The following is a 60,948-nucleotide window of genomic DNA, read 5'->3' as shown; positions in this document are numbered from 1 at the left end:
GTTGTGAGTCCATCTCCACCATTAGAAGTCTACCCCCGTTGCTCCTAACCAACTGAAGCCCCAGCCTCATGCCACAAGCTTCTGAAGCGAGAGCGGACTCATTTGGTGTAGGCTCCTAGGCTAACACCACTAGCGCTCCCCGGGCCGACCTGACCACGACGCCAGCCCCGCTCTGATAGCATCCTGACGAGGCCGTCTCATCGGTGTTGAGCTTAAGCCAGCCGGGGGCTGATGGCTTCCACTTTACTTGCATCCTCAGCCTAGGGTCAGTAAGGTGACTTGTGGCCACCCCATACTCCTCAGCTAGGCATAGAGCACTACGGGCCACCAGCCTCACGGCTTCGATAGTCCCATCGAAAGCCATCGTGTTGTGTTGTTTCCAGATCCCTCTATAGCGTGGCGACAATCATCTCTTTTATCTTCACATCTAAGCTCGTATTATCACTACACGTTGCTCCCAGCCAATCCATAGAGACCTCCACCAGCCTTAGCTACAGCTAGCAGCCAGCGTCCACTGTGGCCTAGACCTCGTGGCAGTAGTGATAAGAGAAGAAGAGGCGGTCCGCCGTCTCCCTGTGTATGCTGCAGAGACTGCAACCCTCATTTGATGCAATACTAATGCTACACAGGTAAGCCTTTAGGGGAGCCAATTCTAGGCCAACTTTCATACAAAAGAATGTACCCTCAGTGCCACCTTTAGTCTCTAGAGGGCGACCCAGCCAAGCTAAACGTTAGCGGTTGGAGGGAGGAGGAACTAGTAGATTGAGCTTGCTCGTGGCTCTCCTTTTAGGTGAACCCACCAGATCCAAGAGTCAACAATGGTGGCTTCCCCAAAGAGATAGCCGACACCTTGAATGCTAGCTCAAAACCTCCCTCCTTTAGTAGTCTATTGGTGACCCACTACTAGTACTTGGTAAGGTTCGCTACCGTGAGGTCATCCTGAAGCAGTGAGGGGTCGATGACTCTCGGCTACTAGAGAATTGCCGAGCACCATGGCTCTCGAGTAGCTTCGGTGTTACGACCTCCCCCCGTCCATTTGCGTCAATCGAGTTTTGGAGTAGCCGCCATCTAACAAATTGAGTACCATACCCACGAACAGTTTGCCGGATACTTAGCCTCCTAGGGATCAAGTTCACCGTATTTAGCGTGAAGGATACGGACCCAAGGCACCTCCACCTTGTTGAATACTTTGAAGACCCGCTTCCCCATCAGTGTCGTGCGTGCCGGCTTAAGCCGCCTGACTCCTAAACCCCCAGTGGCTTTAGCACTAGTAACCACATCCTAGCTGAGGAGATAAAGGCCTCTACCCTTGCCCTTCTCCTATAGAAAAGCTCTAGCCAACTTCTCAATTTGGTTGAGAACGCCATCCGGCCGCCACGTGCATGCAAGCCAGTATGTGGTGATTGAGAGCAGTGCAGCATTGGTCAACGTGATGCGACCCGCAATGGAGATGACCCCCCTCTTCCAGCCAACGAGCTTGGCCGCTACCCTGTCAGGATGCCATGATGCCATGATGCTCAGCAACCTTGATGCGACGACTAGAGATCAACGCCCCTAGGTAGGTGAAGGGGAACTTGCCAACCCCAAGACCGAAGACCTCCCTGAGCCACCGCCTAATGCCCGAGCTAAGCCAGCTAGGTAGAAAAATCTCTGATTTGTTGACGTTGACACGTTGATTGGAGATGTTGGAGTAGAGAGACATGCAACTCCTCAAACATCCAGTGTTCCTATCTATGGCTTGGAGAACGATGAGGAGGTCATCTGCATATAGCAGATGAGTGAGGTAGACCTCACCGATATTGTAGTCGATAGGAGCCCACATTCAACCCAATTGTTAAGGATGCGAGTGAGGATTCGAGAGACGAGGATGAAAAGGTAAGGAGACAAAGGGTTTCCTTGCCTCAGTCCTTGATGGGGTGTGATTTACTCTATGGCCACTCCGTTGATGAGACTGGCAAACGTCGGGGAGGCTATGCTGACTGAGATCCATCTGCACTAGCCTAGCAGAAAGCCTATCTGACGAAGCACGCTCAGCACCACATCTCAGCTAACCCTATCAAAGGCCTTCTCCATGTCTAGTTTGACTAGCATGAGTAACGACTGGTCTTTCTCTATCGACAGTGAGTGGGCAATTTGTTGCGCTGCGAGTGTGTTATCACTAATACAACTCTCGGTCATGAATGCAACCTGCTCTAGACTGACCAGTTTCGGTAGCAGGCCCTTCAATCTTCCCACAAGCACTTTGGAGATGATCTTATAGAGGACATTGCACAATGCAATCGGCCTATAGTCCTTGACTCTTGTCGGACGGTCAAATTTAGGGATGTGTTATGTAGGTGTGCCCCTAGTGTATTTAGGGATTGTTCAAATTATTTTTTCTCCCTTTGTGTATTAGGCTTATAATCGTATGTTTGAATTAAATAAATGAAATATCTATCCTATGAGTTTTTTCTAAGAAAAATAATCAACATGCCCGTCAAATGGGCATCATGAGTAAAAATGAAAACTAGAGTAATGCAGCTGGATCTTTTATTCTCTACATTACTTTCTAAATATTAATTTAGAGCTATTAGTTTGATAATTTGGAGGTATCATTTATTTTTATTTTTCGTTTTTCCTGAAAGAAGTGTTTGTCTTACAAATTACAATGGTTAGTGCATCCATAGATTTTCCAAATCTATATTATTTGGAAGAGAGAACGGTAGTTCTCAGATTTTTCATTACTGAGTAGCATATTAGCGAGTATAAATTCATATGTCACATTTGTGCGACTATTGAATAACATCAACAAAAATGGACACTTTAAAAGGGGTGAATGATCCTAATAGTTGCAGAGTAAATTTCAACGCGGTAACAGTAAGATCGCATAATTGGACGTTTCCTTCGGTTGTGACTTTTTGCGTGAGTGGCATGGCACGGACAAATTCAATAATGGGGTTAGCCATCATCACATACAAAATCTACACAGAATATGAACTACTTAAATTCTCAAATGTTGTACATTTTTTATGAATTTAAGAATCATGGTTGTGCATGATTATACAAGCAATATGGTTCCAAGTCTAAACTAAGCAAACCATGTTGTTATATTTGAATATGGGTGGGAGTCTCTCACTCTCTGACTCCCTCTAGTCTAGTTGTTCAGTTCTACTCGGTCGGATCTCTCTCATGATTAGTCCAGTCCGAAAAAAGGATTAGAAAATGGAAATGCTATTGCTATTGCTATTGCTATTGGATTCGGCGACCTATTTCGGGTTCAGGGTTAAATAAGTGGTATCCACGGTCTTGGATTTCTACGTGGCATCGTCGCCGAACGAATAGATATCACACTCCCCTTCACCCCCACCCCACCCCGGCTTGTCTCTTCTTCTTTGGTCGGCGAACCTTGATACAATGCAACCGAATTAAATTGATCGAGTCTATATTTTTCCTTCCGTCAATTTATTCGTTTTCTCTCTAATGGCGACCGACGACGGCGATTTCCCATCGTCGAGCGATCTTGAGGAGGAGGAGCCGGACGAGAAAGAGGATTGCTACTTTAGCCATCCGGAGGAGGAGGTGGACGAGAAAGAGGATTGCTACTTGAGCGATCGAGAGGAGGCTTTCGAGGAGACCGCCCTCCAAGTCATCGAAGACGGCGCCGAAGAAGATTGCCTCTTGTCCGTCTCATCCGTAAGGCGATCCCTTCTCTTCCCCTCGTTCTTTCATTTTCTTTTTCTTTCCTTTTAGTTCTTTTTATCTTTTTGGGCATTTCGAGGGTTTCTAATGCTAAAAAGTTATGTCGCGTTCTCGTTGTTTTTGCCCTTTTTGTCCATAATCTCGTTCTAGTAATTGCAATTTCATTCCCTTCCTCCGTCATTTTAAGTTTTACAGTTTTTGTTTCATCTGAACGATTTGATTGCTTGTAGGTTATCACAAAGGATTCTCTTTTGGGCGCGCAGGTAATCCAATTCTTGCCCTTTACCTGTTGGGATGAATGCGGTAATTCTTTTTTTGCTTCAATTGATTGTTTCTTGGATGTTTTCGTGCATCTTGTAGAAGGAAGATTTGCGGAAGGTAATGGATTTGTTGTGCCTACGCGAGAACCACGCGAGGACGCTGCTGATTCACTTCCGCTGGGATGTGGAGAGGATCTTTGAGTTGTTAGATCAGAAGGGAAGGGAAAGATTGTTCTCGGATGCTGGTGTGGCTGTCGTAGAAAATAAAGTTCGCACCTTGTCTAGTACGTCATTGAATCTGTTCACCTGTAATATATGTTTCGAGGAGGTCCCTCCTAATGGAGTCACAGAGATGGATTGTGGGCACTGCTATTGCAATGAATGTAAGTGCTCTCTCTCAGTAATAAATCTTCACAATCTCTTGCCTACCACTTTGTCAGCTATGACTAATGTGTGTATAATTTTCACTCATATTCACTGTTACGATGTTCTTTCATGAATGAAATAACTATATCAGCAGTGTTTGACATCATTATCAGTTCTTAGTATGTGACTGTAAGGAGGAAAATAATTGTTAATCACGCCTCATTTATCTTCCATGGATTGGTAGTAGTTTCTCAGAGATTACTCATAAACTCCTACAGAAGCACAATGTTTGTGCCTGTATACCAAGCCATTATCTCTTTCCTATACCATCTCTCAGAGAACAAGAGCTGGGTCATTGTTCTGACAAGTGACAAATTGACCAATTTCTTTTACTGTACTGCTTTTTACACTGCAGGAGCTTTTGTAGGCTTTGCATATAGACTTTAAACTTTGCGTTCATGTTACCTTCATCGATTTCCAATTTTGTGTTTTTTTCCTGAATAACCACTAATCTAGTGACATATTCTGTTGCTTAGGTTGGACGGGACATTTTATTGTGAAGATCAATGATGGTCTGAGTCGGTGCATTAAGTGCATGGCCCCAAAGTGTAATGCTGTTTGTGATGAGGCAGTAGTTAGGAATTTGGTCAGTGCAAAGCATCCGGATATTGCAGATCGTTTTGAACGATTTTTGCTTGAATCTTATATTGAAGATAATAATAATGTTAAATGGTGCCCCAGTGTACCACATTGCGGAAATGCAATCCATGTTAAAGGTGATACTTATTGTGAGGTGGAATGTACTTGTGGCCTGCAGTTTTGTTTCAGATGCCTGTCAGAAGCACATTCACCTTGTTCGTGCTTGATGTGGGAGTTCTGGATTAGGAAATGTCAGGATGAGTCAGAGACTGTGAAATGGATTACAGTTAACACTAAGCCTTGCCCCCACTGTCACAAGCCTGTTGAGAAGAATGGTGGCTGCAACCTAGTTGCCTGCATCTGTGGACAAGCATTCTGGTTAGTCTTTTATCCTTTAGTATACTTTGTTCTCATTTTCTTTAACATAACCAATTGTATTTGCATCAAGTCAAGTATCCACGTTCCTGTGTATCTCTATCTTGATAACAGTCTGTGTTCCTTGAATTTTGATTAATAATTCCATTGTTACTGCTGCACGCTTTCCATCTTTATTATTCTTTTTGGTAACATGCATCATCATTTGATTCCTCTAGAATACTTCTAGGACCTTCTTAATGGATTGTGTGCCTTCCATTCAATACTACTTCGCTGCAGCTAAATTATACATATATTCTAGGTTGGAGTATCTTTTGTAATGACAATGTTGGTCATGTGCGAGAAAATGAAATTGTCTCAGTTTTATGACAAAGATAGAAAACTTCTGTTTTTAATGTCATATGCAAATATCGAACTCAAAATAGTTGTTTACCTGGGATGCTCCAATGAGAAGTGCTTCATACTTGCTGATGCATTGTGCATTAGGTATTGGCTTTCTGAACTCTTTCGTGTCAATGCAGCTGGTTATGTGGTGGTGCTACAGGGCGAGAACATACGTGGTCAAGCATTAGAGGCCATAGTTGTGGACGATTCGTAGAAGATCAGGCAAAGAAGACAGAGAAAGCAAGGCGAGATCTCTACCGGTACATGCACTATTACAACCGATACAAGGCTCACATGGATTCTCTTAAGCAGGAAAGCAATCTCAAGGAAACTATCCAGGGAAAGATATTTATTTCAGAAAACAAGGAATCCAGTGTCAAGGATTTCTCTTGGGTGACAAATGGATTGAATAGGCTCTTTAGATCAAGGCGTGTACTTTCATATTCTTATCCATTTGCATTTTACATGTTCGGAGATGAGCTCTTCAAGGATGAGATGACACCAAAGGACAAAGAAATGAAGCAAAACTTATTTGAGGACCAGCAACAACAACTAGAATCAAATGTTGAAAGACTATCTAGCTTCCTAGAGAAGAATTTTCATGATTTTTCAGATGATGAGGTCATGGACACAATGAGGCATGTCATCAACCTATGCGGTGTTGTTGATAAGATTTGCAAGCAGATGTAAGTAAGCACTTAATAAATTACTTTCAATATGTTCATGTGTTAGTAATACTGATACTATTGTCACTGCAGGTACCAATGCATTGAGAATGAATTGCTGTATCCACTCCGTGCAACTCATAATATTGCACCATATAAATCGAAAGGCCTTGAGAGGGCATCAGAACTTTCCATTTGTTGGGATGCGAACCAGATGGTAAAAAGCAACTGTGCTCAATCAGAGTCAACTCTGGACAGAGATGGTATGATGTAACCTTGTTGCTATTGAGAATTCTTGTAAATCCTGTTTGTATTTTTGTTTCTGTTGATTTATTTTCTTAGTTTTTATATTCCAAGATTTTTCCATGGAATTGGAAGCTGCTAAAGAAACTTTTCAATATGCTTCACAGGGGGAACCAAGCTAGGAAAACATTCTATTGTTCCCCATGTATCTTCAAGACTGGATGAGAGCAGTCGTTCTTCTCATAAACGACGCAGGAGAGGAGCTCATAGAGGCTACTATTGATCTCAACATGCCAATATATGTGTTTGACAAGATCTGAGACTACTCTGATGTTGCATCCTTCGTTATTGTACAGCTTTAACTTGAGCAGCTGCAATTACAGGGAGTAAACCCCCTGCTAGTTCTGATAGAGTTTTGGTGTTTCTTTTTTCCATTTTTACCTGGCAACAGGACCTGGAAATATAATTAGAAGCGTAAGCTTTCTTCTTTGGCATATGATGACGGGCACTGAGATATGTTCATAGCTTCTAACTTTCTATAAAGTCAATTCATATCTTCAGAAAGTGAGGAACATTTGAAACCTTGGACTTTTTCTACTGTAAGGAATGCCCGGCAATTTTGAATGCCTTGTATGATAGGCTAAGCTTATGGTAATGAATTATTTTATGTGACTGACTACTGATTTTCTTTTCTTTCTTTTCTTATTTGTTCATGAACTTATGAGTTATCTTATTTTTCTTTCTGGCTATCAGTGTTCTAAGTTGCTGTTTTTTTTTTTGGTACTTTTTGCAGACTAATTTTCTTTATGAGTTATTTTCAAATATGAATATGAGAATCATTCATCAATGAAAGAAGTGATTTCTTTCACTATTCATTTGGCAAGTTCGCCAGAAGTAATAGCTGATTTAGCTAAAGTTTCATACTAGGTTTTTAGAAACGGGTATACCTTGACGATATCATTTCGTTTGGTATATGTTGACAAGCTTTCTTGATGCATAAGAATATCCACATGCAACGTCTGGCAAATAAGATCTCCCTACCAATTTAGTCAATATTTCTCCACAGATTGGTTCTTGCTTGATAACGTAGAGTTAGCCAGTTCACCCATACCGTTGACTCCTGTTCATATTCTGAAGAAAATTATGCTCTCATTTAGTAAAGTCTAATAAACAGCGAGACTAGCTCCAAGGCAAGGCAACACTTTCAAATAAACAGCGAGCTCTTCCTTTTTCCTCTCTTTTATGTTGTGAAAAAGTCTTCATAAAGGAAACCGTCTCCCTGGGAAAATTAGGATCCGTAGTCCGATTCTGCCGAAACCGTTTCCCCAACCATATCCGTAAACCGCGCCTAAGAGGCCGTATAGCCAATCCCCTACTGCCGCGTGTACCAGCTATGGATGGAATCAACCGCTCGTTTCCTCCTCCTGCAGACGACACTTCACCCCCTCCTCTGCTCACTCTCCTCACGCTAAAACCCTCCCCCCGTCGGATCCTTCACCAGCCTGTTTTTCTCCTAGGTCTCAACTGAACCCTAACCCTAGAAGTGGAAGCGGTGGGAGGAGGAGGCGGGGACGATGGAGTGCCTCGGCCGCGGGAGCTCCGCCGCGATCTCGGTTTCGTTCGACGCATGGAGGTTTAGGAGGCGGAGAACGGCGGAAGATCGGATCCTTTACGAGAGGAGGCGGTCTTTGGAGCTCCTCCGGCCTCTTAGGGTGAGAGCAGCCAGTGGAGGACGAGAGAGCTGTGTGGCAACGGAAATGGCGAGCGTGGCGGTGGAGGAGTTCGCCGACGATGAAGATTCCATAAAGGCTGGGGGAAGTGAAATATTTTTTGTCAAAATGCAGGAGAAGAAGCTGATGGAGAAGCAAAGCAAGATCGCCGACAAGGTCTTTTCGTGTTCCCTGCTTTGGTATAACAGGCATTGGGATGGTCTCTTTATAACTGAATCATATTCCATTTATTTACACACCTGATGCTTCGTTTCTTAGATTGACCTTCTCTCTCACTAGAAATGTGAAATGAATGTTGTCCCTATTGCATAATTCCTTGCTTCTTTTTGTGTCATTGTCTGTGTTAACGTGGAGTAGAAATTATTTTGGTTTATGCTTTTCATAGCAGATACCTGCTTGAAATTTTACACATTTTTGTATCGTCCAATTTTATCTTGGGTTTCTCTCTAATAAGACCCCTTGATGTATAAGACAATTGTATTGAGATATTGAGAAATAAAATATGGCAAGAGATTGAATCATTGGATAATACGAGAAAATGAATGATGGGTAATTAAGCAGAAATGAGCCTCGATATATCAGTTGTTTTTCGCTATTTGTCAATTTATCACTGTTCATCGTACCGAGAACTATCATGATCAAAGTGATCTAAATAGTCCTGTGGGGATCTTTGCTGTGAAACATGTTTTTTCAATTGAACCAAAACAAGTTGAATGGATCCTTAATTGCGGAGCCCTTTTGTTCCTTAATTGAATGGATACAAGAGGAAATTGTATTTTGTTCCTTTTGGAAACTGTTGTTCGTCATGATTTAGCAGTATTTTAGAGCTACCTAAGTTTGGGTTCCGGATATGTGCTTCTGGATCTATTAACAACCCAACAATGGCCTCGAGACCAAACAGGCATGGTATATATGATTTATATAAAATTATAAATATTTTAAAGATATTAAAACAAAGTGTATGAAAAATGTTTGAATAGCCTTTATCTCTCCTAATTACCTTTTCTACATTATAATTTATGAACTACTTTCTTTATTTCAAGAAGTTTGATCAACAATGCTTTTGATTTGGGAATTTCAGCTAGTGCAGAGATAACTACTCTCAAATTTTATTTATTTTTCTTGCAGTTATCTCCTATATCCACTGTGGATTCCATACTAGATTTGGTCGTGATTGGTTGTGGTCCAGCTGGGCTTTCTCTGGCTGCAGAATCGGCAAAGAAAGGACTTAGTGTAGGTCTTATCGGGCCAGATCTTCCATTTACAAATAACTATGGTGTATGGGAGGACGAGTTTAAAGGTAATTTGATGATCTGCAACTGCGTCCAGATATTCTGTTTATTGATGTTATATTTTATTCTTTTGTAAACGTATATTGGAAAATATGATTGGTTGTTTTGCAATTTCAATTTACAAGTAGTACCACATTCTCATTTTACTAATGTCAATAACTTTTCATAAATTTGAGAATAATCTTTCATCCATTTTTTTTCTTTATTTCTCAAGGGTTTAATAAACTGTTATTTTAGATCTTGGACTAGAAAGTTGCATCGAACATGTCTGGCGGGATACAATCGTATACCTTGATAATGATGATCCTATCTTAATTGGTCGTGCTTATGGTAGAGTTGACAGGGATTTGTTGCACGAAGAGTTGCTGAGGAGGTATGTTATCTTAATGTTTACATAAGTTAGAACAGCATTTGGTCCTCATGTACAGAGATTTGGTTCAAATTATACCTGTTTAACATTTTCAGGTGTTGCGAGTCTGGTGTCACATACCTCAATTCGAAAGTGGAAAGGATAATTGAATCAAGTGAGGGATGTAGCTTAGTTTCTTGTGAAAGTGATTGTATGATTCCTTGCAGGTAACATCAAAGTTCAGAGTTCAGAGAGCTGATAATTTAGTGGAGACTATCTAACTGTTGTCAATACAGGCTTGCAATTGTTGCATCTGGAGCAGCATCTGGTAAACTTCTCGAATACGAGGTAGGAGGTCCTCGTGTTTCTGTGCAGACAGCATATGGAGTGGAAGTTGAGGTAGGAAGTATCAGTTCATGTTCATTGAATATGTTTGTGGCTATTGCAATGCTTCTTTACCATGTCTTTTCTTCTTAAGTTGGAATTGTGGCCCTTTTTGTTAATCTCACTTGTTTAGCTGGCACTGAAGTTTTCTCTACATTATTGTTTAACTATTTCTTCCTCTGGTAATTCTGCTTGTTACGTAAACTCTGACTAGAATTTGTGCATAAAAGAACTTAAGATAGTTGGAGCCATTAGATCATATGACATGTTTCACTTGTTGAGAACAACATGATAGATAAACTAATGTAGATATCCTTATCTTTGTAAAGAAAGCATATGAATGTTATTGAATCATTGGTATGTTGTCTTATGTCGTGATGGACTTTATAGTTTATAATACACATAACTTGACAATAATTTTATTAAAGGTGCATAATGTACTTTTTTTTTTTTTTGCATAGATACAGATGCAGTATGAATCACAACATCCTGTCTTCATATGGGACTCACATGTTTTAGCCTTGCCCAGCATGTAGTGGAGAGTGTGTTGTTCATGCTGAGTGTGTTTCATCCTGACCTACAAGTTTTTTAAGAGGTAGCATGCTTCAATATTTTAGAAAATTATGCAACCATGGATGTATTATGCCAAATTAGAGAGGGTGGAGGGGCTGCTCAGTCTTTTCAAGATTTGGAAGATTCTTGTGTTTGAACATATAGGATTTCACTCATCATATGAACTGGACAAACTGCCGATATGTAAAAGGAAACTTCAATTTTCGAAGTTGAAAGTTGAAACATATCAAGTACTCTAGTTTTGCAAATATGGTATGTATGTATGGCCAGAACATTCTTTCTCATTATTGGAATGCAGTACATATCTATCCATAACTATTGTTAATGTTAATGGATCATACCATGATCCACAAAATCAACTAGTTCTATAGTGTAAGCTTAGTGGATGAGGAATAAAAACATGTTATTGAGATGTTGCTAGAAATTCAGTTTGTGGAATACAACTAAACTAATAGGAGATCAAGAAGAACAAAACACAGTTCCTAATATTTATTTTGAGAAGAGTCAATGCTTCTTCACCTATGTATTCAATAGTTATCTAATACTTTGCTGAAGTAATGAAGAAGGGTACCTTTGCTAGACAAAATTGTATGGAGGAAAGGACCAACCTACTAAATTTAAGTATTTAACAGTTTGAAAGATATGTCTAAGTTGTTGCGGTGGAATTTTTCTTACTGAAACCTAAAAAGTTTTTGAAAACGACATTGGATTTTCTTGCTCCTTGCAGTTAGTAAATCTACTAATTGACAACTGGGTATTGCCATGCATATGAATCAAATTTATCCAATATGCCTGAGTCAAGCAAGAATACTGTTATCTCTGTGACTGCAGAAATGAAAAGGGTGAAGGAACAAGATTCCTTCTAGCACTGATAAGTGATACCTACTGTGAACATGAAGATATATACAGAAAAGTCTTACGCTTCATTCCATTGTCTTAATCATTTTATCCCTTTGCATTGTATCTTGACTAACTATATCAAAACATGCTCTCTTCTGGTTCTTCAGTTAATTGACGATGCATTCTTGTTTCCTAGTTATATGCAAAAATAAAATTTGTAACTTATACTATTATTCCTTGAGAAAGTTTCTAGCCATTTATTGTTGCTTTTAGCTGTAAGTTCTTTTCAGAATGGTTTTCAACTTTCAGGTGGAAAACAATCCATATGATCCCAGCTTAATGGTTTTCATGGACTACAGAGATTATGTAAAAGACAAAAAATCATGTCCTGAAGCGGAATATCCTACCTTTCTTTATGTCATGCCCATGTCATCTACGAGAGTCTTCTATGAGGTTGGTCAGAAACTAAGCAACACTCTTGTGAAGTATTTTCTCTCCTATAACTAATTACTGTTTGCAATCTGATGATAGGAAACTTGCTTAGCTTCGAAAGATGCAATGCCTTTTGATCTTCTTAAGAAAAAGCTAATGTCTCGCTTGGAAGATATGGGTGTTCAAATATTAAAAGTCTATGAAGAGGTAAGCTATTGAGTATATCTCCAAGATGTACGATATTTTCCTCTAAAGAAGAATGAATGTAGAAGCCAGGAATAAAAAGCTTTGGTAATGTAGGAAATAACTCTAAAGAAGAATTATACCAATTAATGCAAATACATAATTACATATGTCTATTGTCATTCCCTTGTCTTGTGACTGTGATGAGATAAATAAGAATTTGGATTTGGATTTGAACCTGCCAGATCTATGCTAACACTTTACACTTGTTGGCATGTGTTACCCCAATTTGTTGGGGAAAGTCTTGACAGTGATGTTTCTCTTGATGTGATACATGTAGAAGTTCATGCCTCTGAGATGACTGACTTCATATCCCATAATACACCTAAAAGACACTTATAGCAACTTAGATTTTGTTTGTGTTGCTAGAACCATGTACATTCTGAAGGATCTGAATATTAATTTCTTTCAAAGGAATGGTCCTATATTCCAGTTGGTGGTTCCTTGCCAAACACAGACCAAAAAATTCTTGCATTTGGTGCTGCAGCCAGCATGGTCCATCCTGCTACAGGCAAGCCAATCCCTTTTCTATATTTCAATCTTTTTCATTTCTTTTAAAAGAAAATTCTAACGATGGCATAGCTGCTAAACAGGATACTCAGTAGTGCGTTCCTTGTCTGAAGCTCCCAGATATGCTTCTGTAATAGCTAATATTTTGAAGAAAGGCAACCATTCCAGACAGAATTTACTGGTTGGAAGTATTCATAGTCCCTCAATGCTAGGTATGTGAAGGCTGCTTTTTATTTGCAACAAATTGGCATTTCAAGAGTGGTTGATTTCATATAGAATTTGCAGCGATATGAAGAATCACCTAATGTTTTCTAAGAGAACTTAGAAGAGAGAAACCAAAGGATAAAAGAAAGAATTTAAAAGCACCGCAGGCAAAGAATTTACAGCAGAGAAAAGGCACCAATAATTTCTATTAATAAAGAGTGAACTCTCCAATGTAGTTTTGGACTTCCGCATCCCCATCAAACAATTATGTCATCATGGAAGAAGAGAAAATAAATCCTGGTAGAAGTTCACATTGTAAGAACAGCAATGAACTGTTTGCAAAACTTCAGCCTATGAATGCTTCATGGGCCTGAACAGGTAATATATCATGCATTTATATGATTCCTCCTATGAGAGGAACATGAAATGGTCGAAGGGAATAGAGGGTTCCTCCATATTAGTTCTCTATGGGCAGAGAGAAACCATCTGAATATAGTACTGGTCTGGAGTAGAGATAAGAAAGTGATTTGTTAGTGGTGATTATGCAACTGGAAAAATCTTAAGTGACTTCAAGTGATGGACTTGGATAAGCATAAATGAGCTCATCACTGGTGGATTCTTCCACATCTTGGAAGAAGTGACGTTTGACTAAAATGTGTTTTTATTGAAAGCAGGTTGATTTTTCTTTTCTTGTCGTTTTGTTGAGTCTCACCATGAATTACATTTCTCTTATCTTAGTGAGTAAATTTAGCAGGTATTGTCGGACTACCATATCTTTTAATAAAAAAGAGTTGCAAAAACTTTTCTGGTCACTATAAATTGCAATTAATAAAACATAGCCTATATAATGTCAGAGCACAATACTTTTATGATAAGGAACTGAACTATTAAGGAAGTCCTGGAAGGACTGTGCTACTTATGTATAACACAACACAATTATCTAGTTGATGCTGTTATCTGAGTTTGTTCATTATTTTGGTGTTTCAGCATGGAGAACACTGTGGCCTCAGGAGAGAAAACGTCAACGGGCATTCTTCCTCTTTGGGCTGGCACTGATACTACAGTTGGATATTGAAGGCATCAGAACATTCTTCCAGATTTTTTTCCGCTTACCTAATTGGTATTTCAAATTTTAGCGCTTCCTACTCATGTTTAAAGAAATGGCTGAGGGCATTAATGGAACAATGCCTGCATATCAACTTGATTAGCTTGTTGTTGATCTTGTAATGTTTGTAACTTGAAGTCTTGTAGCGAGTAAAATTTAGTCACCTGTAAGACAGTGATTATGTGGCAGGGATTCCTTTCGTTATTTTTGGCATAATAGTTGATTAATTTCAACTAACTCGGATCTCTTTCCTTCTCAGGATGTGGCAGGGATTCCTCGGCTCCACGCTTTCATCTGTAGACCTCATCTTGTTTGCTTTCTACATGTTTGCAATTGCACCAAACAGCCTGAGAATGTGTCTTGTCAGGCATCTCCTGTCTGATCCCACTGGGGCGATTATGATAAAGACATATCTTGCACTGTAATTTATTACCTCGTTGCTCTGCCAGAAAGGGAAATTTTTTCCCTAGTGTGTAAGTTTTGACAAATGTATATATTGTAGAAAGGAACTTAAGTTTGTTGGTTTAAACGTTGTTGCTTCCAATAATTGTGGGCCATTTCCATGTAGATTGAATGTAGTAGTTTGATTGTAAGAACATAGTAAATAGGAGGCCATATTCTGCATTTCTTAGGGCCATATTCTGCTTCTATGCCCTTATTATTTTAGTTATAGTCTTGGAAATTACAGCTTAGGTCGATTCATTTGCAAATTACAGCTTAGGTCCTGGACTTCTGTGTTTCCTTTTGCCTTGTAATGATGCTTTATTAACATGGTTTTGGGCCCAACCATGGTAGGCCTGGATAGTCGGCCTAATTCGTGGGGGTAATTGTTACCCAAACCCGAGTCCAAAATATCAAATTCTAACTTGTACGAAAATTACTAAAATGAGCCCTACATTTGGGTGGGTGCGACTGCAGGTGCAGAGTTTGAGCTATTGTAAATTTAGTTTTTTTCTACAAAAAAAAAAAAAAACAAAAGAAAAAGATGTATTGTTAATTTTAGGTAGCAACTCGGTATTTTTAGCATTCCACCACCATTTACTACGTGGGGCCAGGGGCACCGCAAACAGGCTGGGTCCAGGCCCATTTGGCCTATGGCCCGTAGACCGTAATGGTGCAATGTATAGCAATATGCAACCGTCCTTGGAATTACAGCAAACAGTGTGTGAGCAGGTTGGGGATATTTTTTATTTTTCTGTGGATCTTCGATTGCTCGCTAGACTTGCCTTGGCAGATCTAAATGTTCGACGAGTTTCTCAGACTTGTATAGAAGGAAATGCTCGAGCCCCATATCATGGAGATCGACAGGAGGATTCCAGTTGTACGGGTGGGAGGCAGAAACGAAGAAGAAGAAGACGAAGACGCCATGGCAGCTTCGGGGCTCCTCCCCCTCGCCGGCGCTTCATACCAACCTTACGTCTCTGAACTCCTCTCCTTCTCCATCGAGCGCCTCCACAAGGTAAAGGATCCCATCCTATTCTCTCCTCGTTTCCCTCGATCCTCCTTTGTGGAACCGATCTAGATCTGTTGGTGGAACCGCAGGAACCGGAGCTCCTCCGCGTGGATGCAGAGCGCATCAGTAGACAGATGCAAGAGGTGGCCGTGGAGAATTATGGTGCATTCATTGCTGCTTCCGAAGCCCTCTCATTCATCCGGAAGCAGCTCGAGGATTTTGACCTCCATTTAGAGTCTCTGGTAATTGACAATCTTTACTTTCTGGTCAAAAGCTTTTATTTCGGATCAAATTGTAGCCACGTTGGGTGAGGAAATCTGAAATCCTTCGCGGGATGTCAGATTGGTTAGTATTTGCAATTGTATTGTTGTTGTATATGATAATAACCTTTAACAAACCATTCATACGAGACATGGCTTTCAATCGTCATGCTAATCTGTGAAGTTACATTTCGTGTTTAATAAACCATCATAAAATTTGCACCTTGCTGTTTTAGGTCTTCTAACCTGTAATTCTTTATTTAAAGTACCGCAATAAGAAACTTTTTGCTGATAAACTTTTAAGTATAGTTTTATCTCACAATTTGCTCCTCAAGCTGTCCATTGTTGTTGTTTACTGTTTACCAGGAGCCGAATGCAAATCTGTTGGTATTACTGTCCGGAAGTCTATCTTCTTTACCTTTGCTTTTGTCCATCTGGTCTAGCACAAGATATAAGGTCCATTTGAGTTAGGAGTGTTTTTTATCTAGATGGGGAAGTTATCAACAATATGAAAAATGAGGATGTGTTGACTGTTGAGTGTTCAGATGAGTTTGTACACCAAGAATCGAGTATGTGTGCCCTCATTCATTTTCATTCTATCATCAAAAAAATACTAATGGAACTATGATAGTTGGTAAGATGTAATACTTGGGAGTTGGGACTCATAACCTGGTGTATAATACACAACTGGATAATTAGGACATTGCTTGACCCATGGAAATTGTGATATCATCTTTCTCTGTTCCTTCTTTTGCTAATGGTTGTCATCCCCCTTAATCTCTTATCTATATTACTCATGATTATCCATTTTCGGATAGATTGTCTTGAGTGCAGCAATTAGATATTTGACAATATTTTTCTCTTTCTTATTGTAGATAGAAGAGGTTCCAAATCTTACATCTGGTTGCACTGAGTTTATTGAATCTGCACAGCAAATTTTGGAAGAAAGGAGGCTTAATCAAACATTGCTAGCAAACCACAGTACCTTGCTTGACTTGCTTGAAGTTCCTCAACTGATGGACACGTATGTGCTTGTTTCCTATACTTGAATACTGCTCAAGGAATGATATATTTGTATTTTCATGTCCACTCTATCAGTCTGATCTACTTGTTCTTGTTAAACTGATGAACTTTTAGGGTAATCAGGCCTGGCATGTAAGTGGATATAAGTAAACTTTACTTTCAAAATAATATATCTGCAATATATATTTTCCAAGGGTTATCTGCATTGAAAAGCACTCTTTATTTACTAGCTAGATCATGATTGCTAATGTCCCTCATCAACACACACTTTAACCCATTTGTAACAGCCATTTAGCTTTATTTACTAGCCACTTGTTTGCTCCTATATCAGTTATCTTAGGTCTTTAACTGAGCTTTTGCGGAGTACTGATATGTTACCTATGAAACTATTAATCCTTATCTGCAGATGTATACGGAATGGTAATTATGATGAGGCACTTGATTTGGAAGCTTTTGTTAGCAAATTATCAAAATTGCACGCTGAGTAAGTCCTATATGAGTAAGCTCAGTTGTCCCACTTTATTACGATTTTAAGTAGATTACTAGGAACAGTGGATACCAGCTACAGAGTCCATGTTGACAGTTTGCTTTTGTTATTTGGATTCTAGGTTACCTGTCATTCAGGCATTAGTTGCAGAAGTGAGGAAGACAACACAGTCTCTACTCTCCCAGCTTCTTCAGAAACTTCAATCTAACATCCAGGTTAGACTGGTAGTTCACTAAAAAAGCTGTTGTTTGTTCTGCATAGAAAATACAAGCTTTCCTCCAGTTGCTGCAGCATTTCGCTTCTGCGAAGGAGTTATATTATATACATATTGGGATGCATGCACATATAGATCATTCAGGATGTGGGTTAAAAGTGTATCTTTTATTTTTGGCTGTAAAAAATTACTGACTAAATTGTGAACTGGTGGTTTACAGTTGCCGGAATGCCTTCGAATTGTTTCACATTTGCGGCGTATAGGAGTATTCAGCGAACCTGAATTGCGCTTACAGGTATATGTAATTTGTGTGCATCTTCGTGTTTTGCTATTGTCTTCCCTTTAATAGATCCATATGGATGGGTTTCTTGATGCCGATAAATCATACCAATTCATATATTAAGTAGATCTCTACCCGCCCATACTTAACAACTCTTTGTTGATTGCAGAACATGTCATGAATATAATTTTTTCTGATTTTCTCAGAAATTTACTACTAAACTATAATTTATCTTGGCTACTGAAGTATTCTCTTAAGATATCTACTTAACATATTCTGAAGAGTCCATTATTGACTTGACAAGTACATGATCTACATTGATATTACTCTCTCTCTCTCTCTCTCTCTCCCCATATCACACACACACACACAGTATTGTGAGTATTGTGCCAACTTGATTTAAGAATATGTTATGGATGATATAGCTGATAGCATGCTATTTGTCCTGTGGCTTTAGAGTGAATAGGTTTTCTCATAAGTGCCAAATACTAACCCATTTTATGGTAGCTGAAACTTTATATTTGGTGGTACTATTTTGTTACTTGAAATTTTGGATTTTTCTGTTTAGGTATCTGTTTTAACACAGTACATACCGATAGAACTTTATGCAGTTGCTACTGATACATATAATGTAGTTCTAATAGCTGACAGTTGACAAGTCCCCATATCTGACCACCTTAACCAGATGCTTGCAATTGAGGGTGTCTACTTATCTGGACACGTTAAACTGAAATATAGGCAAGCTTGACTTTTGACCTTGGATTTTTTGATATTTAAATTGACGTAACCAATTACAATCATCCTTATATCTTCTTATTCTTGCATTTGCTAGTCTATATAAAAGAAAATGACCATTGATTTATTTTTGCATCTGAGTCATTTTTACAGTATCTGTCACCTTCTGCATCTGCACTATCTAATGGTCTAATTAAATCTCTAGTTCTTGAGGTGCAGAGAAGCATGGCTTTCAGGGATTCTTGACGATTTGGACCAGAGGAACGTTTATGAGTATTTAAAAGGAATGGTGCATTGCCATAGGATGCATCTATTTGATGTTGTTAACCAATATCGTGCCATATTCAACAATGATAAATCTGGGAGTGAGGAGAACTATGATGGTGGACTTCTTTTCAGCTGGGCTATGCATCAAATTGAAAATCATCTAAGCACTCTTGAAGCCATGCTCCCGAAGATTTCTGAAGGTGGATCTCTGTCTAATATCCTTGACCAATGCATGGTGAGCATTATTATGTTTCTTTTCTTGTAGTTGTTCTTTTTAGTGTATTGAATGACGGAAAAGGCGGTCGCCATGGCGGGGCGGCGCATCGGCCGCCCCACTAAGCAGAAATGTGTCGGCAAATGGCGGGGGTACACCTTGGCGGAGTCCCTAGGCGCTAAATAGCAGGCCGAGCGGGTCAGCTCTTTGGCTCGCTAATAATTTAAGCGAAAAGTTTAGCAGGTCAGGTTTTTTAGCGGATTGGGTTTAATAACTAACCTATATATAAAAAAATCCAACACGATCATTCCTCTCTTGCTCGCTTCTCTCTCTCTCTCTCTCTCTAGCACACCAGCAAACCCTAAAAAAAATTCCTTCCACGGTTGGCAACAACAAAGACGACAGCCAATCTCTTCCACAATGAAGTCACGAGTGGCTGGCGACAGCGGCAACACTCTCTCTCAGTCTCTCTCCCACAATGGATGGTACTTCATTGCTCCTCTCTCTCTCTCTCTCTCTCCTCTCCCTCTCACTCCCTCTCTCACAATCTCACCTTATCAGTCTCTCACACCGAATGATTTTTTTCATTTTTATTTTCTATTGATCAATTCTCTCTTAATATGTTAGTTCTTAACTTTTTATTTCCTAATTGAAGTTGGTCGGTATTTGTTGAAGTAATTATCTGCTGAAGTTATTAATTTAAGTAATTGCTTGTTGAAGAAATTAATTGAAGTAAATTAGTAATTATTTGTGAATCAGTATTATATATATATATATGTTTATTTAATTTTTTATATTAAAATGCTAGACTGCTTTGTCACCCGTCTTGTCGCCCGCCTTCTGCCCAGGCGCTAGGCGGTGAGGTGACTATTGGCCACCGGCGGCCGCCTTTCAAAACATTAGGTTTTTTGGATTCTAATGACATCAAGTGATAGAGCAGAAGTTGTAACTAATATGTTTTTGCTAGCTTTGCTGCTATAGTATTTGTTGAATATGCTTAAGACTTGTTTGAATAATTTCTTTAGTTTCCTCCCTTCGACTCTCTAAATGCACATGCCATGACTGCATGCTCATGCATATCTAGTGGCAAACTATCTATATATATTGTATCAACTATCATCATTGTCATCATCATTTATACTACAGAATACTTTTGGACACAACCACTTATACAACAGAATGCTCAAACTCTTAAAGAATCACAGTTGTTATTAATAAGACAATCACCACCGTTTTTGTCTGTGTTGATAACCGTTTTGTTACATTTTTTACAGTATTGTGCAATGGGTCTCGGCTTGGTAGGATTGGATTTTCGAGGCTTGCTTCCACCACTCTTTGAAAAGTAAATAGCACCTCCATATTTCCATCTTTTATCTTTTATTGCTCATTGATACATGTTGTAACTAGTCAGATTGTATCTAAATTTATTTGTCTATCTCCAGTGCAGTTCTTAATTTGTTCTCAAAAAATATGAGTGCAGCAGTTGAGAATTTCCAGGTATGCATGAAGCTGCGTAACATTCCTTCTTGTATTTCAATATCTTTGCTTTAACTTCAACTGTTGTTGAGATTTCACTTCTCTATATTGTGGGCTAGTTATCTACTACAACATCAAGTTGTTGCCCTTCATGTATTATTTGTTTTATCAGTTTCTCTAGCTTATCATGGATAATTTTAACTTTCTAATGCCTAAAATGTACCTAACATCTCTTTGTTTTCATTCTTGGCCACTTTAAATTCAGTCCTCTTTCAAAGTCTTGCTGATAATCGTTGGTGATACTGAACGATTTTTAACATTTTTATAGTTCTTTCTTTATGTGCCGCATAGGTTGTCTTAGATTCACATCGTTGGGTTCCCATGCCATCTGTTGGCTTTGCAACCAATGGAGTAATTGATGAAACACAGGATGATGTGACTCCACCTTCTGTCTTAATGGAGCATCCTCCTATTGCTGTGTTTGTTAATGGTAAGAATTGTGAATTCTATATTTGATATCTATTGCAAATAATGACTAATCTGATTGTTCAACAGCCAAGGACTTGATCGATGGCCTAAGCTACAAATTAGCGAGATGTAACAATTATGCTATGTTTTCATTTTCTGTTAGAAAATTTGGAAAAGGCAGAGACCTTTTGCTGTGTTTTATATTTTAGGCTGTTGGAGTGAGTAAAACTGTTTTGCTGTTTGGTTTAGTATCTTCCAGCTAATATGTTACTTCACTGTTGCTTCCATACAGGTGTTTCAGCAGCTATGAATGAACTAAGACCCTGTGCACCTGTAAGTTTGATGCACATTCTGGCACAGGAGGTTGTGAATGGACTACAGGCTGTTTCTGACTCTCTAGTTAGGTATAATGCTATGCGAATGCTCCGTGGGAATGAGTCAACCCTTTTCCTTTCACTTTGTCAAGCATTTGTAGAGGTCAGAGAAGCTTTGATTTAGATTTTAAGTTCTAATCACTAGATACTGATTTGCCACTGCATGACTAGTTCCCCTCCTTTTTTTGGAACTTCTAGGTCGCTTATCCTTACTGTGCAACTTGCTTTGGCCGATGTTATCCAAATGGAGCATCCCTGATCATACAATGCAGAAGCACATTTGATGGTGCTAGCCAGTTATTGACAGTCTCGCATCTAAGAGTCAACAGCTCTGCAGATAATGTTGATGGAAAGCAATTGGCTGAAAACGGCAGTACTGAGATAGTTGATAATGGTCCTTCAGTCGATACACAAGAATCAGAAGCTCAAACTGATGTATCAGTTGTGGAGACAGACACACAGAGCAGTATATAGGTGTTCGTTTGGTCTGCTGATTTCTTTACTCCTTTGTAAGGCTAGTTTTGCATCAATGAAGTTTTCTTCCCTTGAGTTGTTCAATGCGCCATACATCTTCAAAAGGAAGCAGATGCACTGCTGAATTCGGTCTAGTAAGCAGTGGAATGATCAGAATCTATGTAGACCAACCATTTATACAGTTTTCCCTGGTTCTTTAGATAAACAAACAGCTCATACAGGATCTTTCCTTTCCCTCTTGTTAAATCAAATTAGATTATTTACATTATCATGTGCTACATCAATGAGTTTACTTGTTTCTCCAATATACTTCACCGCGTACGTGGAAATTCTTAATTGTCTTGTCCAATAGTATCAATTGTAATATGACATTTGTTCCGATATATATGGTTGCCACGGGAAACGACGTTTGCTGATATTATTGGCATGGCCTTGGTACAATGCACGACCCAGCAATCAGAAAGGTGATGGATTTTTTTGGCGTTCTAGGTCTTTTAGGTTGATAGTTCGTTCGATCACAACGTCACAAAGTAAACTTTTCTTGTGCCTTAGATCTGAGAAGAATGGAAAGAACTTGTGATTTGCAAGGGATTTCATTAGTAATTTTGTGCCTTAAAGTCAGATTATACTGAAGATTGGTTAGTCTCTTTCAAGGTGTACGACATGGAAGTAGTAGTATTTTACTGCCGAGCATCTGCCTCGCTTGAACTGAAAAGAAAGACACATAATATTAGACCTAGATGGAACGTAGTGTTGAGCTCTTGTAGTTAACTACATACATGATGCTCTCTCTCTCTCTCTCTCTCTCTCTCTCTCTCCCCTCACTTATTAATTCAGTCGAATAATGATCAACCATTTGCAAAAGAGAAGGAAAGGGCCGAGGGCCGGGGGCCGGCAATCTTATTAATTCTTATAAACTAGTAGGGGCTCTGCCCCTTCACATTCCCATGGGGGTAGTAGAGACAGACGGTGATGGTGGCCCCGCCCTTGACGCACGTGGCCTGGGCGCACCCTAACTCCACCGTCTTACGCCACACCACCTGGGTGTACGTGCCGCAGTCGTGCCCCGCCGCGCACGTGTTGTTGGCGTGGTAGTAATACTTCTCCTCCTCCACCCACGACCCCACCACTTCATCCGGCCGCGCTGGGTAGCTGCTCCAGCCCTGGTTGGCCCCGTAAAGGCTCGAATCCAAGTCTGCGAAGTCGCAAGCCTTGTACTGCTTCTGGTAGCCCACCATTTTGCTCGCCTCCGCCACCAGCTTCCCGCTCCAATTCAGGGGCCCAACCCCTACGGCGGCGCGGGCCTGGTTGTGGGGAATCAGAAACTGATCCGTCGCGTTAGGCTGGGCTTTCGGTGGGGCGGCGGGGATGACCCTGCTCAGCACCGGAGAAACGCCGCATAAGGCCATAGCCACGACCCAGATGAGGACGAGAAGATGCCCCAGGGATTTCTGAGAACCCATCATTCGTTGCTAAGAGATAGTAATAGCTCCGGTCACTAACTCTAAAATATGGTACAAGAGATATATATATATATATATATATATATAGAGAGAGAGAGAGAGAGAGAGAGAGAGAGAGAGAGAGAGAGAGAGAGAGAGAGAGAGAGAGAGAGAGAGGTACGACCTTACGCGGGAAGGGTAGATAGATGGGTATTGTATATAAAGATGGGTTTAATTAACGTCGATCTCTAATTTACTGCAAGCTAAGCTGTTGATGAGATGGATCTTAGTATATATTTACTCTTGGATAGAGTGAGTGATGGTCAACTTGGAAAAACTCATCACTCCTCCCTCCTCCCTCCTAAGTTCCTGATTCTAGATTTAGCCGAGTACCCATGTGAAAGTCATTGAGTTTATCACGAAGGCCACGCCCACGCTTCACATGCAATTGTTCAGCAAAAATGGAACACAGACTTCGGAGCAGACACCAATGCATCATCTAGTCCCATGTGATTGTGTTCCTACCAGAGGGAACACAAAACCCCTTGTTTGAAAATTTTGATCAGTCATTAGTTCTTTATTACTGACTAACAAGTTGCCCTCAAAATTCATTTAATATCCTAGAGCATATGTGCGATATGAGATAGGTCGGCAAAGAAGAGAGAAGAGAACAGTTTAAAGTTCTAAAAACCCGACATCATTCTTTCCTGGTAGCCCAGCCCATTGAAGATTAGCGAGCTTCGAGCAGGACTCATTAAGAGGGTGAAAGAGTGACCTCCTCATGGGCCTTGATTTCCTCATGAAGAGAACAAACGGACCTTATTTATAACGTTAGACATGTCACACAATCAAAAGCCGGAGGAATCGTTTCGTGTACGTACAAAAAATTAAGTAATAAGATGGACGGGCATCACGACATAAATTGCACATTGAAGTAGAAGCATTGCCTACCATTCCATACATAACCTGTTGAAAATTAAGTTACTACATCGACATATCAGGGAAGTAGTACAGAGCTGATGTGAACATACAAAAACTTAAGTTAAAGTCCTGCTAGATAACATGACAAAAATAAAAGGAAAAGAGGATGGCCTGCAAGAGCCTAGAACATTAATCACTACTCCAGTAAGCATTACTTAGAATTCCATTTTAACAATTGATGTTGACGGTGGCTCCGCCATGGTGGGCAGATACTGTAGCCAGTCTTTTGCGCAGAAAAGTGCCTCCACTGTTTCAGGACTCAGCGAGCTTCGATACTCATCCAGCACTCTCCCAGCTCCTGTGTCAAATATAAAAGAGCCTGAGCTGACCATGGACATTGGAATGGCTAAGACATCCCGAACCAATTTGGAGAGTGTCGGAAACTTAATAATGTTGAGCTTCCACCAGTTCAAGATATCGAATTCTTGGATCCTTGGGACAAGGGACTCTTCTAAATACTGATCTAACTCAGATTTTGTTGGCTGGTTTACAGCCATCTCAGAGAGGTACATATCAAAGTCTAGAAGTCCATCACCGCCAGAGATTGGAGTTGTTGGCTGATTATTCTCGTCAACATTCATGTTGTTGGCATCACTTTGTTCAACATAAGCTGGGGTTAACGGAAGCGGCTGGGCAACATATTCGTGATAGAGCTCATGAATGCAATCATCAACCACCTTAACATACCTTACCGCATCTGCGCCATAAATTTTTGAGAAACTGAACTCAACAAGCCTCATCTTGAAGCGAGGATCCATAACCACAGCAATTGCCAAGACAAGACTGCAGTCCTTCCAATATTTATCAAATTTTTCGTGCATCTCTTTAGCAATGGTACTTACTATAGGGTCTTCATTCAGTGTTGCAGTGGTCAGCTCTAGCTCAATTTTCCATGCTTCATGGAAAAATATATTTGCAGTTGGATCCGCTGTTGCCACAATGACGTTTGCAGAGTCATATAAGAGCTTCAAGTATGTGCAAACAACCTCCACCTTCTTCCAGTCATCTGCTGACGGTGCTTCATTGTAGTTATCATCACGTGTTTCCAAAGTAGTAAATGCTTGTTTATATTCCAAGGCAGCCAGAAGCATGAGGTAAGTCGTGTTCCACTGAGTCGTAACATCAAGAGAAAGGGTCTTTGTGCTAGGAATTTCAAGTTGCAAGGCAATCTCAGCAAATTTTTCTTCACGAGTGGGAGAAGCCTTTACAAATTTTACGCTTTCACGGATATTATATATTATTCCATGAATTGATGCAATCACATCCTGAGCAATTACATTCAAAATATGGGCATAGCAGCGGACGACAAACAACTGACCTTTGAGCATAAGTGTATGCTTGTTGGAGAGATGGTCTCTAAGATTTGCACTGTAGATGTCATGAGATGAGCAATTATTGTCCAAAGTGATAGTGAATAACCTACTCTTCATGTTCCAATCTGAAAGAGTAACCCCAATGGCTTCACTGAGAGCATTCTCTGAATGAGGAGAAGATACCATCAAGAAGTTAAGCATTCTTCTATGCAACTTCCAATCACTATCAATGAACTGTCCAGCAAGTGAAACATATCCAAGAGTTTGACTAGTTGTCCACAGGCCTATAGTAAGGCTAATTCTTCCAGGTATAGTGCCAAGCACTTGCATCAAATTTTGCTTCTCCTTCTGGTAGACAGCTGAGATTTCTTCTTCTATCGCACTGATGTCTACCATCTTGAAACGAGGTTGTAGACTTTCAATAAAAGATATGAAAGATGGTTGTTCAACAATGTGAAGTGGGTAGTCATGCACAATTATCATTTTTGCAAGATTCATGCAACTAAGATCCTGGTCAAATGCAGCATTAGCAAAGCCAGATAGTCTATAGCGTCTTTTAGGATGATCAATGTTACTCCCATCAGTATTTCCACCTGAAGCAAGTGCAAGCTGCTGCTGCTTCTCTTGGTTTTTTATTTTGGGACAGGAACCCAAGGCGATGTGCCTCTTAAGATGGCTAGTACCTGCAACTTTAGAACCAGAACTGTATGCAAATGTTTGCTTGCACAGTTTGCAGCAAGCCCGTGTACATCCTCCAGCCACAGCTTCAATGGTGAAGTGTTCCCAGACCATAGACTTCTTTCTCCTGCGCCTGGTAGCTGGTGGAGTCACTTCTGTGTCAACTGGTTCAGTGTCACTAGCTTCTCCCATGCTGGTTACAGGGAAAGATAGGACTCTACTAAGTACTAACAATGGAAGGTTTTGTTTGACAAGTGATTATCTTCTCCCAGAATCATGCAATCCTCATGCTGAATCACAGCTGCATGTTAATCAAATGTAAAACTGTTTAATTGTGCCATCAATTATAGGGCCTTAATGAGTTAATGGAAAATGGCAACGTGATCACCTCTCATCCAAAAAAATACTAAGTACCGCATTTTCAGGTTATTATATTTCTAATGTATGAATGAGGTAAGAAAAAATAGATCATTTAAAAATCCAAATAAGTCAATCATAGTAATTAAAAAAAAGAATTCTGCTTTTATAATGCAGGTATTCCGACAAAATGATAACCAAATTAACATGATAGTACAGAAAGGTTATTCAATTCTCTTCCTCTGAGAAGAAGATGAATTCATGAGACAGATAATTTATAGGCATGGAGAAAATTTTTGGAAAGGACACATCTGACACTCAATGACTCACCAAATTTATTCTAGTGTATGTTTGTCTTCTTACTTTCACTGTAAATTTCATATCAGCAATGTCAACACATCCATAAAATGCCGCTTAAATTTAAATCAGTCAATCTTAATATGTTATTTCCAAATTAGGATGTCGAAGAGGAAAATATTTCAAACATATGCTAGTTTCTCCATGAGAAATGAACTAGGCTGTATCACCTTCGTATCTTTCTAAATAAACTAAAGAAAAAGCAGTTCCTAAAGAACACCAGAATAACATATCACCAGTGGTTGATAAGGATGAAAAGGGCAATCAAATTGGCCCTGCAACTTAAAGAAATCTATGCAGCCTAACAAAGTGAAAGGCATTAATAAGTAAGGAGAAGAAAACATACTGATGTACATAAGTAACAGAAAATGATAGAATGTACACTTAACATACAAAAGTTTATCTTAAAAATTAAAAAAAGTTTAACTACTAGTGCAGCCATTAAATGCAACTCGAGATTTCAAAAAATCATCCCAAGATGAGAACTTTTTGAGTACTTTTCTTTCTTCATCTTGAGATGTGTTGTGAATCTAGAGGTGCGCACTCAGGCTACAAAAAATGTTAGACCTTTCTTCTTAAGGAAAATAAAGCAGGCAAATCAAATGATAGGGTGCTATGATTAGAACATAAGTTCATTTCTAAGAAGAATAACCAAGATGAGAAAAATGGAAACTCTATTAAGCTAGTAATAGGGTAGCAAAAGATGTTTATTTTCTGTTAGGACAGAGTTATAACAAACTCTGAAAAAGAAATCTTATGAAACAATGAAAGATTATTAGATTTTTGCATCAACACAATATAGTTTTACCCATGGTTCGCCGGATCGGCCAATGCCAATCTAGGGCCGATCTGAACTCTCTCTCTCTCTCTCTCTCTCTCTTTCTCTCTTTCTCTCTTTCGATATTTCTTCTCTCTCTTTCACTATTTTTTTCTCTTTTTCTCTCCTTACTATATAGCCATTGTTTCTCTTACGGAGAAATCTAGCTCCGACAAATTTCGATATATAATTTTTTAATTTTATTTCTTTATTTTTCTCTCAGTTTTATTTTTATTTTTTCCACTCGCTCTCTTTCTAATCTCTTATTCTTTTTAGTTTTCAATGCACCATACTTTTTCTTTTTTTATATAATTTTTAAAAGTTTTCCTACATTTTAAAATAATACTTAAAATCTTATGTAATTAAAAAGTCCGATCCAATCCGATCCAGGCGACTGATACGACCGATCCAGTCAATACGTATTATTTTTGGGAAGGACAATCTCGATCTTGCTTTTTCGAACCTTGGTTTTACCTTTTCCGGTGATTTGCGTACAAGGATAAGAACATCAAAACTAAATACATGATAGTAATTAAATCAGAGAAAGAAAAATTGTATCAAAAAGCAAAGAAATATAAAACCACAATTCCAATCAATTAATTATCGCAAATGAATAACACTATGGCAAAGTCAACTTAACCAAAACAATAGATTACAAAGGAGGGTCGGGGACTAGGGCGTTAGGCAATGAGTAGGATCAAGACCAGATCTTTAATATACCTACAATGACATATTTTATGACAAGTGTCTGAAACACAACATTAAGGAATAACAGTCAGATATTGCAACAAAGCTATCAAATGTGTACAATGGCTTGGGTCTTAACTTTGGAACAAACTCCACTAGATGGCCAAGAGAGTAAGATTTTCAAGTGAGTCAATTGTTTTCTGAATAAGATTTGGATCAAATTAGTAGGTTATCATGATTGGTTGCTAATCGCAAGTAATTACTTTATCCACACTAAGTATCTCATCTGATAGCCCATTGAGTTTGAAAAGTACAAAAAGAATATCCAATACAATAGGCCCTCCTTCACTTTAGAAATTTTTTTTTTAATTCTAGAATACAACCCCTTATTCCAGAATAACTAAATATTATAATAGTCCTACTCGGAAATATAATTACTATTCATTAAAATTACATTTTGTACTACACATTAACTCAATATTAATTTACCCTTGATATTTGTCCTATCAATCTATTTAATATCAAATTAAAAGGTATTTATCATAATTTTATAAAAGATAAAATACCAATTTTTTCATCCACTTTACATCACATTTGTTTGTGTTTCTGTTATTTTCCGAGTTTTATTCTAGAAATTTATAGTAATCATAGCATGATAGAATGATATCAAAGCCAAGGTTTTAGATCTACCTAACAAACTATTATGAAAGTTTAGTACCCAAAGTCCTTTAGATTAAATAGTCAAGATTTTAATCACAAATATTGTATTATAAAATTATTTAATTTAAAAAATTAGATCGAAATAGCTTATGGAATTTGTATTAGATCTATATTAGAAATACAAATTTGAGAACTATGGAATTTGTATTCGATTTAGAAATTTTGGATGTATCTATGGAAAGATAATGCTTTTATATTTCTAATAGATTAGAAATATTTCAACTTAAAGGAATTTCATATTTCTAAAAATATTTAATATTACATTTTATTTCTAGAAAATAAGATAGAAGAGGAAATGTTTATTTTCATCTATGAAGCACGTATACTTCATTTGGGCCTCCGTACCAGTATCGGATACTGATACGACCCCAATACATATCTGATAAGTATCAGATTTAAAATAATTAATTTTCATTATTCGATATGGCAGGGATACAATGAGATACGACGGGGATACAACAGGGACACATTTTTGAATTATGTAGATTAAACGAATCAAGTCTGCCAAACAAAACTCATTCGAACCCATTAATCCCCGTTAGCATTTAACTAATAACACCAAAACCTAATCCGTGTTCGCTCAATTCTTTCATTCCTCTCTCTCTCTAGCGACCTAGTTGGCGAAAAAACCCTTCTCTCTCTTACGTGCCAGCGACGAAAACCTTCCTACCTCCCTTACTGCCGATGACGAAGGCCTCCCTCCCCTTACAACAAAAGCTTCCACCCTGTGTGCGCAACGACTCCCTTGGCAGCAACTCTCTCTCTCTCTCGAGACGGCGACTCCCTTAGGTGACTGAGATACCCTATTTCTCCTTCCCTCACGCACCTTCCTCCCTCCCTTTCTGTCTGTGATATTAGAATTTAGGGTTTTGATTTTGTTTTTAGAGGTTTGATCACAATGAACTAATTGATGATAAATGACTAATTTAGAAAGCTATGAGAGTAATTTAGGATGCTAAATGATCACAGTGAGCTGATTGATGTTTGTGCTCATTGCCTCACTGTAAAAATTAATTACTACCTCTATGTAGAGGAGGCAGTGAGGCAATTCTTGCATATATTTTTATTTAGAAATTAATTGTTGCCTATATTTTTATTAATTTTTTAGTGCCGTATACATATCCTAGTTTTTAAAATTTATATCGTATCCCCGTATCTTGTATCGGTATCCATGCTTCACAGATTCTCATATATTTTATTTATAGAAAATAAAATATAAGAGATCTTTATAGAAAGATTTTTTAAGCATAAAATATTTAACAAAAGATTATTTATGAGATGAGAATTTTAAAGGATTAAATTTGATTATTGTTTATTCGAGTTTTCTATGCATGACTAATACAGAAGAAAGATATATATATTAAAAAACTACTAATATCCTAATTTATGGATAATTTATGTATAAATTGTATTTAGAAGAATTGAGAATCTTGATAATATATTAATTATATCTAAAATTTAAAATGAATCAGTATAAATAAAGACTAATAAAAGTGATATTCAGAACCCAAAATTTTAAGAGGATTCTAGGAAAAATTATCTTGAAATGTAATGCCATGACGCAGTACCAAGTGAATTCTAACATGATTAGAAAATAAATTTCTAAATTTTTGACCGCAATGATTCTAATCTTACTCAACGACTAGTAGAAGATCAATAAACCGTTGAAGATGTGCCTATTACGACCCTAGTAGGATTGACTATTTGAAAAAATCTTAGGCGACAATCCGATGCCGATTAGTAGTGCGACGTGGTCACAGAATCGAATATCTAAAAAAGAAGAGACAATAAGACATATTTATCAGTTTTGACAGGTTATCATGATAGTACACTTTTAACAAACATCAATTCTTGTTATATTAATTTATTCAATATGAGATATTATAAATGATTTATAATTCAATTTAGCAAATATTAAACTTTAAGATGAAGTAAGAGATAAGAAAATTATTTATTTTTTAAGACAGCTTATGTATTTTGTTATGATTCATGCTCTATTACTGAATGTAACATTGTTGATTTTTATCGTTATATGTTCATAATGGAGTGCGTTACTTATTGGATATCTAGCTCATAATAATTTGCCATTTTACAAAAATTCAAAAAGATAATTGGAGAGGACTCTGAAGGTTGAGTACACTTTTTCGTTAAGTCAATTTTCATTTAGGATCTTATCATCGTTTGGATTTTCATAACTCCCCGAGTTTTGTTCTGGAGTATTATAGTCATCATGTTCCATAGAAGGAAGAGACCTAGAGCTTGAGCGCCATGGTCTAGTCGGCTGGATTGGTTCTAGCCGGCTAGAACTTTGAAGATCCTCGTGCTTTTTGAGTGTAAATTTGGATCTGCCACTTGACTAGAGGATGGATTTGTGTTTTAATGAGAGTTGACTATAGAGAGGACTCGAGGATTTGCTTAGGAGATAGGCCAAATAAGCGAAAGCTCTGAACTGACCAAACTAGCTAGATTGACTAGAGCTTTGAGTTGGTTTAGGCTCTTAGGAGTGTAGTCTAAGGTTGAAATTTGGCATTGAAGTGGGTTAAGATCTTAGCTAGTGTTAAGGGTAGGGTTTGGGTTGAGGAAAGGGTCATGTTAACTCACAAATTATTTTAAAAGGTTAAGTTGTTAGATAACAGTAAATTTTTATATTTTTATACACTTTTCCTAACTTTTAGGATGAGACATTTTTTATTAGCCCAAGAAATAAATTTAATTTAATTAAGTGAAATTTTATATTTTTAAGTTGGGTGTGACATGATTTGAACCTAGAACTTTGGTTCTGATACCATATTAATTCACGGACTACTCTAAAAGTTTAAAATGTTACATAATAGTAAATTTTATATTTTACATTCTAATGAGTTTGACCTCGTGAAAGATCATGGCGTCACACTGACTACATGAACTCCAGCAACTTTTACTAAATATTCCAAGTACATGAGATGAATGCCAACGAGACGAATGATGATTCATCCCAAGAATGAATGCATTAGAGGAAACATGTAACAGTTGCAAGAACCAAAAAGATGGAAAATTTTCCGAAGCGTCCTAAAGAATTAAAGCGGCGGAACGTCTATTAACTTAGAATTGTTTCAGCATGACACCAAATATCTACTGTCTCGGAATTCGTTCTGCTTATGATATCGAAAATCTACTGTCTCAGAATTGGTTCAGCATATGACGTCGAAATGTAGATACTCGTGAGATGGCTTTCGAAGTCCAAAGGATGCAGTCTTGTTAAGAAGATTTAGCAGAAAAGGATTCAATCTTGGGCTGTGTGGGTGAATCCAGGGAGGGAAGAAATAATCTTTCATTCGTCAGGCAATGGGTAATGGGCTTGGGCTTATCTGACCATGTCCATTCATAGGGCCCACATCGGCCCATCTAAGTGGATGAAAATTACGAAATTCCTATTTGGGATTTTATTATCCCTGACCAGTGGACCTGAAGCCCATCCCTCAGGGAAGATTGACGAAAGGGCCTTGCCATGAACAGATTCCGTCCTTGTTTCCGATTCGGCTACTAAAACCTTGGGCAGCAGATCTACCCAAAACCCAAAGAAAAGAAAGGAAGTTCTTAAAGAAAGAAAGAGCTCGAGAGGGAGCCCAAGAACTACTGAGTCCCCTCTGGAGCGGCCTAAACAAAAAACCACTAAAGGGGAAATTCACAAAACCGAGCATTCCGTCTAAAAGAGAAATTCGACAAGAAGGCAGAAAACTCCAAAACTAATTTCGTAACAAAACCGAGCGAATTCATCGTCAAAGAGAGAGCAAGGTGAGTTGGGATCGAAGGGATTCTTACCACAGATCTGAAATCGGTGAGCGATCTAAGGAGCAATAGCGATGGGTAGAGATGGCGACCTCTTCGAGCCGAACCTTAGGGCATAAGTGGAGGCAGGGGAGTCGAAGATCGGGCGATGATGGTGTTGGGGATGATGAATTAGGGCCTCCTGGGGAAACCCTAGAGGAAAGGGGGGAGACGACGATCTATTCGGGAGAGGGTTTGTTTGTCTATGGGCTCCTTAGCCCAATGGGCTTGATATAGTGACATGCTGTCCAGGCTGGACATGATGCATTGTGGTTGGCCGATTCCCTCAAGTGGGCCAGGCCTCTTGACCGGATTGTGACTTTGATCTAGGGCTCTGCACATAGAGGGAGAGAGAGACAGACAGAGAGAGAGAGAGAGAGAGAGAGAGAGAGAGAGAGAGAGAGAGAGAGAGATTGACCTAGCCCATCAAGTCCTGAATTTGATTGGACCTCAAACACATACATTTCCAAATTGTAACTCTACGGACACCACCACCACCCCCCTGTTTCTTTTGGATCTATATGGCCTATAGAAACTTGGAATTGTGATTCCTTGTGGCCTAAACTCCCACCTGTTTCTGGACCCTGCATGCACCAAGCCCAACCAAGCAACTGCGCTTAAGTGTGATTAACGCGTATAATATTAAATGATAATTTTATTCTTATTTAAGAATTATAGACTAACCCAACAAGTCCCTAATTATCTTAACTTAGGAGACAAGGATATCGACCTACTTAAGCACATAAGTTCGGTTAACTAACTAACTAACTTGTCCTCAGATCAGACCTGCTCAGTTAATTAAATTAAAGTTAGGGGCGCCATCCAAGTAACAAAAATATTAATTTCTTCCTCATGATTTTATCCGTGATATATGTGAGGAGCACCGGATCGCGTTCAAATGACTATGTTAACTCGATAAGATGTAATCCCCAAGGTGGCAGTGGCTTCCATTCGATAGCAATCATTTATTACGACTTATAATTACTTTCTTACACGGCCACTTTAAACTTTTTTTTCCTTTTATTCTTCTTGCTCGAAGTATAATTTCCTTACCAAGCTTACCTAGAGCTCAATATAACACTCTCTAATAGTAAATTAATTTGTGGGGATGCTGTGGGTGGCGTTAGTGTGGTGTTCTGTATGTATCAGAATGATCTTCTAATCTTAGAAAAGCCTCCTTTCTAGACTATTGTTGAAGTTCATAGGTGCATGCCTTCCATGCCTTCCATGCTGATAAATGTGGTGAGTTCTATCTCGGCTGGGCTCTTTCAATGATTCTCTTATTTATATTTTTTATACACAAATAAAAATAGGGAATACATGATGATAATCTTAGAACATACTCCACACTTGGTTGAGAGCAAACTAACCAACAATAAAGCCCAAGATATCAGTATGTAACAATACAAGTGTTCAAACAAATAAATTAAACTGAGGAGATTGGGCATCAACCCTAGAACAAGTTTCCCATTTTGCCTACAAACTGTATCCAATAAAAAATGTGAGCACATGTGCCCGGCACATGTGTTGTCGTACCAATCTTTCCCTCCCCCTAATTTTCTTCTTCCCTCTCTTTTCTTTTCTCTCTCACTCCACAGCTGCCATTCTTCCCATTTCTTCTTGTTGCGCCAGTGCTTGTCGTTGCCGTGGAAATGCTCGTCGATCAGTCTTCTTCTAACTTGTGAAATTATGTTAGCCATTTAGTATGCTTTTCCCCTTTTCTCTTCTTGTTTAGTCTCGTCGAACAATTGGCCGGCAGTCGGCCTCATGCCTTCTCGCGATGACCTTGGTAGATTCCTCACATCGTCCCCTTGCTATATTGGTACTTTTAATGGTTTGTTTCTCCCATCAATTTAGGCTACACATGGTAGCCTCTCATTGGTTTCTCGATACTTTTTCGATCGCCATGGTCGATGTATCCCCTTTTTATTGGGTTAGTTGTGTCCCTCTCCTTCCGTAGGAGCTAAGCAATCATCTAATGGGGCTCTCATAGCCTGATAGTTGTAATAGCAACCTCCATGGCTGCTGGCCATGGAAAAGGTTTCCTGTCACCATCAACCACCTTGGCCAGCCAACCATTGCTTCCCTTCGACTTCCCCTTTCTTTAATCTTCATTTTTCCTTCGTGTTTTCCGTCGACCTTCTTCTGTATACCATCAACAACCAATTCTTTGATAGTATTGCCTTGGGCGAGGAAGGAAAGGAGGTGTTGTGGAGTTAGGCTAGGTGCAACCCAACGCAAGTGGTGCGTTAGGTTGCACATTGCCCAACTCAAGTTTTTGGTGGGTTGGGCTGCGGCCCAACCTAAGAAACTTTTAGGTCTAGTTACCCTAGGGCTTTAGGCCCAATCTTAGTGGGTTTATATTTGGCTTTGAACTAGCTCAAGTAGATTAGTTGCATCTTATTTATTATCCTTATCAATTGAGTCTTAAATATTTATTATCTTTAGAAGGTAGTCTAGTTAGCCATAAATGAGGGTAGTCCAGTTAGCCATATTTATTCTCTTATTTATATTTAATATTTTAATAAATAAGGAATTGATATGAGAGTACTTCTATGAATTTGCTTTTAATGAGGATTTTGTTCTAAATGGAGTTTAGTAATTTTATTAGACTTGCATGTATATGCAATAGAGTAAGTTAATCGAATGCAATCTATTTTATTTATTTTGAATCGATAATAATTGGTAAACTGATAAATATAATGATAATTGCATCAGTAACTCGTAACTAATATACCAATTCTACATGATTAATAAATATAAGAAAATCCTAAGTGGACCTATCCAAATATGTAACGGTTGTTAGTAGGATTATTTAATTAATCAGTGAAAAATGTGCTTATATTATTATTTTTATTATTAAAGTAGATTCAGTACCGTGCAAGGATAATCACGTGGCGTAATTGGAGTTAACTACTTTACACAAGTGAATCCTTCGTAGTAGAGGAATAGTATAACATTGAAGTGATGTTTGACTTTATGAATTCATGGCATTAAAATCATATGTGTGGAGATATTTATTTACTGTTTAGTATAATTGTATTTATTTTACTACTTCATAGTTATTCATGGATTCTTTGCTCATTCTTGAGTATGAAAACTTCGATGTGCATATCATACGATTGATAATATTGATGGTTTTACCACTTGCACGTATTACCATGTAGTAAAGTTCTAACTAGATAGTGCCTCTATTAACTCAGCTTGGAGTTAAGAGTAGAGATTGTTATATAGTGCTTATAATATAAACGGTCTACCCGTAGGGTCGTTAGCATATATGGTTTTCAGGCGATCACACTACCTTATTAGAGACTAGATATTGGTGATTTGAAACTATGATTGAGAGGTAGGAGGTAGTAGACCTCGCAATACCCAACGTAGAGTCGAAGCTTCCGTGAGCTATATACTATTAATTTTTACTATGTGCGATGATAACAGAAATGGGGGTGTGAGTTTACGATAGGGTCCTCAGTTTGTTAGTCATAGATAACCAGTCATATATAGCATCATTAGGCATGCACAGACGGCTAGATGTCTATCCATTCTCAATGTGTGAGATGATATGTGAGCATATATTTATTATATGGTGGGGCTATAGCTTGTGTGAGCATGAGAGAAAAGATTGATAATTTGAATGATGCATATCATGTATTCCTTATTCATACGTGTGAAGTGTAGATATGGACATGATAGACATGTTACATAGAAGTATTATTATGTTGTTGTTGTAAAATAAGTTAAAGAATTGTTCATAGTATCTTCTGTGTATGTTATTGTTCTAAAATAAGTTAAAGAATTGTAGCTTGTTATGGCTTGTGATCTATTGAGTCTTACTATGCATTTATTCAATTGAGGTGTATAAATAAATAAATATATATATATATATATATATGGCTTGTTATGACTTACAATATTTTAAGTTTTTATATTATATTATTTGTAGAAATGTTAGGTCTTAAATTTTAATATTATGTAAAAATATTGACCAATAGATTACGTGAAAACTACGTGGATTCTAACTATGTGAGAGACATGTGTACTTAGTGATGAGTGTTTTACAAAGAAGGCAGCAAGACTTAACCAAAGCACATCTTGTAAAGGGTTGAAGTCATATGACTATTTTTGTCCAAACTAAACCCAACACGTACACAGACTAGTCAATCCAATAAACTAACACAAAACCAATAAAGGCAAACCATCTTGAGAATATGGGCCAACTCCTTTTCAGCTACAATTGACCCCTGCAACAAATCCACTAGCAATAGGGAAGGAGAGCTTTCTTGGGCACAAGGGCAGCTCGTGGCGTAGGGAAGCCGACAAAGAGGCTAAGCAGCGGGCAACGTAGAGGGTGACTGCCCATGGTCGCCGACTTAAGCTTCAAATAGACTAGAGGAACCGACATCTATCTAGCTAGGGGAAGCAGAGGAGGTGGAGAGAGAGGCCAATGACACTAGCAATGAGAAAGGCAGAGTCAAGGAGCAAGACAGATTTGGTTGCAGTGGCTAGGGAGGAGGCTAGCTGGGTTGGTGGTGGTGCAATTAAGAGGAAATAAAAGAGGGGAGATTCGATGAAGGTGGAGGCGGGTTTGGGGAAGTAAAAGCAAGGTGAAGGTGCGGGGATAGGGGTTTGGGCTCTAAATGAAGGTGGGGCTTGACTTTGTTGGCTCAGGCTCCACCATCCTTAGAATTGGTTGCACGAGGGGACCGGCAAGCTCCAACCACAATTATGGAGAGAAAAAAGGAGGAAGAAAAAAAAAGAAAAGGAAAAAAAAATAGCCTTTCCCTTCCCCTAGTACCTGATTAGAGGAGGGGAGGGGAGGGAACAACTTCTATGAAAAAACTCCCTCACGAGGGGAGGAAGATGGCAGCCAACCATAGCAAAGCTAGGGTGGAGGATAGGAAAAAAGAGAGATGGTGTAATATATGTTAATAGTTTATGAATATATGGATCGGGTAATTCTTTTTATTTTATAAGAATGCACCACTTGATTGACCCTCTACCTTCTATCAAGGTCTATTTTATTAGAAAGTGACTTTCCCAGTCTTGTTGTCCATTAAAATCTAGACTGGTTCACTTAGCGACCATTTTTATAATCCAACAATTAATGAATCTTAATCTACGAGTATTTTTTTTTTAGAAAAATGTAAATTAATTAGAGGGTTATGATTGGAGAACACCATGGTGAAATATATAAATAATTTGAATATGTAGTATTCGTAGAATATTTAATTACTTGATTTTGTTAATAGGTGTACAATTTCGACTAAAATACAATAATTCGTTTAGACTTCAAATTCATTTTCGGGCGTATGGATAATATGGTCTTCTTCGTGCGTGTTTAATTAATTGATCTTTTATATATATAATATATAAGTAGTGGTGGAACTATATAATGATGCACTGATGCACATGAATGACAAAAGGCGAAGAAGGTAATAAAAAAGAGGTATATCCAGTTGTAATGTCTACATAACCTGAGACCCGTGGGATTCTTCTCGTGACAACTGCGACAGTTCATCCAAAACGCATCAATCCGTATTAATAATTCAAGTGGGCAGCCTAATTATAATGAATTGCGAGAAACGATACGGTGGTTTAGTATGCAGATTCGCTAGCTAGCTTGCAAGCTCTTTCCTCCTATTTCAGGTTTGGTGGGCCCTCAACTGTTGTGCCAGCTTGGTTCATTAAATGCTCCATCCTAGTCAGTTTCGTGCACATACGTGGCGATCTCGTAATTTGAAGAGCATCAAAATTAGGCTATTTAGCTAAGGAAAATGCCGCGCATGCACCTCCATCAAAACTTTCTCTGGCTATACATCATTCCGTCTATCTTAGCTAACACCATACTAGTCCTTCCTTTCAACGGGGATCCAGCAACAGTGATCGATGCCGAAGATAACTTGTGATCTCTTCATGGGCATAGAAATGTTCCTTAGCTAATTAACCACGTGCATATTAATATTCCAACGACAGTAGGACAGGAATCATTGTTCCGCTATTTGGTTTTCGTCCACTTGTGATCTAGTTTCAGAAACAGAATGATTTTATCGGAGTTCATGCCTTATAGATTTGTCGCATATATGTTGTTCATATCTTGAGTTTGGAATCTCTTTTCTTCTTGTATCTTTTTTTCAGTATTTGGTTCCTTATGTTTGATGACTTCTCTTTTTCTTTTCTCATATTCAATATATCTTCACCTCAAGTCATTTTTCTTACACGTGATACTTGAGGCGCTGTCCCAGACCTCTCCCGAATGTATGGCACATGCGGACATTTCAATGTTGGAAAGCTCTTGTTGCTATCTCCTCTGTCATGCTCTTTTCTTATCACCGTGCCATTGAATTCTATCATTAATAATTCATTGCGAGCTCTATCGTTAATAATTCATTGTGCTGCCGAAGAAACAAAAAGTGACAGGAAATAAACTAATTAATAAACCATATTTAGAGTCCAACGTTACGCTCCTCCCACGAAGTCTCGTAAAGTCGCTTTCATAACAGGAATTCCAAGCACTTTGTAGTGATTTTTTTTTTTCAAAGATTAATAGGAGTGCTTTTTCTTTTCTAAGAGAATCGTGTGTTTGCTTCCCTGTGATCATCATCGATCAATATTTACAAAAGGTTTAATTACAGAACTTTCTCCTTCGCCCCTCTCTGCAACTTGACTGCAGTGAGATTGATAAAACATGCACCAAATAAAGTGAACCTCATTCACCCTTATCGGTATGTATAGATTTCTTCCGTTTTCAAGACCGACTATGTTGTGATATCATTCCAATATTAAACTAATTCCGGCTAGCAGCACTTTAGATAGCATAGCATATTATACCAATATACAAATGTATATGCAATGCAACTTGGCTATCGAGGGAGAGGCGGAGAGCCCATCGTGGATCCTTACCATGGCTTGGATCTGCTATATCTCGAGTGCTCGACGTGCATTTCTTCGTTCGCTTCTGTATATTGACCCTCACGCCTATTCCGGGATAGCGCTCAACCTGGAGGCGAAATCACGCCCCTTGGCACAGCCCTTCTTGGATCTCCTCGTCGTGATCTCCGCCCCTCCTCTCGTCTTGGGCCCCGAGTAGGGGAACACTAACGGGCCTTTGTGGGTTTCTACGAGGGCGGCGCTGGCCTTGACGGCGAGGGCCGCTATCTCGTCAGCGTGGAGCGGCCGCTGCAGCATCGAGACGGGGAGAAGGAAGTAGAGCTGCCCGGGCTGGAGCTCTTCCTCAGCGCCCAAGGCGGAGACGAAGTCGTCCAGCTCCATGTCGTCGGAGCTGCATACGAAGCACATGGAGTCATCCTTCTGGAGTACGTGCGACGCCTTGACCGGCCCCACGAACTCCTGCAACCTTCCGTCCAACAGCACCACCTTGGCAGTGGCTGGCGCGACAGCGGTTGCCTCGCACGAGTTGCAGGCTCCCATCGCCTTCTCGTCGTCTGTAAAATTGAAAGGGGTGCGCCGATCTGTTAGATAGACATACAGCGAGCAACGGGGGAGAAGATGGCGATCGAATATATGATATATAGAGAGAGCGAGGTGGATGAAGGGATCCAGACGCGTCGTCTTTTTTGTCGTCGAGGGATGGGATGACAACCTGGAGGTTGTTGTGGACAGCTTGCATGGGTCAGTGAAAGGAACAGTAGGTCATGCGAAATGAGTCTCCTCTTTTATCGTTATTTACAGATCGGGGGACTGGAGATATCGGAGATGTTCAAAATAATAATCCATCGACACAGCTTCGTCGGTAGGGTGGCTAATGACGAGAATAGCCTTATAGTTCGGAGGATGGATAAGGTGGGGGACTTGTGAGGGAGCTAGCTAGGTTTCTCACATACGTGCGTCTCCATCTGTAAAAATTTTTAACGTTGCATCAGTTCATTTATTAATTGATTCGTAGAACTACACAGGTAATAGCATTAATTCATACTCCCATACACGTACATTGGATCTATCTACTCGCTGGACATTATTGGAGTTAGAGCATTAATACCTAAGAAATTAATCCATATATTCATGAGAGTATCTTATATATTCTTGCATGGATCTATAGTGTGTACACGTTATGACATTGACAACTCACATCACTAAATCCTTATTCAAACCGTTAATCCAATGGATAATCCGATAGTAGTTATATATATAAATTCTCATGTACACTACTTGTCAAAAAAGTATTCTATATAATTAAGCATATATTTGTTTACTATTTGGTCTTTAATTCCCCTTGTATCCTTTATTTTATTATTTTTCATGATATTTAATTTGGGTTAATTCCCAAAATTTCTCAAAGAAAAAAAAAGGTAGTCTACTATTTGCAATGTGATCTATTAAATTCTTCACATCAACGCATATTAAAATCTACTTCATTACACTAATGAATTATAATTTTGATAGAAAACAATATATATATATATATATAGCTTTTCATTTTGTTAGGAAACAGATATTAAAATGGATAGAATATCGATAGCATGTATTAAAATACTAACACGTGGAATCTCTTAAATAGGCAGCGGCTCTCTGTTTCCAAGGGAGACGATCTCATGCATGCACCTGTATATCGACTATCTCTAGCTACCGTGAAGCTTGGGCTGGCGCACCTGAACCATGCTGTGTCGTGTATCTTTGGGTTGGGTGTCGGAGAGAGAGGAAATCCTCCGACACAGTGTCCTCAGCTGATCTGGGATGTGGGGTTGGAGCTAGCGGAGTGGAGACCGTAGATTCTGCTAAATAACCCCGCGAGATTAAACTAAGCCTATCTTGTCGCTCGCTGCTCCTCCCTCTGAGGTTGGTCAACTGAATCATTGGCGTTATTATTGGACGAGACGACAGCGAGAGCAATCTTCCGTTGAATTTTCATATGCCACTTTGATTCCATTAGATAGGTCTCTTGGTATGGTATCCACGTGCAACCAATACATTCCATGACTATCCCATTAGATTTGGACGGACCCACCCTATTATGGTTTATTATTGGTTTAGATCTGACGGTCCTCATCTAACGTGCGTGACGACGGCAAGTACTGTTTAACATACCTGGTCAATGGATGCAATATCATACAATCGTTATATATTATTCGACGTGGTAACTTCTATTCAACGGCTTCCATAAAAAGCACGCATGCATCGATCACTTTTCTTCAGAAACCATGAGATCAGCTCACCTAATAAGTCGTCCCTATACATGGTAGAGGTTTTGGTGATTAGTATATGGTTTAGTTATGACCTAGCGCATCAATTAATTTTTAGTTGTGGAGCAAGTATAGGCCGTGGAACAATTTTAACTTTTCACGGTATAAGAGCAGATTTTGTGCCAACCAATCAAGGCATTCCCAGGTGCATGACTTACAATGTTATCCAGGGTCATATTCTTTGCAGCAGCTTCAGCTGCCATTCTCGCCGTCGTACTCCTCGCCACAGTCTCACCGCTCCCCAAGAAGTCACGGCAAGAAAATTCTAAGCCTTGGCTAGCCATCTCCTTATACGTTCAGCCTCGTCCCCAGGCACATCCTAACCAGCAAGGGAGCCTGCGATCAAACAGTGCATTCATCTTCCACCATAATCTCACACAAGGGCCAAAGAACACGTCTCGAGTTATTGGAAGAGCTCAAGGCTTCGTCGTTCCGGTAGAGAACTCCGCGCTCTCAGCTTTCAACATCGTATATTTGACCTTGGATACACCTGAGTATTCTGGTAGCCTTGGCCTAGAAGCCAAGCAGGCGGGACATGGAACCAGAGAAGAGCTCACAGTGGTTGGAGGGACTGGATCCTTCGCCTTTGCCCGAGGACTTGCAGTTTCTGCTTCGACAGGTGGATGGCTGTCTAATGACGATGACGCTATGTACCATCTGAAGCTCAGGTTGCGATTCCCAGGGGAGTCTCCTACTACTCCTGGATGATTATTAATTATCTATTAACTATGCTGTCTTAGATCAACGCGTCGGTGAGCAAGCTAATCAAGAGTTATAATTAATTAACTTCAGAGAGAGACGGAATATTTTTATTTAACATTTTTATCTTTCTTAATTTAGGCGTACGCACAAACGCCAGTTAATTTCTATATGTAGCTACTATGCGACCCTGTTCTCATAATTTGTCGCGGAAGCGAAAGGGTAGATCCAGATCGCTGAGCACTCAGCTAGATCCATGAGCTACTTTTCAGAGATCTCTATAAATCATACATTAATGTTAACCATGTTACCGTGAGTTTCCTTTGATGTATAATATACTGCATCATATCTCTTATGTGTATTTTCTGAAGAAAAGAAAACCACATCCTCCTCCTATATCTTTTTTTTTATTATAAAATCATATGTTATATTTAAATTAGAAGTATTCATTCAATCTGTCAATTAACCATCCGTGGCCTGGAAGCATGTTACTTGACCAAAATGAGCGCGCGCATGTTTGAGAAAACTTGACGGTGTTTGTTTGACTCCCATCTATTGGATTGAATGTCGTTAAAACGGACATCTTGCACATTTTGTGCCGCCTGTTGTGAGCCCCTAATGGTGTTGAAGATTGGCTCGAACTAGAAAAGTTGTTCCAACCGGCCTGCTGCACATCGCTAGCGTTCCAAATTTATGTTCCAGCATTCGAATGAGTTCATCTCCATTCCAATGACTTAAAGACGTTCAATAATCCATGAGTTCGGAATGAGCAGATAGTAGAAGACCATTTGAGCGAGTTAAGCTTCGAACGCGCACTTGATTTTTTTTTTCTCTATCAAATTATACCTATAAATAGAATAATTAAAGTTTAAGGGCAGAAATAATGGCAAATTTTGATATGGAGAATATGAAACTTTATATCGCCCGTGAACCTAAGCATATCATCGAACAAAGTAAATCTCATATTTCTTATTTTATTTTTTATGATTTATTTATATTAGTGTTCTTATTCGTCGTTAGATTAGTTGATAGCTATTACTCTATCATTAGCATTTTATTTGTGATATTCCCAATTTGGTATTGCTTTTATCCATTGCTATTCAATTATTGTGCTGTGGCTGGTTAGGAATCGGTTTTCGTTGTCCTCCACCTTATGGAATTACCCAAACAAGCGGTTACTATGCATACTTAAGAATATCATGTAAATCAAAATTCTAAATTCGATCACTCGTATGTGTAGTGGTACTTTCCTTATGCGATGGATGCTCTTCTAGCTTGAGAAAAAGAGCGAACATTTTTTTTTAAATAAATTATTCTTATATAATCCTTCTATTGATTATCTTGTGATTTTTTGGTAATAATTAGTATGCTCACATCTGCTGTTGTTATAATAAATTTTGTTACAATAAACTCTCTCCAAATTGTGGGTTGGGTTTTGGTGCTCTACTACCACGAGCATACAACATTCTAACGAGAACCCACTCTCCCTTAAATAAGTCTTGCTTGTGGAATGTTCTAACCATCATCAGTCTCCAACCAAGTTTAGAAACCATAGATTAGCAAGAAGACAATGAGAGCAAATTTTCAAATCGCTCGCTTCTCCGCACCAAAACAAGAGAGCAAGTGAGAAACCTTCTCTTGCTTACAACACACTTATATTTAAGTAAATTCAAGTTCTCCTGTATATCCTTCCAATTAACTCAAACTGCATAATTAAACTCAAACCATCGTAACTCACTCCACGGGTTCGCTAAGCTAACCCAAATAAAAATGTAGTTTGAATAGTGAATTAGATAACACAAACCCACAATCAAACTACCAAACTCAAGGACCTTACCTGCACTGGAATGCTCCCTTGCGCTCTCCTTTTCTTCTTTCTCCTTATTGTCCCTCGGTTTTCTCGTCTAGCTAGGTAGCGTATATTCGATGTGTCGAAGATCAGCTTGAATTAAGGCAATTGTTCAAACAAGATTGGATTCGTTCGAACAGATTTGCTACAGATCAATATTCCGGGTTCCATGTGTTGGAGCATTTTAGCAGGCCTTGATGGCGTTCAAACGCCTAGGCTCGAAAAGATTTTTCACCCCAGTGACGTTCGAACGAATTCTGAGAACGTTCGAATGTCATTTAATTTGCATTTTGAATTAATATTTCGAGATGTTGAACGAGCTTGCAAACATTTGAATGCCTTGAGGGGTTTTAGGATTATTATTCAAGGAAAGAAATAGAAAGAGAAGATTTTTATAAGAGGAGAAAGCTTTGTGAGAAAGCATTTATCTATTATTTTGGGAGAGATTGGAGGTAGAAACGCTTGCATTAATTTGTATCTATTCAGGCTTGTGATTATCTTGGATGATTAGAAGTTCTCTAAATCTAGTATCTTAATTTAATTTTTTTATATTAATATTAGTTTTACTAATATTTTATTTATTCTAATCTATTGCTAATCCTATTGGGCTTCTTTAGAGTTGATCGGAAATCCACCCAATTGGAGGTCTGCACAATAGAATGTTACTTTGGTTGTTGGACATTTGGTGAAAATAATTTCTCCTTTTCTCTGATTTTTCATGTGTTGTACAAATACTTAAACAGGTGAAGGAAGCGGAAGAAAGACCTTCACCTCCAAATATCACAAATAGGAATAGTAAAGAAAAACCAATGCAATGTTTGAGAAAAACTCCAATGAGGTGTTAATGGTAATTAAAATAGCACTAAATAAGTTTTAATTATAGATTAAGCACCTCAATGCAAGCAATCACTAAAATGGAAGCAATAGAGACAATAGAGAGAGAGGGAGATAATATTTATGTGGTTCGGCAATGTGTCAACATCCACGAGCGGAGCAATCTTTTTTACTTTATAAATCCATCACTTACAAAGAGTTTAATAACTCTAATCACTCTCAATACAATAGTAGCTCAACCTTCATAAATGTTCTTCCAACTACTAAGCTCTAAAAAACACACTTTAGTATTTATAGGCAGGTTCATATTTAGGATTTTTCTGCGTCGCGTAACGCCCTCGGGAGTGCATTCGAACGCGCCCAATATTAATACAGCAGAACCAAAGGGGCGTTCAAACGCAGGAGGGGGCCGTTCGAATGCCTACATCACAAACTGCTCTCGGATTGGATCCGCGCCCTGCATCAAAGGCTGCTCTCGGGTTGGGGTTTCCGTTCGAACGCGACTGGGCCGTTCGAAAGCCTACATTACAGACCTCTGTCTGGAACCGCGTTCGAACGCCCCCCGCGCCGGCATAAGATTGCTGAAACTAAATTTGAGTCAATTTTTAACATCATGCACACCAACTAAAATTATGAATGCACACTGCTTTACATAAGGAAGCATTTCTTACTGAGATGATTGATTAATGAACTATATTTGAATTGTTTGTAAGGGCACCCCGTACTAGATATTTCCTTTGGTTCAAGCATCTTCCTTGTGAATACAAACCTCTATATCTATAGGTCATGCAGTCTCCTCAAATGGTGATGTTTAGCTAGCACGACAAAGGCTAGAACCCTTCGAAGATTGATGTGTATTTTCTTAGATGCTGGCCTAGCTTGCAAAAGCTTTCTAGATCTGTAAATGGTGATGTTGTACCTTATTACCTTTCTCCTTTTCAATCCATTGGCATCCATGTTCTGAAGTACTCTCTTCATATATGATGGTCCTAAATATTTTGGACTCTTAGCACAGACGTCAATGATAAAAGAAAAGTTTGGTTTGTTCTGAATGAGCGAATTAAAGATGTCCTGAATAAAAATTGTCTTGAAATTCCGTAAAATAAAAATGCCATCATGTTGCAGTATAGCCATTCTTCTTTCTTGTAAACTTTCAATTTTTTTTTTCTTAAAGCTCATGTCTCTGGCACTTTTCTTTTTTCCTTTAATTCTTGACCGGTCCTCATGTCTCTTGCAATTGGATATGAAATTCCTCTAATAATTAATGTGTATTCAGGGTTAATGTGATTTACCTGCATCTGATCATATGTTTGGTGGTGGGAGTTGGCCTAAATTAGAATGTAGAGGCTAGACCTGGAGTACGTGCGATACATTCAGAGCTGTTTTACCGTTAATTGTTTATTGGTGGTAGGTGAAGTGAATAATTTATGTGGGAGTTCTTCCCTACGTACCGTCATCAATTTAGAATACAAAGGAGAGAAGTGGACAATTGTTTAAGAAAAAGAATCGTCGCCAGTAACATTACTTTCTCATAATTACAGTACTCAATTCCCCATCTGCATGGGCGGTTTCTACGAATTTCCTGAAAGAAACTTTTCATCCTACATTCATTCTATCTTTATCGAAAATTAATGAATCCTGTAAGAAATTTGAGCAAACAAAAACGTAGTCCGGTAGATGATCTTCGGGCATCACTGCATATACAACTGGGAGGCATCATCGATCCCCTCCCTTATCGAGCTGCTTCTCTTGTGGTGATGCCATAAGTCTCTCTCCTACGTGCGGAATTCTATTGTATTAAATAGACATACTTCTGCTTGGCATCATCGTGAGTTTTGAGAGGAGGAGAACACAAGCTGAGAAGACGAACACTGCTCCCGCAAAACAAGCGAGATCCAATCCACTAACCAGGGGCACATTCTTGAACTTGTCGAGTACACCTCCTTGAAGTATCAACAGTACGGCATGCGCAATTCTTGATTTTGCTTGCGATATTGATTGCATCTCTATTCCCTCTATAAACTTCTGAAATGATACCGGCGCTATGTATTGTGAGATTTCCCGGTAGAAATTTTGAAAACAACAACGGATATATATATATATATATATATATATACAAATTTCAATTACATACAGGCCAAAAGTAACTAATTAATTACCTTTAGACTGAATAACCCAAAGTTCGATTGAGCAGTCTGCCATCGATTTTTCTTCTTTATTTCGTTCGAATTTGCAAACATGACGTACAATCCCAAACCAAAAGTAAGCAGAGCAGTGCCCAGAAGAAACATATCTGCAGCAAATTAATTAAGAAAAGCTTGATTAAGACATGCAATCCGGGCAGCTATTGGAAGTTCATTAATCCTTTGGAAAAATATCATAACTTTACGAACCTATTGCTTCCACAAGCAGTTTTATGATTTCCCCATGATCGACCCTTTGTGACAAGGTGCGAAAATATTGGAAAAAGGATTCCAGAACAAGGAAGCAGCCCTATAACCAATTGAAGCCAAGGCAACAATCTTTCAGTCATTAAGATTCTGGGGATTAAGTAGGAAAAAATGTTCTTGAAGTCACTAATTATTAAGAGATGCAGTGAACAAATAAATTACCTCGACAAAGCACAAGACGGATCCTACGAGGGATCCCGCAACTGCAATGAATGTGAAGGACTGGCATCCAATGATCCCCTATATATATTTATAAATTAATGTTAAGCGTACGTATCGTAGGTGTAAGAAAGGAGATCTTAAAGGTTTGCCAATATCCTGAGAGAGATAAAATTAAGAAAACAAGCAAAAGATGTACACACCTTTTCAAGAAAAATCTCGAAGATGGTCGTCCAACATTTCTTCGTTAATGACGGCCATCTCTGACCAAATAGCCTTATACGGACCGTTCTCACTAGCTCATTGCCAAAAGATCTGGATGGAAGGCCTGTTGTCCGTCTTCCTATTTCCAAAGAAGAAGTCTTCCCTAACTGTTTCTCGGGTGCAATCACGGTCATATCCAAGGAAGCCGCCACGCTGGTAGTCGTCCACGTCCCTTGATGGTTTGGTCGACAATTTCTCTTCTCTATATTCCAGGGAAACTTTAGAGATGGGAGACGATAAGGAATGCTGGAAGGAGAAGTAGAGGAGTGAAGATGATCTGATTGGAGAGCTCTGACGGGCCCAAGTAATCGACTTGCTCCTGCAGCAGCCGTAGGCGCCATTGTTCTAATGATCTGATCTATGGATGGATGCTTTGAAAGCTAGCAGTAGCTTCTTCCTGAACGATCCTAGTTGCGGTGAGCTGTATTTATAGATCTGGGGAGGAGGAGATACTAAATTAAAGTCATGAGGAGCTGGTAGGAAAAAAGCAGCATGCAGGTACACGTGTGTATGCCTAGTGGAGGAATCAAAAGAAGATTCTCGGTATATCGATCATTTGGCGGGATTCGGCCGTTGCTATTCAACGGCAAGAGAGAAGAGGATGGACATTTAATAGGAGCCGAACACGTGTACAGAGAGAATCCATTAATTCTGAGACCTGAGACTTCCAAGCCATCGTGTGGGCCGCTCGTTTCGCTCTCAGAGAGCATAAAATTCGCGTGGCGGCAGAGGAACGCGGGAGGAGCACGTACGTGCGAGACACCGACAGTCGATCGAGCTTCCGTTAAGCTTCGCAGTGGCTTCTACCTGCAAATTGGACGGTTTGGAACGGAGACAGGCACAAGGGCTGGGCAAATAATTAATGTCAGTATAAGCCTTTCCCAGTCACCGGTCCAAGTTCATCATATACTTACAAGTTGGATCTAGGAATTAACGAAGAATGTACCTACCATGTCTATTTGCTACATGTACAACCTACCTCCCTCCCTCCCTCCCCCAAACAGACGAACCGACAGATCAGAGAGAAGAAATGCCATGATAGCTGCTGCTTCTTCTTCTTCTTCTTCTTCTTCTAACGGTGCGTTTAGTAGCAGCCTGTCCATTTGCTACACAAATTAATACGCAATGTCAGATAAACGCACCTTTACTTCTATGATGATGCGATGATTGATACATGTCCAGTATTATATTAGATCTTGTGTAATTACCACGTGTGCTTAAGTAAACTCGTTCGTTACAAATACATAAATTGGCAGATGTCATGTCATTCGGTGGCTGACGTGACTTCCAATATGTGTCACTGCGTCGACCATGTAAACCCAAGGGTACGGTAGGCCTGTTAAAAAGCTCATCAGCTCGTGACGCTTATGGACTCATCTAGTTTATATATAGGCTAAAATTTTGAGCTCGAAAATTATAATCATGTCGCCTCGCTCGAAATCGACTCGATTAAGCTTGATACAATGATATTATAGCACTGCAGCATACTGGTAGTATATATGTATTATTGTATATGTTTACGTGAATTATTAGAATTATTATGTTAATTATTTATTTGTATCAATATATATATGTATGAGCTAATTTTATCTTATAGAATTTATATTTCCTAATTATTTAGCTTTCAAATTTTTTTTTTATCAAAATCACTCTGCAACCCATTGACTCCAAATGATCTCATCAAGCTATCAATCGAGCTCAAGCCTTATCTAGCATAAAATAGGCAGAGCCAAGTCATGCTTTCCTAACTTAATTCGAGCTCAAGCTATAGAATTTTTACAATCGGGTCAAGTCGAGCTGAGTATAGCTAGCTCATGCTCTGCTCATTTACATGACCCCTCCTAAAATAGTTATAAAATTAGCCCTTCTACACCTGGGGTTTAAGACTGTACGCTTTATTCTAAATAACAAAATAATTTATTTATACTATTTATATATCTAAACTCAATAAAGATGAGATATTTGCCTAGTCTAACAAGCGTTTTAAAAGATATAGCTACAATATACCTCCAGATGATCTTATACCTTTTTTTTATATGCGGAAGTCTCAGCCCGCGTCTTCCCTTGCTTGTAATCGGGGTGTAATTTTTCTGAGGTACTTTGAATTAATTATATAATATGTGCTTTATAGACAATACATGTAAGAATTTTAGAGGTTTAAGTCTAGCGATTTGAGAATGTAACAGGAGAGAATGGGCTAATCCACCTATTAATTTGGCATGTATCTCTCAAGTTGAATGAAAGAATGGCAATATTTACGGTAAAAAAAAGAGAAAAAATTGAGTGTAAAGTAAAAGAAATTAACTAGAATGAAAATTGTCTCTGCAATAATTATAACGAAACACTATCTTATTCAATATTTTTATATTACTATTTATTATTCTTTTTACAATCAAACAATAAAAAATTTAGAATAAAAAAGTATTTATTTCTAAAATATGTAATTATTTTTATACCAATTCTCTTTATTAGGTAGCCAAACAGGCCCTACTGACTCGCGGTGTAATGTGTGAAGTGTGCACGTCCTCCCATACACATACACGGATACCGATTGCCTGACCAAGTAAGTTTTATTTCCACGTGACCAAATAAAGTCCGGCATATTCTCCTCTGGGATCCACGTGCATGACCATGAACATGAGCGACTAAATCAATTTGCAATTTGATCGTTTAAAACGATACGAGTGTCGTCGGCAGAGGAGAAAATGGATCTGCTTTCTATCTAAATTCCAAATCTGACCATTTTCATTTGACATTGCAGAATGAAAAGCACATGGAAAGATAGTTCAATCAATGACGATTGAAACTTGGATAGTAGAAAATCTGGACAACAATAATTAATCGTGAGTAAAAGTTTATACTTTTCTTTTTCTTTTTCTTTTTCTTTTTTTTGTAAAAAAAAGAGTTGCATGTGATAACTTGACCGAAACTTATTTTTTGAAGATAAAAAAATATGTATAATATTAAGGGGGTGTTTGGTTGTTAAAGAATAGTTATTTTTATTTTTAATATTTAATCATAGAAAATAACTCTGAGGAAATGTATATATATATATATATATATATATATATATATATATATATATATATATATATATATTAAAAGCAGCTGCACTTTCTTTCTTTTTTTTCAAAAGAAAGTCATTTTTATTAAACTCTTCTTTAAACTACTAAAATTTTAAAAAGAGAGTAACATTGAATCCAGCTGTCATTCGCAAATAAAGAGGAGTCGATTGGCATTTCTTTCCTCATCCAACGTACGACATTTATTGAATCCAGATGAAAGCAAAATGGAGACAGGAGCATAAACTTATTTAAAAAGTACTGAGTCGCGACTCCTCCTGAGGGAGAGGGGACCAGATCACTGGATCGTGGCAAGTTTAAGTTTACATGGCGGATGCCTTGGTCAAGCTGGTGACGGTAACTTTAGCCCCGAGCAACTCCTTTCCCACCTCCCCAGTGAAGGTATCGTACCTAAGGAAGAACTCGGCGACGAGCAGCCTGCCGACGAGCACGACGAAGTCCTTCCCGGGGCACTGCTTGTTGTTGACGGTTGGGGTCTCCGTCTCGGGTCCGTTGGACCAGACCACGTACTTGAGGAGCTTCTTGCCCTCGTCCCCGAGGAAACGGTCTCCGACGAACTTGTCGGCGTTGGAGAAGACCATGGGGTCCTTGGTAGCGCAGGGCTGGTAGCCGAACAGCATCTCTCCCTTCTTGACTATGTAGGAGGCGTCGTGACTCCCGATGATCAGGTCCTTCTTCGCGTGCCCGTACTGGAACTTCACTGGCGGATCCAACCGCAGCGCCTCGTACACCACCGAGTTGGTCAGCTCCATCTTTTGTATTGCCGAAAACGTCAGCTTCCCCCCGTCCGCCGCCACCGCCGAACGGATCTCCTGGGCGAGGCGGTTGTGGAACTTGGGGTCGGAGGTGGCGAGGCAGCTCAGGATCCCCGGAAACAGAACTTTCAAGCCGCCGTAGCTGTTGAACACGGTTGCGAAGATCAAGTTGTGGCACGCCTCCTCGCGGGAGAGCCCCAGCTTCAGCGCCGTATCGAGCGCCGATGCCGCCGCGGCGTTGAAGTACTCGTAGAGTGCTTTGTAGTCGGACTTGATGAGGAAGGAGGGGAGGGGGAAAGTGTGCAGGAGCAGCTCCTCCACGGCCATGGGGAGCCCCAGCGTCATGAGTGGGCAGAGCTGGAAGAAGAGCCACTTGGCAGCCTTGCTGGCCCCCGAGGAGCCGAGGGAGGAGTTGTCGGAGGGTCGGACGCCGAAGTAGGCGTCACCGATGAAGTCGAAGGAGGTGACGTCGTTTAGGGCGTTGAAGTCGGACTTGCCGGAGGAGGCGATCTGGGACTCCATTGTGGCGAAGAGAGAGGAGAAGTTGGTGCGGAAGGTGGGGATGACCTGGTCCTTGCGGGAGGCGAGCATGGTGAAGAGGAGCTGCTTGATCTTGGTGTGGTTAGCCTCCGAGGGGTCGAGGTAGGAGCAGACGCGGTATCCGCCGGTCAGAGAGGTGGAGGGCATGTAGGTGCCGGTGAAGACGTCTTTCTTCTCCACCTTGGAGACGTCGAAGAGGACGGGGAAGCTCTTGGCGTCGAGGAGGGCGATGACGCGCGGGTTGGAGGCCATGATGGGGCCCGGCGGCATGTTCAGACGTACCACGGTGGACTTGTACTTGTCCACCCGCGCCTGGAAGAACTTGTCCTGCCCTTGGAAGTAGTAGAAGTCAAGTCGATCCTTGATGGCACCGATCACCGGCATCCCGTAGTCCCCCGGGATCGGCTTCACGGGGAGCTTCATCAGCTCCGCGTCCTCTTCCTGCCAGATCGCTGATGTTTCATCTCCTGCTGCTGGCTGAATCTTACTTGCCATTAATTACTACCTTCAATTGGTTCTTGCCTTTGCTTTCCGCTCTGGGATGAAGCGATGCTCCGGAATGACCTTTATATAGTGATAAAACCGATCACGCTGCAATTATTTTAATACAAACTTAACGCTAGAAGGAGAAGGAGCACGTGGCGACTAATTAAATTAAGTGTCTTTTATATTATTGCCATCCAAAACTTTTGAAAATATCGTATGTGTCACTGCCCAAATGTCATATATTTAAAAAAAATAGCTTACCCTTATATAAATTATTAAAAATAAGTTACAAGTTATTCTATATTATTCCAATACTATAGTTTAAAAGCGACCCCATAAATTTTTGTTTTATCAACTCATGTATCCAGAGTTACTATGATCACTAGTAACATTTTGACTTTAGTGCCAGATAATAAAAAAGTAATTATATTGAGATTTTCAGATAATTTTTAGAAAATTTTATAATTTACACAGTATCGATCCCTTATTTTTTTTTTCTATAAGTATTATTTAACACACTGATATTACTTTAACTAACCCTATTATATAATTTGTATAACTATACTTGCTAATTATTAAAATATCTCCACTACTCCCCCTCTCTACCCCGTTTTGTGGAGTTGGTGGAGCTTGATGTTGAATTTCTAGAGTGTTCTCTTTAGCTGTATGATTAGAATGATGAATAGTTAAAGAGAGGTTTGTCTTTTTTTTTCTTTTTCTTTTTTTGGCTTTACTTGGCTGAGGAAAAGGAACTATTCAATGAGAGAATTTTATTTATTTTTGACTATGGGTTAAACAAGAATAATAGAAGGCTGATTCTCTATAAGTTACAGATAAAGAATGAGTCAATGAGAGATTATTTTTATTTATTTTTGACTATGGGTCGAAACAAGAATAATATGAGTGTGATTCTTTATAAGTTAGAATGAGTCGATGAGAATATGTCAACGAGAGATTTTATTTATTTATTTTTGACTATGGGTCGAACAAAAATAATAGGAGTGTGATTCTTTATAAGTTACAGATAAGAATGAGTCGATGAAGATGAGTCAACGAGAAATTTTATTTATTTATTTTTGACTATGTGTCGAACAAGAATAATAGGAGGGTGATTTTTTATAAATTAGATAACATTAGGGGTAACTTAGGTATCATGTAAATTATTTAGTGTATTATAATAGAATATTTTGTTCCTAGTAGTGTTGCAAATTAGATCTGGACCTCTCCGAACATTAGAAAATTATAAAAATTTAGGTGGTGGTAACTTCATGAGTTACTATTTTAATGGCTCTAATTTCACATAAATATGAGATCAAAATAAAAAGTTATAAATAAAATAGCAAGATCAAAACGGAACAAAATGTTAAATATTCGACGTTGTAGTGGTTGTTGGAGGGTGGCAGTTAGCCAAGGGTGGTGTTGGACATCCGTGAAGTAGGATGACTGTTAGAGGTAGATAGTAAGTACAGTTTAAAGATGGAGATAGAGTTTCTAATTTAAATCTACTCCTCAAAAAAATTTACAACTACAATTGAAAGTAATACAAGGTAAATAAATTTAATTTAGGTTAACTCAATATTTATTTCAAGTATAAATAATTAGGGTTACACTTCACATATTCATAGAGGCTAACTCTAAACTGATTTTCACTTAAATTTTTCTTATTAGTTTTTCTAATTCAACTAAGACTCTTATCTTAAAGGTTTTTTTAACTTAATTAAACTTATCCTAGTAGTTTATATAAGTATGAATTAATTAAAAAATAAATAGACTCGATAATTTAAATTATGTGTGAGATCGTAATGGGTACTTATCGTTAGTTTAAGTTAACTTAGGATATAAAATGAAAGTTATATAGAAAAAAAATCGGATTATAATTTTTCTAGAAATAAGATATAAATTATAAAATAGATAAAATATTAGGAATGATTATAAAATTCTCTAATCTTATCTACGCTGTTGGAAAAAATAATGGAATTTAATAATGACCTTTAGGCTTATCCACCTAGGTCTAGGGTAAGAGGACAGACAAGTAATACATGATAGTGACGGAGAGAGAATGGGAAAGGGGGAGTGTCGGAGAAAATAATGAGAAATAGTCACAGGATGAAGTTGTTGGACGTGGATCTCATTTAATATGAGTCGATGATATTAGAATTTTATTAATAATTAATCCACATCACTTAAATGACCCACTTTTTATATGTTTATTGAAACTGAGTTGAAGAAAATTAATGGCAAATATTGAGAGAAATTTATAGCTAGTCTGAATATTTGACATAAGTGTGGAGAGAAAGATGATAATCCCGCATAAATGAGAAATAGGAATACTAATTACCTGAGAAGATGTAGTTTATTAGAAAGGCAATACTTAAAAAAAAAAAAAAATATATATATATATATATATATATACTTAATACTAGGTGATAGTTCAATAAGTTTAAATATAATTAAGTTATGATATATTGCGTTACAAAGCACCTAAACCAAATTCACAGAGGATAAGTACTGCATGGACTTTCTGTAGAACGCCACCCCGCACAATTTATAGTTCGAACGCACGTGGAACGCAAAATTATCTGCGGTAGGTCTCCCCATTTTGATCTATTTTTGCAATCATTCCAATTATGTTTGCCAGTCCAACTTATCTTATTGCCCTTTTGTCGTGTTGCTTTTATTCCTGGCCCCCGGGGTAGTTGTAGGAGCGATGTCAACAGTCGTCCGTATATATCCACGTGTTCTTGCTGCTATATATATATACAGACACACACAAAGCTGCCATAAATGAGGAAACCTCACGTTCAATTTATTTTTTTAAAAAGAAATGCTGCACACACCGATCCAAAAGTCATTTCAAAATCTATTGCACACTCTGTTGTCAATTTTGAAACGTCTCGGCAATTTTTAATAGACTAATTACTTTTGTTAACCACCCAATGCATCCAGTTGTGAATACATTATTAGTCTGAACAATTCCTCTCCGGAGAAAAGGGAAAGCCTATCGCATGCCTTTAGAGTTTACACTGAAGCACATTAACTTTAATAACCTCCACCACTATTTTACCAAAAGTGTGATTCATTTCTTTAATTTTAATAATACTCACATCATCAAACTACTACTACTTACAAACTAGTAACCAATTGCCCAAACAATATTCTTTTCAATATGCTCCTTCTCAAAGACAACAATTTTGCAATTTATCAAACCACTGAAATATAAGAAATAATAGAAGAAATAGTACTATGCTAGCATTGAATTGATTAAAGTTATTCCTCACCTCTCCCACAGTCGCTTGATTAAGATAGAGTTGACCCTCTCAAACTCTCTCCTTTATCTTCAGAACGCCTTTGATACTGTAAAGCCTTCCCCCAACTTCGTGGACGCAACTGTTCAAAACAGATAGAAAAACCCAACTCTTGAAGGGTGTCTCGCCATCTACGGGATCCCTTCTCGAGAGGGTCTAGGGAGCCTTGAACTGAACTACATACATAGATTTAAAAGGACTACAAGCCAATGGAGAGAAATTGTCCTCTTAACACTCCACCCCTCCTCCAATCATATTACCATCCTCCTCTGTTTCAAAACCTAACCCTCCTAACCCGAGAGGGAAAATGAGCTCCTTGGCTCAAACCTCTTCTCAATGTTCCCCTTCGTCATGGTACCATTTTAGGGCAGGCTAGTCCTATCATTGTCCCTTCCATCTTCATATATTGCTCCACCCATCTCCATCGCTTCTTCTATCACGCTCAGATGCTAATATTAGAGCCTCGGAGGAGGATATGGACATCCCTAAGGAGGCGCATGACTCAAATTTGGTTCCTGTGATCACGGGGGCCTCGTTCAAGCAAAGAAAAATTGATACTTTGTCGCTAGTCAAGGTTGCAACACTTCTCAAATCTAAGAGTAGGAATGCTAAAAAGGACACCTATATTGCCGATGCCATGGTGGAAGAGGAAATGACCACTTTGATGGCCGATGACCCTAGTTCCCCTAACGACATTGTTAATCTAATGAGATCTCTCCTTTAAACTACCATGGGCACGCCAAAAAAGGTGATCTTTCTTCCTCATTCTTATAAATATACATAATCCAAATCTTTTATCTTAATTGAAACCCATCTTAAGAAAAACAAGACTGATAATTTCCTCCGCAGGTTATCTCCAGAGTGGATAGGTGCTAGGGTACCAGGAACTGGGGCTGCTAGAGGGATCATTGTAGTTGGAAGAACTAGGATGGTAGAGGTCATAGAGTTCCATTGATCATCCCAAGCCCTTCATGTTGTGATCACGGTCGAAGCAAGTCACCTTTCTTGTTAAGCGCAATTTATGTTAGCATGGTCAATATTGACCGGAATTGAATAAACTATATATGACCTGAGCCATTTCAAGGACCCCTCGATTCCTTGGATGGTGTTGGGCGATTGCCATTGAATGGATCAGACCTATCCATCACACGACTACACGAGTTCCTTCTGAAATCTAAATTCAGAACTTCTGGTGGATAACAACGAATTCCAAGATGTAAGCACGAACCGACTTTGAACAATCGTGTAGACCACGCAGTTGGAGACATCCAGTAACAGCATGCATTTTATTGGAAGTACTGGGAATGCGTGATACTTAATTCAGCCAATAGCTCGAATAGCAAGTTAACATATAGAAGATAAAGTTAAATTAGCCAATAGATAGAATTGTTTTGTTGACAACAGAAGCCAGCTTGAACAGCTAGAGCTTACATATAGGATATAGCACGGATGTTTTCATCTCAGGACCAGCTTTAGATATATGTACATCTGAGCACGAAAATTAACGTTTCATGTTCTCACAAAATGACAATGCTATTCTGCATCCAGAGATATATATTCTTCACCTCTTAAAAACTCCAATGACATGATCTGCAAGCCACCAACAGTCTGCTAGAAAAATTGCATAGTAATTGACTTCAGATTACATGCTAGATCTAGTGCATTAGTTTATTGAAAGTATTCTTCTAGTTGTTTCTTTGTGTGTGCGGAAAAGTCTTCTAGTTGCTACATCTATACTTTTTCTATCACAATAAGCAAGACGGTGTTCAGAAGCAAGGGAAGAAAAAGTTGAAAGAGTAGCGCCAGCTGGACAAAGAATTAGCTAATTTGGGTGTGAGATATCCATGTATGAATGTTAGCGGGATGATTGGTTTCATGCATGAAACAGTCAGAAATGCAAGGTCCAAGAGCGAATAAATGATGACACTAATAAGCGACGCAGGGATTCCTGCAGGTTAACCTATTTAATGCGAGAAGTTGCAGAGCTACAAATAAAATATGGTGTTCTTTTACTCGAGAGGGAGAAGCAAAACAAGATTCAGATCAATAAACTATGAAAAGAATAGGAATTTAGAAAATTGAACTAACCAATCCTTGCTGATCAATTTCCTCAATTCTTGTACTTCATAGTCTCTTTTTCAAATCCAATAGTTGGGAACTGTTTTGCATATTTCTCCACAGCATGGCGTAGTTTTTCAATCTCAGATTGGATGTTTGCATCTGTTTGAATAGTAGCTAAGAAGTCCTTTAGCTTCGAGCCACCTGGTATACAAAAATCATGACATAGTTTCCAGATCCAAGTTGATCGACTTTACTAGTAAAAGGCGAAAAAGAAAATCTTAACTATTCAACTGCGTACTTTTCTAAGCGTGCAAATAAATAGAGAACATCCATTCTCTAAGAAAAGAAGTTTATCAAACCTTTGGTTTCAGCTTTGATCTTTACTGCTAACTTAACAGCTGCATCAAAAAAGTCAGCAACTTTTGCGAAGTCCTCTTCCACAAATCCTCTTGATGTGAGAGCTGGAGTTCCTGAATCATCAGAGAGGAATTAGTTAGACAAGCCTGATCTACTTATCATGATTAGATCAAAAGTTAGAAGATGGGAAAGGTTGTACCCATCCTAATGCCTCCAGGTACCATGGCGGACACATCACCCGGAACGGTATTTTTATTAGCTGCAATATGTACTAATTCCAACACCTTTTCTACTCTAGACCCATCGATTCCCTGCAAAAATATCAGACAAGCAAGATGGCTATTCTTTCACATGATATGAGTAGACCACAGTCAAATAGCATCAAATAGCAATTGGGATGATTCCGCTGTGAAGCAAGGTGCTACTTGGTAGAGCCTCCATATTGATATAGAAAAATAGTGAAATACTGCAACATATAGGAAAGATGGAAATACCCAAGAGCTACAGATCAAATACAACCTGAATGAGACGAAATCAAATGCTGTATCGGATCATATTACTCATTTACAAACATGTTATCAAAGTTATAAAGAAGATATCCTCTTTTAAGTTGCAATAAGAAAAGAAAAAGAAAAAAACATCATTGTTACCTTGTTCTTCAGATTCACCAAGACTAAATGGTTTTCTGTTCCACCAGAGACAAGCTCATAGCCTTTGGTAACCAAGCACTGCATATTTTTTCACTTCCGCAGTTAGAGAACAGAAATATGATTCAAAGCACACGGAAAAATATGATGTTCATTAGTGTAGGGGTTCATTGCAGATGTGATAATGCTTTTCTCAACAGAATTCACAGTAAATGAAGTATGCTACACATACATGCTAATATAGGCAAATACAGCCAACATGTGTTATTAACAGTGATCCCATTCTCTTAAACATTCCTTGTGTCTAATATTCCTATAAATTAGACATAATCTTCACATGAACTATGTCCAGCACAAGCTTAATATAAAATGAGGTCAAAAGCAAATATGAGTCTACTATCATGTGCACGTCTGACAACCATGGCTTGAGAAAAGAAAATGGAAGTTGTACCTGAGAAAATTTTGCACAATTGCTAAGCACTTGCTCCTGGTAGGCTTTGTATTCCGGAGTTGTTGCCTGCAATTGCACAATGAAAAAAAGTGGAAAAACTCATGCATAAGGTATTCTTATTGCAAGCACAGCCACCAACAACTTTTAATGGAATGCAACAAAATTTTCTTTAATAATCTCTAAAGAGCAGCATTCAAAGCAAATCAATTAGAAAATGTTATTCTCAGTTGTATGAGTACAGAATCACCAGTCCTTATTCAAGTGGTAGCTTTGCAGGGATGAAGAAAAAGGAAAAACTTTAAGCAGTGTAACAGAGAACTTGCTCAGATGGCTCAAGTCCAGTAGAAATTCACCCACCAAGAAAGAAATGGATCTTTGGAGAAGGATAGAAATTTCATTTATGAGTTCCATAACCTTTTGTGTAACAAATCAAAGAACAGGAAATTTGTACACAAACCTGTTTTAGTGCAACTGCTAAGCCAGCAATTGTGTGATTATGAGGACCACCTTGAAGACCGGGAAAGACAGCAGCATTGATTTTATCTTCGAAGTCATACAAAACCTTCAGAAATCAGAACACAACATGTGAATTCAATTGTGTATGAGTTACACCATTGTAAGAATAAGTGATAGCCCAAGAGTCCAGACTACTAGT

General features: G+C 38.8%; 10 protein-coding genes and 1 long non-coding RNA gene across 14 annotated transcripts in view; 5 read left to right on the top strand and 6 right to left on the bottom strand.

Moving 5' to 3' along the window:
• Nucleotides 1-3,297: 3,297 nt before the first annotated feature.
• On the top strand, nt 3,298-7,289 carry LOC140787746 (probable E3 ubiquitin-protein ligase ARI2). The gene is made up of 7 exons (XM_073136840.1): nt 3,298-3,672; nt 3,909-3,941; nt 4,039-4,321; nt 4,841-5,321; nt 5,840-6,388; nt 6,461-6,630; nt 6,778-7,289. The coding sequence occupies exons 1-7, from the start codon at nt 3,460-3,462 to the stop codon at nt 6,891-6,893; spliced, it is 1,845 nt and encodes a 614-aa protein (XP_072992941.1). The 5' UTR covers nt 3,298-3,459; the 3' UTR covers nt 6,894-7,289.
• A 611-nt stretch (nt 7,290-7,900) lies between these two features.
• Nucleotides 7,901-14,819, top strand: LOC140786664 (lycopene epsilon cyclase, chloroplastic). Of its 2 annotated transcripts, none has more exons than XM_073135267.1 (11): nt 7,901-8,496; nt 9,469-9,640; nt 9,870-10,005; nt 10,098-10,208; nt 10,278-10,380; nt 12,088-12,231; nt 12,310-12,417; nt 12,868-12,964; nt 13,047-13,175; nt 14,155-14,244; nt 14,532-14,819. In XM_073135267.1, exons 1-11 carry the CDS (start codon nt 8,185-8,187, stop codon nt 14,570-14,572), a joined length of 1,443 nt encoding a protein of 480 aa, XP_072991368.1. In that variant the 5' UTR covers nt 7,901-8,184; the 3' UTR covers nt 14,573-14,819. The 2 variants fall into 2 exon arrangements, with proteins under 2 accessions (XP_072991368.1, XP_072991367.1); XM_073135266.1 differs by having other exon boundaries at nt 14,155-14,287.
• Nucleotides 14,820-15,420: 601 nt separating this feature from the next.
• On the top strand, nt 15,421-22,413 carry LOC140787066 (conserved oligomeric Golgi complex subunit 8). Its single transcript, XM_073135817.1, has 12 exons — nt 15,421-15,731; nt 15,815-15,967; nt 16,861-17,009; nt 17,415-17,492; nt 17,617-17,710; nt 17,930-18,004; nt 18,930-19,226; nt 20,480-20,547; nt 20,648-20,702; nt 21,033-21,171; nt 21,442-21,626; nt 21,722-22,413. Exons 1-12 carry the CDS (start codon nt 15,549-15,551, stop codon nt 21,995-21,997), a joined length of 1,752 nt encoding a protein of 583 aa, XP_072991918.1. The 5' UTR covers nt 15,421-15,548; the 3' UTR covers nt 21,998-22,413.
• Nucleotides 22,414-22,852: 439 nt separating this feature from the next.
• On the bottom strand, nt 22,853-23,596 carry LOC140786874 (STS14 protein). Its single transcript, XM_073135576.1, has one exon. The coding sequence runs from the start codon at nt 23,461-23,463 to the stop codon at nt 22,915-22,917; it is 549 nt and encodes a 182-aa protein (XP_072991677.1). The 5' UTR covers nt 23,464-23,596; the 3' UTR covers nt 22,853-22,914.
• A 772-nt stretch (nt 23,597-24,368) lies between these two features.
• Nucleotides 24,369-33,363, bottom strand: LOC140787208 (zinc finger BED domain-containing protein RICESLEEPER 2-like). The gene is made up of 2 exons (XM_073136009.1): nt 33,151-33,363; nt 24,369-26,712 (listed from the first exon to the last, which is right to left on the bottom strand). The coding sequence occupies exon 2, from the start codon at nt 26,601-26,603 to the stop codon at nt 24,576-24,578; it is 2,028 nt and encodes a 675-aa protein (XP_072992110.1). The 5' UTR covers nt 26,604-26,712; nt 33,151-33,363; the 3' UTR covers nt 24,369-24,575.
• A 6,525-nt stretch (nt 33,364-39,888) lies between these two features.
• Nucleotides 39,889-40,699, bottom strand: LOC140785753 (uncharacterized). Its single transcript, XM_073133734.1, has one exon. The coding sequence runs from the start codon at nt 40,582-40,584 to the stop codon at nt 40,132-40,134; it is 453 nt and encodes a 150-aa protein (XP_072989835.1). The 5' UTR covers nt 40,585-40,699; the 3' UTR covers nt 39,889-40,131.
• Nucleotides 40,700-42,512: 1,813 nt separating this feature from the next.
• Nucleotides 42,513-43,097, top strand: LOC140787370 (pterocarpan synthase 1). Its single transcript, XM_073136263.1, has one exon. The coding sequence runs from the start codon at nt 42,513-42,515 to the stop codon at nt 43,059-43,061; it is 549 nt and encodes a 182-aa protein (XP_072992364.1). The 3' UTR covers nt 43,062-43,097.
• Nucleotides 43,098-47,222: 4,125 nt separating this feature from the next.
• LOC140785752 (uncharacterized) lies at nt 47,223-49,049 on the bottom strand. Its single transcript, XM_073133733.1, has 5 exons — nt 48,548-49,049; nt 48,348-48,425; nt 48,129-48,228; nt 47,895-48,028; nt 47,223-47,760 (listed from the first exon to the last, which is right to left on the bottom strand). Exons 1-5 carry the CDS (start codon nt 48,947-48,949, stop codon nt 47,533-47,535), a joined length of 942 nt encoding a protein of 313 aa, XP_072989834.1. The 5' UTR covers nt 48,950-49,049; the 3' UTR covers nt 47,223-47,532.
• A 2,763-nt stretch (nt 49,050-51,812) lies between these two features.
• Nucleotides 51,813-53,732, bottom strand: LOC140786663 (allene oxide synthase 2-like). The gene has a single exon (XM_073135265.1). It carries the CDS (start codon nt 53,479-53,481, stop codon nt 51,994-51,996), a length of 1,488 nt encoding a protein of 495 aa, XP_072991366.1. The 5' UTR covers nt 53,482-53,732; the 3' UTR covers nt 51,813-51,993.
• A 3,256-nt stretch (nt 53,733-56,988) lies between these two features.
• Nucleotides 56,989-57,899, top strand: LOC140786626 (uncharacterized). The gene is made up of 2 exons (XR_012108676.1): nt 56,989-57,525; nt 57,627-57,899. It is a non-coding gene; the product is annotated as an uncharacterized lncRNA (long non-coding RNA).
• Nucleotides 57,900-58,127: 228 nt separating this feature from the next.
• LOC140786625 (serine hydroxymethyltransferase, mitochondrial) overlaps nt 58,128-60,948 on the bottom strand; it is a 7,234-nt gene continuing 4,413 nt past the window's right edge. The window contains exons 10-16 of one of the 3 annotated variants that reach the window (XM_073135207.1): nt 60,751-60,855; nt 60,294-60,359; nt 59,846-59,923; nt 59,395-59,506; nt 59,198-59,308; nt 58,866-59,039; nt 58,128-58,385 (exon numbers count right to left, since the gene is read on the bottom strand). In XM_073135207.1, the coding sequence (XP_072991308.1) occupies nt 58,888-59,039; nt 59,198-59,308; nt 59,395-59,506; nt 59,846-59,923; nt 60,294-60,359; nt 60,751-60,855 (624 nt within the window). In that variant the 3' untranslated portion in view covers nt 58,128-58,385; nt 58,866-58,887. Of the gene's footprint in view, nt 58,389-58,865; nt 59,040-59,197; nt 59,309-59,394; nt 59,507-59,845; nt 59,924-60,293; nt 60,360-60,750; nt 60,856-60,948 lie in introns of all 3 variants that reach the window. The other 2 variants (XM_073135205.1, XM_073135206.1) reach the window with 2 other exon arrangements.

This window comes from Typha latifolia, chromosome 4, assembly GCF_019914945.1.
Source record: "Typha latifolia isolate L0001 chromosome 4, TyphaL0001v2, whole genome shotgun sequence".
Lineage (NCBI taxonomy): Eukaryota > Viridiplantae > Streptophyta > Magnoliopsida > Poales > Typhaceae > Typha > Typha latifolia.
This window is presented reverse-complemented; position numbering and strand designations above follow the sequence as displayed.

Excerpts from the sequence above, each read along its gene's own strand:
- LOC140787746 (XM_073136840.1), top strand. The coding sequence starts at position 3,460 with ATGGCGACCGACGACGGCGATTTCCCATCGTCGAGCGATCTTGAGGAG. Across the intron at positions 6,389-6,460 it reads GATAAGATTTGCAAGCAGAT|GTACCAATGCATTGAGAATG; the intron begins GTAAGTAAGCAC and ends TTGTCACTGCAG. Across the intron at positions 6,631-6,777 it reads GTCAACTCTGGACAGAGATG|GGGGAACCAAGCTAGGAAAA; the intron begins GTATGATGTAAC and ends TATGCTTCACAG.
- LOC140786664 (XM_073135266.1), top strand. The coding sequence starts at position 8,185 with ATGGAGTGCCTCGGCCGCGGGAGCTCCGCCGCGATCTCGGTTTCGTTC. Across the intron at positions 9,641-9,869 it reads ATGGGAGGACGAGTTTAAAG|ATCTTGGACTAGAAAGTTGC; the intron begins GTAATTTGATGA and ends CTGTTATTTTAG. Across the intron at positions 14,288-14,531 it reads TTTTTCCGCTTACCTAATTG|GATGTGGCAGGGATTCCTCG; the intron begins GTATTTCAAATT and ends TTTCCTTCTCAG.
- LOC140787066 (XM_073135817.1), top strand. The coding sequence starts at position 15,549 with ATGCTCGAGCCCCATATCATGGAGATCGACAGGAGGATTCCAGTTGTA. Across the intron at positions 15,732-15,814 it reads CCATCGAGCGCCTCCACAAG|GAACCGGAGCTCCTCCGCGT; the intron begins GTAAAGGATCCC and ends GTGGAACCGCAG. Across the intron at positions 17,493-17,616 it reads TTATCAAAATTGCACGCTGA|GTTACCTGTCATTCAGGCAT; the intron begins GTAAGTCCTATA and ends TTTGGATTCTAG.
- LOC140786874 (XM_073135576.1), bottom strand. The coding sequence starts at position 23,463 with ATGATGGGTTCTCAGAAATCCCTGGGGCATCTTCTCGTCCTCATCTGG.
- LOC140787208 (XM_073136009.1), bottom strand. The coding sequence starts at position 26,603 with ATGGGAGAAGCTAGTGACACTGAACCAGTTGACACAGAAGTGACTCCA.
- LOC140785753 (XM_073133734.1), bottom strand. The coding sequence starts at position 40,584 with ATGGGAGCCTGCAACTCGTGCGAGGCAACCGCTGTCGCGCCAGCCACT.
- LOC140787370 (XM_073136263.1), top strand. The coding sequence starts at position 42,513 with ATGTTATCCAGGGTCATATTCTTTGCAGCAGCTTCAGCTGCCATTCTC.
- LOC140785752 (XM_073133733.1), bottom strand. The coding sequence starts at position 48,949 with ATGGCGCCTACGGCTGCTGCAGGAGCAAGTCGATTACTTGGGCCCGTC. Across the intron at positions 48,229-48,347 it reads CCGTCTTGTGCTTTGTCGAG|GGCTGCTTCCTTGTTCTGGA; the intron begins GTAATTTATTTG and ends AATTGGTTATAG. Across the intron at positions 48,029-48,128 it reads ACTGCTTGTGGAAGCAATAG|ATATGTTTCTTCTGGGCACT; the intron begins GTTCGTAAAGTT and ends AATTTGCTGCAG.
- LOC140786663 (XM_073135265.1), bottom strand. The coding sequence starts at position 53,481 with ATGGCAAGTAAGATTCAGCCAGCAGCAGGAGATGAAACATCAGCGATC.